This window comes from Patiria miniata, unplaced genomic scaffold (assembly GCF_015706575.1).
Source record: "Patiria miniata isolate m_02_andy unplaced genomic scaffold, ASM1570657v1 HiC_scaffold_6, whole genome shotgun sequence".
NCBI lineage: Eukaryota > Metazoa > Echinodermata > Asteroidea > Valvatida > Asterinidae > Patiria > Patiria miniata.
The window spans coordinates 21,183,486-21,254,109 of NW_024037073.1; the positions used below are offsets into that span (position 1 = coordinate 21,183,486).

General features: G+C 40.5%; 5 protein-coding genes across 9 annotated transcripts in view; 3 read left to right on the forward strand and 2 right to left on the reverse strand.

Annotated features, from left to right (window-relative positions):
* Window positions 1–11,633: 11,633 nt before the first annotated feature.
* On the reverse strand, window positions 11,634–28,192 carry LOC119742696 (protein moonraker-like). Of its 3 annotated transcripts, none has more exons than XM_038218861.1 (16): window positions 28,074–28,192; window positions 26,523–26,860; window positions 25,588–25,715; window positions 24,308–24,370; window positions 23,394–23,618; window positions 22,468–22,657; window positions 21,839–22,003; window positions 20,373–20,584; window positions 19,456–19,714; window positions 18,837–19,000; window positions 17,986–18,105; window positions 16,829–16,912; window positions 15,419–15,589; window positions 14,553–14,689; window positions 13,422–13,958; window positions 11,634–12,748 (listed from the first exon to the last, which is right to left on the reverse strand). In XM_038218861.1, exons 2-16 carry the CDS (start codon window positions 26,812–26,814, stop codon window positions 12,637–12,639), a joined length of 2,859 nt encoding a protein of 952 aa, XP_038074789.1. In that variant the 5' UTR covers window positions 26,815–26,860; window positions 28,074–28,192; the 3' UTR covers window positions 11,634–12,636. The 3 variants fall into 3 exon arrangements, with proteins under 3 accessions (XP_038074789.1, XP_038074786.1, XP_038074788.1); XM_038218858.1 differs by having other exon boundaries at window positions 26,160–26,860; window positions 28,074–28,191; XM_038218860.1 differs by having other exon boundaries at window positions 26,160–26,860; window positions 27,930–28,117.
* A 42-nt stretch (window positions 28,193–28,234) lies between these two features.
* LOC119742698 (AH receptor-interacting protein-like) lies at window positions 28,235–35,626 on the forward strand. The gene is made up of 4 exons (XM_038218864.1): window positions 28,235–28,436; window positions 30,291–30,470; window positions 31,742–32,246; window positions 34,336–35,626. Exons 1-4 carry the CDS (start codon window positions 28,338–28,340, stop codon window positions 34,548–34,550), a joined length of 999 nt encoding a protein of 332 aa, XP_038074792.1. The 5' UTR covers window positions 28,235–28,337; the 3' UTR covers window positions 34,551–35,626.
* A 4,106-nt stretch (window positions 35,627–39,732) lies between these two features.
* On the forward strand, window positions 39,733–48,489 carry LOC119742697 (nucleolin-like). 3 transcript variants are annotated; one of them, XR_005272895.1, is made up of 8 exons: window positions 39,733–40,470; window positions 41,300–41,388; window positions 42,621–42,710; window positions 43,121–43,514; window positions 44,727–44,882; window positions 46,783–46,917; window positions 47,179–47,772; window positions 47,834–48,489. XR_005272895.1 is itself a non-coding variant. In XM_038218862.1 (7 exons), exons 1-7 carry the CDS (start codon window positions 40,224–40,226, stop codon window positions 47,244–47,246), a joined length of 1,179 nt encoding a protein of 392 aa, XP_038074790.1. In that variant the 5' UTR covers window positions 39,733–40,223; the 3' UTR covers window positions 47,247–48,489. The 3 variants fall into 3 exon arrangements, 2 of the variants coding, with proteins under 2 accessions (XP_038074790.1, XP_038074791.1); XM_038218862.1 differs by having other exon boundaries at window positions 47,179–48,489; XM_038218863.1 differs by having other exon boundaries at window positions 39,759–40,470; window positions 44,727–44,873; window positions 47,179–48,489.
* On the reverse strand, window positions 48,131–50,575 carry LOC119743332 (probable peptide chain release factor C12orf65 homolog, mitochondrial; the record flags this gene model as incomplete). The annotated part of the gene is given in 3 exon segments (XM_038219734.1): window positions 48,131–49,299; window positions 50,017–50,493; window positions 50,495–50,575. Coding segments are annotated over 3 exon segments (771 nt in total), but the record flags the coding sequence as incomplete, so codon positions are not given.
* A 1,325-nt stretch (window positions 50,576–51,900) lies between these two features.
* LOC119742699 (myosin-9-like) overlaps window positions 51,901–70,624 on the forward strand; it is a 20,900-nt gene continuing 2,176 nt past the window's right edge. Inside the window, exons 1-15 of the mRNA XM_038218865.1 lie at window positions 51,901–51,983; window positions 55,234–56,624; window positions 57,617–57,794; window positions 58,583–58,716; window positions 59,397–59,590; window positions 61,351–61,557; window positions 61,743–61,791; window positions 63,289–63,441; window positions 63,915–63,968; window positions 64,235–64,347; window positions 64,751–64,837; window positions 65,508–65,783; window positions 66,430–67,124; window positions 67,389–67,501; window positions 67,953–68,039. Of these exons, the coding sequence (XP_038074793.1) occupies window positions 55,260–56,624; window positions 57,617–57,794; window positions 58,583–58,716; window positions 59,397–59,590; window positions 61,351–61,557; window positions 61,743–61,791; window positions 63,289–63,441; window positions 63,915–63,968; window positions 64,235–64,347; window positions 64,751–64,837; window positions 65,508–65,783; window positions 66,430–67,124; window positions 67,389–67,501; window positions 67,953–68,039 (3,705 nt within the window). The 5' untranslated portion in view covers window positions 51,901–51,983; window positions 55,234–55,259. The remainder of the gene's footprint in view (window positions 51,984–55,233; window positions 56,625–57,616; window positions 57,795–58,582; window positions 58,717–59,396; window positions 59,591–61,350; window positions 61,558–61,742; window positions 61,792–63,288; window positions 63,442–63,914; window positions 63,969–64,234; window positions 64,348–64,750; window positions 64,838–65,507; window positions 65,784–66,429; window positions 67,125–67,388; window positions 67,502–67,952; window positions 68,040–70,624) is intronic.

Here is a 70,624-nt window from a genome sequence, read left to right on the forward strand (position 1 = left end):
CTGCTGACTCTAAATCTGGAGGTTGCGGGTTCAGATCCAGGGTGGGAATTTTTAATTTTAAAATTTTATTTCTTTTGGGGTAAATTGAAACTTTATAGTTAATTTCGTAACCACTAAAATGTGTGAAATTATGCTTAGTCCAATGGTACAGACTGCTGACTCTAAATCTGAAGGTTGTGGGTTCAAATCCAGATTGGGAATTGAACATTTTAAAAATATTATTTCCTTTTGGGTAAATTGAAACTTTATAGTCAATTTCGTAACCACTAAAAAGTGTGAAATTATGCTTAGTCCAATGGTACGGACTACCGGACTGCTGACTCTCAATCTGAAGGTTGTGTGTTCAAATCCAGTGTGGGAATTTTACATTTTAACATTTTATTTCTTTTTGGGTAAATTAAAATTTTATAGTTAATTTTGTAACCACTAAAAAGTGTGAAATTATGCTTAGTCCAATAGTACGGACTGCCTCTAAATCTGGAGGTTGCGTTTTCAAATCCAGGGTGGGAATTTTACATTTTAAAATTTTGTTTCTTTTGGGGTAAATTGAAACTTGAAACTAAATTGAGTTTTGTTTTATAGTTCGAATCCATATTGAACTGTGAAATCGCTTCGTCCTTCGGATGCGGATGGGACGTGAAGCCGTAGGTCCCGTGTGTTATGTAATGCACGTTAAAGAACCCAGTAACACTTAGCGCTAAGAGAAGTTTGCCCCGGTGTTTCTGGCAGTGGCTGCTTAATGCGCCGCAGCACCTTGTAAACTATTATAAAGGTGCTACATAATGGTTCTCATACTTCCCATGTACTTCATTTACCTGTCTCTAGTAATAGACATAATTTCCAGCACCTTGAGTACCTAATTGTTGGTAGATACGTGCGCTATATATAAGACTTCGGTATTAAATCGTTCGTAGTCAAGTCGTTTGCGTTTCTGAATCTGAAGGTTGCAAGTTCAAGTGTGACAGTGGAAGTTTTACATTGTCAAATTTTATTGTTGATCGGGTCAATAAAAACTTCATAGTTCAAAACAGTACCAAAGTGGGAAATTGTTCGGCGAAGTGGTACGTACTGTTGGTTCAGAATCTGAATTTTCATCTCCCACAGTGGGATGTTTTAGTTCGTCCAACTTATTTATAACAAAATGTGAGTACGATGACATCAGTAAACTCGTTTTGGCTCGGTTTTCCTCTGTCATGTGAAATTTTCGGTGTAAGATGATAACATTGATCTCTTAGAAATTGCTTTTAACGTCTTTTGTTGATTGGTGGCGTTGTCATCAGGTCCAACACTGTTCACAAGTCCATCACACAAATCCAGTCACAAGTAACAGAGGATTATGCTTTGGCACAGTCAAACACGTATATTTTGGAAATAACAAGGATGACTGTTAATAGACTTGTAATCAAAATGTGAGCAAAATTTGTATTTGCATCCAACATGTTACAGGTACAAAGGAACAGCCGAGGGTACTCAGCCATAGCTTGAGACCGCGTCATGCTGATGTCGCCTCTTGAAGGTACCACACCCTGGGTGGAGCACGCCGTCCCATGGCACAGATCACCTCAAACCACACTCCATGCACCTGTCGTCTGTACAGTACTACTCTGTGGATCACGGTAATTTGATACATTTTTTCATTAATGTAAACGACTAAACACTTCTAAGTTGCTCTGGTGGCTTATTTCTGGACCATTGACAATGGGCACGCACAGGCTTTTAGTTGCCATTTAGTTATTGGGCTCTTCCTTATTTTTCCCTTGGATTATGGATATCATCAGCTTTTGTTTTGTCTGCCAAAATAGTTCATTGCCCCCTCCCCCAAATTTGGAGAGTCTGGCGCCTGCCACTGCTGGCACATTATGGTGTCTTACCAAGTTGTGCTAAAGATTATGTCAAAAGTCTCAGGGTATACCTATTGGAAAGCAACCATGTTCTTGTTGCCATCTCATGACACCATACTTTGTGTAGCTAACCCAGTAAAACTCAGTTGACCGAGGTTACGTCCACGTTTGCTCAAATAGGGTTTTTTATAACGCCTCACCCACAGATTCTGTATCTTGATTGGCGGAGAGCTGTAGTCACATGGCATTTAATATTTTTGATATCTTGCTCTGTATGTACAAAAGCACTATGGACGTCAAGTGGACATCTGCTTTTCTACTGTCAAAATAGTGAAAAAGCAGATTGAACATTTTTGTAAAATGTGCGTTTCTACTTTTCTACTTTCTGCTACCAGAAAAACAGATTGAACGTTTTGTCAAAATGTGTTTTTCTACTTTTCCGCTAGGAGAAAAGCAGATTGAACGTTTTGGGCATGTTAACACATTAAGTCTGCCACCCAAGAAAACAGATCAAACGTTTTTGTCTCGTATTAACAGTCATAAGTACATAATTTGCCAAAAAATTAGTTGCAGATAAAAATAATAATCATATTATTGAATTTTTGTGGCCTTTTTTTTTCTTCAATCGTTTATCCCGTGTTAAGATTTGAAAATTTTGAAGTACATGGAAAACTTGTTTTGGGGGCAACAAGTTTAGTGTATTAGATTGAAATGTCAAATGCCGTGGAGATCTATATATAACCGCATCAAACTTTGTCCGTTAACGCGTACGAGTTGACTGGTATGCAAGGGCGCAATATGTGTTTTGCTGTATGATGTTGATTTACATGCTTCAATCCGATCAGCAAATAGTTGTTTTTTTTGCAAAGGTGTTCAGGTTGCATCTCATGACACCATACTACAAAAGAGTTTGTGGATAATAGCTAACTCAGTAAAACTTGGTCGACCGAGGTTACGATCCAAGTTTGCTTGAATAGGATCAAAATTATGCTGATCAATAGGTTGACTTCCAGTTTAAACGAGAGGTCAAACACGTCTTTCGAACACCTCCGCCCCCACGATGAAATAAAACACGCACAGTTTCTTTGATTTAAAAGCATATAGAATCATTTTCCCCATTTTAAATTTTTTTTGTCATGCTATAAAGAAATAGACCCAACATACACACGGAAATTGGAAAATACTCTGATTGGGACTAGTATGTAAAATTCTACCTATTTTCCTGTTATGTTCAGTATCATGTATACAAATCCAATCTAATTCTTTAACCGTACTAAATGAACTTCAAAACAATTAGGAACGAGTACAACTGTTTTACAAAGGTTTACATGCCAAAATGCTAAGATCGATATCGATCTTTCGGCCAACTCTCAGAATGTAAGTTGTAATATTCTGTTTTAATCATAATAATATTGTCTCAGTTGCTTCTGAATACCAGGGGTAGGAGTTTAGATTTGTGGTGTTGATGACAACTCCCTGACAAAAATCCTAAGATGAATATGTATACAAAGTCATAGGACGTCTACATCAAATGCATGATCTCACTCCGACTCTGTGTATCTTAATTTGCACGTTATTTAAACTAACATATATTTACATTTTTTCGGCAAGAGTCATTACATGTACCATCAGGGCTAGCTGTGTGTAGCCAGGGGCCTGGCACTTTCGTTTTGCATAAAAGACCTGTTGCACACGGAACGAATGAGACTGATTTGTTCAAAACCCTGCACCTCATGTAGCTTAGGGCATAATTGGACAAAACAGTTATTGTACCATGTTTTATCTAGGGTAAAAAAAATATCGTGTTTCCTCTTTACAGTTACCATAACTATCAACTACATCACCTCGCTCACAGAGATTCTGTATCTTGATTGGCCGAGAGCGAGTCACATGGTATTCGCTATTGTTGTTATGTTGCTGTGTGTGCACGGCCAAAAAGACTCATACACATAGCAACCAAAAGACTATACGCATAGCAACCATAGGCATAGCAACCGGTATTGTTTGCCAACATTTCGTGAAGGGGTGGTTTGGAAAAGTTCAAGTAAAGTTTCAAACTAATTCGTATTGAAATAGAAATACATTTTACTTTGTATTAGATAAAATTAATCAGTTATCTCTTGAAATCATGCAGAATCTGTGGGTGAGGTGCTACAAACAAATGCTCCAACTCGTGGTATAGTACAACTATAGCCTCCCTTGGGCATCCTTGAAGAATCCCCATGGATCACCTCGGGAGGCTAATTTTACCCTACCACTCGAACTTCTCGATGCAGTCCATATATACACTTAGCCTAATTAACACACCTTTACAATACAATGTGTAAAACACTGAAATTAACAAATATATGGAATGAAGTTTAAGATCTTACAAAATACACCATTTAAAACCTTATAGTAAGTATGTACACATCAGGAGAACCATTTTAGAGTAATAAGTGAATCTAATTGTCTCAACATTTTCATTGCAGCTTAGCAAGATTCTAAGTAATTTAAGGTCATTATTTACAAATTCATGTTTTTTTTCTCCCTTCAATCAATACACACCAATGGATCAATTCGCTATAATTAGCAATATGTAAACAGAGCAATATCTAAAAGAAAAACATGTTTATGTTAATGTTACCAAATTAAAAGTTTTTAGATAACAAAAATAACAATCAAGAAACAACCATGACAAAATTTAAAAACAACAATAAAACACCGCTCATTTTTCCCAAATTTAATGTACGATTGTTGAAGTAGGGGACCTCGAAGAACCATGTCACTTAATTCATGGCGATCTTTTTTGGTAAAACTACTGAAAGTCAACCTAAGGGATCTCACTTATTTAAATCTGAATTATATTTAACGTTGAAATATTTGTTTTGAGGCATCATGTGCCTGTCCCACTTCACTGTAGTGCCTTAGAAAAATATGGAAAAGAATATTTTTCAAAATATCTCGCCCATTGCATCCTCTCAATATAATCTCCTTACACTAGTTAGGCATTTTCAAGAAGCTGACATACATGGTTAGTTCCTCCTTTGGTTTACGCAACTTACCAGATGTGTTTGGTTCTTTATCAATACGTTACCGGTACAAAGGTTTACATGCCAAAATGCTAAGATCGATATCGATCTTTCGGCCGACTCTCAGAATGTAAGTTGTAATATTCTGTTTTAATCATAATATTGTTGTCTCGGTTGCTTCTGAATACCAGGGGTAGGAGTTTAGGTTTGTGGTTTTGATGACAACTCCCTGACAAAAATCCTAAGATGAATATGTATACAACGTCATAGGACGTCTACATCAAATGCATGATCTCACTTCGACTCTGTGTATCTTAATTTGCACGTTATTTAAACTAACATATATTTACATTTTTTCGGCAAGAGTCATTACATGTACCATCAGGGCTAGCTGTGTGTAGCCAGGGGCCTGGCACTTTCGTTTTGCATAAAAGACCTGTTGCACACGGAACGAATGAGACTGATTTGTACAAAACCCTGCACCTCATGTAGCTTAGGGCATAATTGGACAAAACAGTTATTGTACCATGTTTTATCTAGGGTAAAAAAAATGTCGTGTTTCCTCTTTACAGTTACCATAACTATCAACTACATCACCTCGCCCACAGAGATTCTGTATCTTGATTGGCCGAGAGCGAGTCACATGGTATTTGCTATTGTTGCTATGTTGCTGTGTGTGCACAGCCAAAAAGACTCATACACATAGCAACCAAAAGACTATACGCATAGCAACCATACGCATAGCAACCGGTATTGTTTGCAAACATTTCGTGAAGGGGTGGTTTTGAAAAGTTCCAGTAAAGTTTCAACTAATTCGTATTGAATTAGAAATACATTTAACTTTGTATTGGATAAAATTAATCAGTTATCTCTTGAAATCATGCAGAATGTGTGGGTGAGGTGCTACAAACAAATGCTCCAACTTGTGGTATAGTACAACTATAGCCTCCCTTGGGCATCCTTGAAGAATCCCCATGGATCACCTCGGGAGGCTAATTTTACCCTACCACTCAAAATTCATGATGCAGTCCATATATACACTTAGCCTAATTAACACACCTTTACAATACAATGTTTAAAACACTGAAATTAACAAATATATAGAATGAAGTTTAAGATCTTACAAAATACACCATTTAAAACCTTATAGTAAGTATGTACACATCAGGAGAAACATTTTAGAGTAATAAGTGAATATAATTGTCTCAACATTTTTTCATTGCAGCTTAGCAGGATTCTAAGTAATTTAAGGTCATTATTTACAAATTCATGTTTTTTTTTTCTCACTTCAATCAATACACACCAATAGATCCATTCGCTATAATTAGCAATATGTAAACAGAGCAATATCTAAAAAAATAAAAAAAATTATGTTAATGTTACCAAATGAAAAGTTTTTAGATAACAAAAATAATAATCAAGAAACAACCATGACAAAATTTAAAAACAACAATAAAACACCACTCATTTTCCCCAATTTTAATGTAGGATTGTTGAAGAAGGGGGCCTCGAAGAACCATGTCACTTAATTCATGGCGATCTTTTTTGATAACACGTACTGAATGTCAACCTAAGGGATCTTACTTATTTAAATCTATATTATATTTAACGTTGAAACATTTGTTTTGAGGCATCATGTGCCTGTCCCACTTCACTGTAGTGCCTTAGAAAAATATGGAAAAGAATATTTTTCAAAATATCTCGCCCATTGAATCTTCTCAATATAATCTCCTCACACTAGTTAGGCATCTTCACGAAGCTGACATACATGGTCAGTTCCTCCTTCGGTTTACGCAACTTACAAGATGTGTTTGGTTCTTAATCAAGCTCAGCATACGTTACTGGTATGTCATGTTCCTTGGAAGCAGGGTTCTCATACGGGTCTTGAGGATTTGCTGCAGATGTCTGGTGATGATCGACTTTCTGGATGTTCACCTGTTGTTCATCCCGGGAATGCTGGGCGAGCTGGTAGTGCTGGTGTGGAGGCTGCATGGGGTACTCATCTTCCCTTAGCTTGAGATGGAGGCTGCTGATAAGGTGACGGGTCAGTTGATGATGCAGGCAATGGAGATGGTTGCGATGATATGGCGGTGGAGGAGGTGCCTTTAGGTCCGAGAGCCTTTGGCGTTAAAGAGTAGCAGTAGGAGTATAGTTGTGTTTTTCAGATTAGTTGTCATTGTTTCTGTTTCAGTGCTCCAAGTTGTTTGATTGAGTAGTTTATTGTGGCGTACTTGATGTTGTCATAGATATCAGGATAACCGAATGTATTAAAATTTATTTGTGTCGAGCAGGCATTAATATTTTGTGATTAGCGTTGGATCTCTCAGCCGGACCCTTACAGTCACACTCGTATCTTTTATCCGAAAGCTTAAGGTACTGTCCAACTTTTCTGTAAAGTATTCCGTGGGCTTACACCATCCCAAGTATGAACAGCGTATTTTAAGTAAGCTGCAGTATTTACAGTTTGCTTTTTTTATTTACAGACGTTGAAACTTATTCTTCAAAAACACCACAGAAACGAACACTTGCTAAAGTGCATACATTCTCTTTTAGTATTACACTGACTCTCACCACTTCAACAGCTCTGACTAGTAGATTTACACTTTCGGCTGCTCGTATTCGTGGTCCGATGCAATTTCCTGGCAGTACGTGTGCTGTATTTGAGATGTCCCTTGTCCTTGAGGTACGATGCATTCTCTGTTCTGCTCCGCTTTTGGTTGGAGCTCCGTGTAATTAGGATCTGCTGTTGTTGCACTGACGTTCCTCTCAATGAGATTCTGGCTATGGCGATGGCGACCTCTCACGATGAAGAAGATGTTGATGATTACAGCGATAACGAAGAGGACGAAGATTCCGGTGGTGGCAGCAATCCAAGGAATATGAGATGCTTGAGGGTTGATTGGATTTGACTGATGTTGTTCTGTCACAGCTACCTCTTTATCAGGAGTTGGACGTAGGCGAGCTTTGGTCGTCGATTTAGGAAGAATTGTTGTCGCTGACATTGTGGACATCGGCTGCCCTGACATTGGCTGCCCTACAGTTACTGGTTGTGTAGTTTGCTTTAGCGTAGGCCTACTTGGTGTTGATGTCATAATAGATCTTAGTGTAATTGGTCCGATGAAACATGACTTTTGCACGCCACTGAATGATGATGAGGTAATCTCACATTCAAAGCTTTGTCCACTATTATCCATGCCTACTTGAAGCTCGAATGATGCAGTTGTTTCACCATTCAAAGTTGAAGTTGTCCAAGAAGATACAGTAGACCTACCCGATGTTATGATCTCAACTCGCGCAGGTGGGTGACCTTCCTCGGTGATACAAGTCATGTTTATCGTCGTTCCTTCTTGTGCAGTGAATGGTCCATTCGGGGAACAAATTGGGTAGATGGCAGAGGGAAAGTACAAAACAGAGAAATAGTAACTAATTTCCCCTCGAATTGCGGCATTGTCATCTGCTGATTCTTTCAAATGGCAGAAGTAGGTACCGGTATCGTATTTACTCACATCATGAATATTCAAAAGTGTATCACTTTGAAGATAAGACTGATCAAGTAGAGAAACTGAGTATTTGGACGAGTTGACGCTCATTGTACCCCTCGCTATCTGGACTTGGTCATTCATAACAAGTTTCGACCACTCAATTACATTTCCCGACTGTAGTCCATAAGCATAACACTTCAGTTGCATCAAATGTTGACCCGCTGTAGGATGACCGTATGAATATCTACTTAACCGCATTATAGGACTTTGTCCGTTAACACGCACGAGTGGACTGGTATCGAGAGAGCACCCGACACACAACAGGAGCAGATACAGCAAGCAAGATCCTCGATCCATTGTCAAAGAAGAATTTTTCGACAAATTGAAGAACAGTTGTTAATTCAGAGCTCCTCTATCATAAATTGCAGACAGAGGCAGAGCATAACGTGTGTGGTTTGAAATGCACGGGCGAAATGTGTGTAGCAGCCGTATGTTGAGCTAGCCTACATACTTCAATGCGATCAGCAAATACTTGCTTATAGTAACCGTTCAGTTCAGGTTGCCATCTCATGCAACCATACTTCAAAAGAGTTTGTGTAGCTAACCCAGTAAAACTCAGTCGACTGAGGTTACGTCCAAGTTTGCTTGAATAGGGTTATTTATAGCAACTCACCCACAGATTCACAGGTAAAAACCCTTTGCAAACCCGATTGCTTTGCATTACGGTCTGATTGAATTAGGATCAAAAGTATGCTCAATGCGTTGACTTCCAGTTTAAATGAGAGGTCGTGCACGGCTTTTGAACACCACAAACCTCCGTCCCCACATTGAAATAACAAAACATTGATTTCAAAGCTAGCTTGTATTTTGTCATTTTGTAAAGAAAAATACCCAATATACACACGGAAATAAGAACATACTCTCGACATGGTCGGGTATGTACAATTCCATTCCACCTGTTTTCCTGTTCAACATCTATGACTCAGTAGGCCTATCTTGTATAAACAAATCCAATCTAATTTAATTGAATTGAAATGGTTTAATGCATACAAATTATCATCGCGGCAATATGCCTAATTAAGACAAATTCACAATAAAAAAATTTTCATCCTAAAACCACTTATTAAAATACCTTACTAATTAATTAAAAGACTACTATTAGTAGTACGAAATTATGGAACTTGAAAACAATTAGAAACAAAGTTACACCTCTTTTACAAAAGTTTACATGCTGAAATGCTTAGATATTGATCTTTCCGCTAACTCTAAAAATGTAAGTTGTACTATTCTGTTTTTTCCTTTATCCAATTTGGCCCCATTTTTGGAACTATGTGCCCACCAAAAGATCTCTCTGTGATTTACATATTTATTGCAGACACGTGTTATAACAACAGGTCTAAAAAAAAAAAAAAGGATTTCTAAAGACAATAAAAGAATAAAATGAGAACCTCATGTAACCGAGCTGGAAAGGTTACGCAGAAAATTTGAAAGTGACACTGGGTATATATTCCACTATAAATTGATCAAAATTGTATTACTACAAAAAACGACAGTCATTCTTCAGCAGTCTGTAATAACAGAAAACAGAAGAATAGAAATTAATTTATTTACAATATACAATGACTATGAATTCAATATTCAATTATTTGAAATAACCATCTCTCCTTATCCTTGGTTATCTCTTGTCAAGAGAAATTGCATTACTGGTTCTATAAACCTCAATTTCCATTGATTTGTTCCATAGAAATGTTTTTGCTGCGAATTTACAAGTACATTTCTTACGAGAGGCATAAAAATATTAAAGGCATAAAAATTTAATCAAGGAGAAATATTTTCCATGCTTACTTGCTATGCAATAATTTTACAACACATTAATCTCAAATCTCAAAATTTCTAAATCTCCAATTTCTTAGGCACCTTTCAAGCAATAATGTTCCATACACGTACCCAAATATTATGGATACTGGATAAGGGATACACTGGTCTACTCGAGAAGGCTTCTCTATTTGTGACCATCAGAAACCACAGAACCACAAGCAGTAGCTGTAATAAGAGATGTTTGTCTGACTTCTTTCGAAGCGATGCCAAGATTTAGACCGAATTATGGCGAACTTGTGTATCAATGCGCTTTCTTTACGTTAACATAGTTAAATAATAGAGAGCCTACTGCGAAATATATCCCCTTGAAACTGAATTACTTGGATTTTCTCAACTGCTGCACATTATAGAATCATTACAAAATCAATTATTACAGAAGATCTTGTGGGTATTTTAAAAACAGGGGAGGTCTACTTTCCAAAGGCGCACGGACACTTTTGGTTAGGCAGTGCAGAGAACTTTGCAGCGGCAACACGATTAACTGCACCATCGCATTTAAAGGGGCAACCAGTCTTCACTATCAAATTCCCACAGAAATAAACGTACACCAATCAGAATTCAGTCAAACATTTGCTTTACAACAAGACCCCGAGAAGAAACAACACGCTCACTTTCTCAACTCCATTGTAATCAAATTGAATTCACATTGTTTTTTTTTTATCCTTTAGTATCAGTAAGGCATTTCTTTTGATAACATTTTTGTTTCTTCACTCACAAGTTTTTTTCCAGCTTTTCTTGGGACCCCCCCCAAGGTCCATACGTAATACACATATATAATGACAAAATAAATGAAACAGTAATTTCATATCAATGCATTCATCAATTGATTTATTTGACTTTTTTACAGGTTGCGTGCCCATGGCATCGAAAAGTATGACATGGTTCAAAACTTACAAACATTAACTAAAATTTGCAAGTCTGATCCAAAAATGTGTAGTTCCTACATAAAATCATTGAAAATCAAATTTGATAACAGTACTGTTTAAAGAATGCATGTAAAGGATAAAGATTTTTATTTATTTCCTCACTTGGTTTACAATCTTGACTTACATTTTTTTTTTACAAATTGGAAATATCAACTGAAGGCTGCAAATGGAAGTTGCTAAAAAATGTCCCTTTGGCCCTACCCCCCCCCCCCCCACCTATCAAACCCCAACGGCATGTTTTGTTGGAATCTGTCAGGATGGGTACAGTACCCCTAAACTGACAGTCTTTTACATTGGGTTGGCACACCTCCAGAATCAAAGTCAGAAATTCATCAGTCAGAAATATGTGTGTGCAGTTTCCCATACGGTGTTGAAGTTTGCCAGAATGGGTTTGGTTCCTAGTAAATTATGCTAGGGAGTTAAGGTTAGTCACTGTACCGCCCGAAACCGCCCGAAACCACCCTGCCTATTACTCACTGTAGCACACGAAACCGCTCGAGCACTCTATGGTTTTATTGATTCTTCATTGAGTAATCACAATGTAATACAATGTAGTACAGGTGCTAATGGGCTAAAGAAAAACTCCACTGACACACTATGCCAATTAATTGCAACGAAGACATTGTTTTGTTATTGTTCATCCGCTGTTACTTGTAAACTGGCTTTGTGAATTAACCTGTGATGTAAATGTGATCAATCACAATTTAGTACCTTTGCTACAATGCTTCCTAAGTTATGGTTGGCAATGTCGACAAATGTTCCTCGGAACTGCTAGGATTTATCTCCTGGTGAAATCATTAATTAACCCAAACTTATCCTCTTTGGATAAGTGGAGGAATTCGAAGGATTCAGGCTGTATGGCAAAAACGTGTGGTTTGATTTTGGAAGAGATGCATTGTGGCAAGGTCACAGGCTGTACCTTGTGCAGTTTTTGCCCACACCATTATTAAGCTATGCTCAGATTATACTTGAAATCATCCACACTGCTTCTGGATATCATCGGCGCTGCCACAATGTATTGATAGTGATTGTTGGAGGATGTTCCAGGATTGAAGCAGTGGCTACCCCTCCCATGAATAAATTCAAAAAAATTGTGGAGGATTGAGGCTGCAATTTTTACATGGAGGCAGTTGGAAGATTTTGCAGGATTGAGGATGCATCCCAGCTGAAAGGCCTAGGGAGTTGAATTTTAAAGTTGCTATTTTCAAGTTTCATCTCCAAAAATAGATTTCCTTTTCTAAATTGCTATTCTTCTAGCACTACAAAAGTTATTCACTTTTGAATGAGACAATAACCAAAAACTAAAATTATCAGCCTACGTTTAGTTATCAGATTACTTACTACTATTCAAATTACTGGCAGTCCAACAATAATTCTGATAGGCTGGTTCTCGCCCCACACTAATGTACTGACCAGGAGCCAGTCTGCTCGCAAGCCGAATCTGTTTGTCACCAAAATAAAATCCTTTTTCAGATGAAAATCATGGTCAGATGAAAGGTCACGTCATGTCAAACTCAGCTTTGTAGAGGTCGTCCACACAGTGGCCCATGATGTCACCGACCTCGCTTGAAACATCCTTGATAATCTCGGACACTATTTCATCAGAGACTCTGTCGAAAAATAAAGATACCCAATGACAATTTAAACGTTTGTCTGTGTGTTGGCCATTTGTGTTCTACAAAAAAGTGATCATTTTTTGAGACAACATTGAAGTGGAACACAAAATGTAGTGCCTTCGGCCTCATGGCATGTGGGACACAGATGCACTACATTGCTCTGTGTTCCACTCGCACTCGTGGAATAAATAATGTCAACGCTTTTAAACCATTCCTATTTGAAAAGATATGCAAGCAGTGCATTTGAGAACAGTTTTTGGGGGAAGTTGCCATCACGTGACCACAATGTCCAACTTTGTAAACAAATGCCACATGGTCTATAACACTTATACTTCATGCAGTAGTAGATTGTAGTCATTGAACAGGATGTTTTTTTTTCACAACAGTTGGGTTTTTTTTGTGGGCAATTTTATAGTATAAAAATGCTTAAGACATTTAGTAACTAGAGGTAATTTGAATAGCCTGGCGCGTTTATTAGGCTGGACTGGGTTTTTTTCGGGGGGGGGGGGGGTGGTGTTGCAGGGATTGTGCATTAAACCCCTTAGACATTTAACTTTTGCTCGGTCAATGAAGCACTTGTGATAACCTTACAGCCATTTGTTAAGTATTTCTGTGTCACAATTTACATATTTTTGTCTTTCTTTTCCATTTAAAGATTATAACTTACTCTTCAACGAGCCTCCACGGATCAAACGTCCCATACGCCCAATGCGACGTCCTCTTCAGGTGATGCTGAAAGCGTACTCTGTGGTCCCTGATGCGACTCATTGTGTCAAGCGGTATGAAGAGTGGAAACCTGGGCCTGTTCAGCACGGGTCTGGTTCCTGACTCCTTACTGCCCAACACAGTGCCAGGTCTTACAGCAGCAGCTACGTTGCTTTTGTTGTCGAGTAGAGTGTGCAGGATATTCATGTGGTGAGTCTGGTCGACGGTTGTTCCCGGTGTATCACCGATAGGTTCTGTAGCATTTTCTCGAGAATCCATCTCAATGATCTGGACATCGTTTCCAGCCGGAGGTCTGACGCCGTTGTCGCCATCATCTCCACCAAGTGTTGGATGGATTGACGCATTTGTTCGTGCTGGGATGTTCATGTCATACAAGGGTCTGGCAGTTGATACACTAGGGTGAGATCTATTGGTGTCTCGGGGACGTGACTTTGTGAATTGCATTGAAGTGTGAGAAGTTGGTATATCCCCAGGGAAACTGAAAAAGATACAAATAAAATGGGTGAAAAATTTCTTGTTAATTCCATTCATACTAGTTTGTCCTTGGTTCTTGCCTTTGGAAAAAGTGTGGACTATCGTGACTAAATTAAGCTTGTTATTGAAGGGTTCCATAAGTTACAAGTACATGTTGTTTCCTCAGATCTGCTTTTAAATTAACATTATCTGATCACTGCTTGCTAGCCTCGTACGTAGAAATTTCTTAATGACGGTATCTAGCCACAGTTCCTTGATAGTAAAATACACTTAATGGTTGATGCAGAATTCTTTGTTGAGCTGCCTTTGTATATCGGCGTTTTGGTTTCATTCTGTGTACCCATGTGTACCCATTGGCCTATTCCGAACTGGTCAGAACTGCTAAATGAAAGCAAAGTAGACTAAAAATGCTCACGTGAAAAGGTGGCTTTATAGTTGGCAAAGATTTTTTGCCAAAAGTAACAATAGTCATCAGAGCTATGAAATTAAGCTTTAATCTGCCGTGCCTGCACAGGGGGCTGGTAACACAAACTGACAAATGCAACTTTGTACTCGACATAACTTCCTTCTTGCCATCAACTGTATAAGACTTGTGTACCTTTCAAGGAATTCTCCATCAAGTGGTGTGCCCATCATCCACTTGGCCTCCCTGTGCGGTATGGATTTTCCACCAAGCTCCTCCTGTTCAATGTACTCTACCCGCTTCCATCGCCTCCTTATTTCATCTTCCATGAGCTGCAAGAAAAAAATTAATAATTAGCAACAAAAAGTCATACAAACAACTGGTCACTTCTCGTGAAAAATCATGCATCTTTAAAATTCTCAAAACGATAAATAAATAGGGGGTAAATCAAGGAGTACTTTCTAGCTGTTTGAAGTTTAAAGGTAGAGTACATCATTTGTCATTTGTGCATTTTTTTCATTTGAAGCAACAAAAGTGCTCAAAATCTAAAGAAGGATGCTGAACAACTAACCTGATGAAGTTTTAGCTCAGTGAATGCTGTATATTCCGAGAAAACAATATTTTAGGATCTCGATTTCAATTCAAAAGTTACCAAGTCATGTCTTGAATTGCCCCTGAAATCAGCGTACAGGACACGTTCTCATTCAGCCGATTGTAGCTACGCGACGTCAAGCTTTGAATTGACGAATAATAGCAACCGCGCGCATGTGTGTGTTGTGTCAACGAATTGAAAACAAACTACTAACGGAAATTTCCAAAAATGCATTTTTAGAAGCATCGTTGGAAAGGCCTTCTTTCATTGTTTTCTTCAAAATGACAGCATGCCAGAAAGAATAATTTCACAGGGAGTTTAGTGCCATTACTATCTTTAAACCAAGTATCCTTTTCAACAATAATTTCGTCAGTTGCTTTTTGGATAGCTGCAAACGATGTACTCTACCATTAAAGAGAGACAAATGTAGAAGAAAAAAATGCCCATAGGTCATGTAGGTATTTCCTACCTCCATCTTTTCCAGTGATTGCAGCATCCCTTCCACTGTGGGGGCCTCAACAAGCTGCCTGGCCTGCTGGTCTAGTTGCTCATCTCTCTCAATGCGATGGAACTCCAAGGCCGTGTCCGCCAGGATGTCATCCAGGAGAAGATCACTCAGAAGCTCTGCATTGTTGCTGGTCTGAAAAACCAATCAAAGGTGATTCCTCAAGTTGAGTTCAGCACATAGAGTTGCACTTCAAGGTACAGTCCATCATTTGTAACCAATTATAGCAACCGCGCGCGTGTGTGCCTCGTGTCAACGCGTCTTTAGACGCATCGTAGGAAATGCCTTCTTTCGTTTATTTCTTCAAAATGACAGTATGCCATAAAGAATAATTTCACAGGGAGTTTAGTTCTCTTACTATCTTTAAACCAAGTATGTTTTTCAACAATAATTACGTCAGTTACGTTTTGGATGGCTGTAAATGATGGACTGTAGCTTTAATAGCTTAATAAAACAAACATTAATGTATTTTGCATTAACCCTAACTCCCTGGTGTATTTCACTGGACCAAGTCTGCCAAAATCCATCACTGACCCTGCTTCACATAATGCTTTAGGACCAAATCTGCTGAATCCACCACAAGACCACCACTACAATAGGTGGATTTTGGTGGATTTTGATGGACTTGGTACTCGTGGCTTTGCTATCAACATCCCCGAAATGGGGGGATGTGATGTAGTTGGGAAGATTAGGGTTAATGGTTTTGTTTTGGAGACTGGCAAGCAGACCGGTCCGTACATTATCAATACTGATTGTGGGACAGGAACCAGCCTATCCCGCAAGAACGGAATTATTGTCTGGCAGCAAATAATTCGAAATTGTGAACTAATAATTCAATAACTTAACATGGGCATATTTATTTCGGTCAATGTCTAATTCAAAGTGAAGAATTTTGTATTGATAGAAAAACAAGCAGTTTTCTGATACACATGTAGTTAATACAACTTTTTAGCTAACTGTTAAGCAGCGCCATGGAATAAGCCATTTGCGAGTTAAATTTGAAAACAATCTGAAACGCTGACTTAATCCAATACTTGGCACGTTTTAACTTTGCATTCTCCCGACCAAAGAGACTGTTACTATATCACGTGATTTGGGGCAAGTCTTTATGCTAGCAACCCCCAGCTCCGGAATGGTCTGGTGTCTTTGTGCCATTCTCACCCATTGTGAACAATGTATTGGTGCTGAGCGTCTCTTACGTAACTATGCAAAAGCTTGCCCCGAATCATGTGATTGGCCACAGGGAAAATTCAAAGTTAAAACGTGCCAAGCATTCTGAGCAAGTCAGTGTACAAGATGTTTTTCAAATTTAAATCCCAAAGGGTAAAGGTTAATTGCAAATGGCTGATTGGGCCCTGGCCTGCACATACTTACAGCTTGTGCTGCTCTCTGTGATAGCTGGTGATGCAGAGACTGCGTAGTTGAGTTCTGAATGCGCTCCTGTTCTTTTGCTGTAGCCTGAAAAGAAAAATAAAGTTAAGAACTATAGATTACATTCAAATCAGAACTACGCACTGCCAATAACACACTAGTTCAAAAATACGCTGAATCTATGGAGTTATAAACTTGGTTGCCACTGTATAATTTTGGAGCCGGATTGGGAATTTCCCCATGTTGGTTTACCCCAAAAGGGTTATTTTGGCGAGGTTTTCCCCCCATCCTGTGATCAGTACTTCGTGCTTTATAGTTGAATGTTTCAAACTGATTATGTGTTGTGTATATAGCGAGTATTTCTGTGTATTTCTGTATTGACACGTGTAATTTCAAGCTCTAGCCAAGTAATTTCGGATGCGGCCTCGGTTAGTCAGTCAGGTCCACAGAAGACTACAGACTAGCCCTTCTTTCAAACCACCAAAAGTAAAAACAAGGTCGAGGGGAAGTCCCGAGTATTTAAGTTGGCATTGAAGACTGTTTTTACAAAGTGAATTTAAATTTGAAGCATGAAACGAGACTAGCAGATGTCCATCTTCGTGAAAAGATGGACCATTAATTAGTTGTCTTGGGGGGGGGGGGGGTGGGAAGGAATAATAATGATAATAATGTGGTGCTAATATAGCGCTTTGTACCAAAGGTCTCAAAGTGCTTCACAATTATTACACTTGAGACCAGCTTTTGTAGCAGCTCGAGATCAGCGATATTTGGTCTCTATCTGGGTGGAGAGGGACAGTTGTAGTAAAGTGTCTTGCCCAAGAACACATGCACCATGTTCCCGTCGGGGCTCGAACCCACATACCACAGCACGTGAGTCGAGTACAGTAACCATTGGATTAGAAATAGAGGAATTTGAATGGCAATAGAGACTTATTTAACATCTTTTCTTAGACCTTTTCTGGCATCTGTTTAAACAGACTTAACCTCTGTACCACTAATGTGTTGGGTTGGTTATTTCATGGCCCAGTCTTTTTTTCTTCTTTATACTTTTTGGACTTGCGTGTTGTAAATATTTCATGTGATGGGACACTGAAAGTTTTGGACTTATTTAGGAAATAGTCTTGGATGAGTTTTGTGGGAACAAGGGAACAAATGCTCACCTCAGCTTTATCGATGAGTGGTCGTAGACGGTCAGTGAGAGCTTGCTCAACCTCCTCCAGCCAATGAGGAGGAACAGGTGGGTGACCGTCTGCCTCGACTCCACGGTCCAGATGCTTCAACTACGGAAAGAATGGAGAAAACGTCTCAAGATGGTACACATTTTGGAGCAATTTTAGAAAGTGCACATCAGAATGACAACGTTTAAGGGCCAGTTCATTGTTGGCGCCGATGCAAATGCGCATGCTTATTGATGACAATTATTTAACAAGTTGAGCACATTTCAACTCTGGTAAATTTGTGCCACAACTGTTCTATGTCATCCAATTGTTTCTCATTCAATACATATTAATTTGAAGAAACAGATTTAAATCCCTTTGCAGTTTCTACCCTTTTGGATCCATCCCAAGCCAACACTGTGCAGTAACTCAAAGGCAATTAGTGGAGTGCGTTTACGGATAGTACGGGACTGGGTACCCTATTGAAGTAAAACACAGATATCCAGGGAGCCGTATAAGAAACCCAATCCAACATTCAAATCCTGGAAGATATCTGAAGAGCTTTATAGCTTTACAGTGTAAACTTCAACTTTTGCGAGTGTCATCTGTCACATATTAAAATGCACATAAATGTGAAATCTGTTTTGGTTTTCTGTGTAGCCTAGTTTTCAATTTGAAAATTTTCCTAAAAATGACATTCAAAACCTTTCTCTTTCGTTGTCTGAAAAGTTACTAAGTAATATGTAAAGTTGGTTATGGGTACCCGATCCCATAATCTGGAACTGGATCCTGACATCAGCGGTCGGGTACTCGGGTACCCGTTCAGTTGCATATCCCTAAGGCAATTTACTGACCTGTTTTACAGCCTCTCTGTCCAGCCACGCCTGTCTTGCAATCTCCCTCTCCATCAAGTCTGGGTCCAGTCTCCTCTCACCCTCTCTCCTTGGATCCTTCTTGTCTTGACTCTCCTCCTCAAGGTTAAAGTTGACCTTTCTCCTTCTTGGTGAATGCTCCCAGTCTGTGTAGTGGAACGGATAACAACCATTCGTGAAAGTGTAAGGCATTTGACAATTGTTGACTGCTGTGACATTGGATATAGTTTTCATCACTTGAGGGGCGCATAACACTCCAGGCGAAGCCGAGGGTGCTGTGCGCCTAGAGGGGAGCAAAACATGTGACATATCCCACATCAGAACAGTCAACAATCATTCATTTTGATATCTATTGTTGCCTAGTGGTTAGGGCTTGTGATCAGAGGGTCAGGGGTTCGAATCCAGCTGCTGGCCATCTGTTGTGTCCTTGGGCAAGCCACTTCACTCCCACTTGCCTCTCTCCACCCGATATAAGTGGGTACCGGCATTAGCTGGTGAGGTTTACCTGCAATGGACTGGCATCCCATCCAAGGGGAATAAAACGTATTCCCAGTTGTTTTATGCCAAGGAAACCGGAGATAAACACTGGCTAATTAATTACCTATCACTGATCCGTCCTCGTTCTCTGATGAAACCGAAACGCGCCTAGCCCGAGGTGAAACCTTATGGAAGCTTCTAGGGGACCCCGGAGGTGTCCAAGCAGGCTTGGCTGCCCCGTCGTCCTGGGGTCTAGCTGCTGGGTCTGCCGTACCGGTCTGCCCTGCCGGGTCTCTGTGCTTGAGTTTGGAGGCCAAGGTCTCCTGGATGAAGTGGGCGTCCCTGGGGATGGTCCGGGCTCGCTGCAGCCTCTCCCTGGCTGCCTGTTGGTCCATTGCAAATTTAATAAACATGGTGAGATTTTACAAATTTTGCTATTACCTCTGGTACAATTGTACAACCAGATTGTTTTTGTGGGGAGGGTATGGAGGGCAAAATGAGAACGCCAAAAGAGAGAAGGGGATTTATATATCCACAGCAATGATTACCATTTGTTTGCCAATGTCACAATTTCTTTTGTTCCATAGGATTCTGCACCAAAGCGTAAATGAAAGGCAAAACAGAATATTAAGATCGTCAAATTTTGATTATGCAATTGATTTTGAGGGATTCAGTGCCATTAAATACAAACTTGTGATTTAGCATCATAGAGAAGAATAAGTAGAAAACAACAATTTTGTATTTTCTTTTAATAAAATTCAAGTTTCAAGTTTGTTTTATTTCATGCTATAATGCCAGTACATAATGTAACAAAACGGAACTTCTAAGAGAGTGTAAAAGCACGGGGCGGGGTGGGGGAGGGGGGGGGGGGGGTGTCAAGCAATAAGCCGAAGTTGTACAGGACCTGCTCAGTACTTTATGGGGTTGTTTTCCTAAACAATTCAAACCAAGCAACAGTAACAACTGCAATCCAGCTGTGATTAACAAAAGGAAAGAGGAAGGACAGAAACAAACAAACAGACAAACAAACAGAAAACGAACCTTCAATTTGGCTGGCAGGATAAGACTCTTAGACGGTGCCTTGAACCCATTGACAGCTGGCTGCTTGCGTGCTCTGCCAGCTGGTTGTTGCTGCAGCATCTTGGTAGCTGGTTGAGTAGAGTGGGCTGGCCCTTGGGCATGCCCACCTGCCCTGAGTAGGGCCTCCAGGCCTGCCCGCAGTGCTGCATTTCTCTCGGGGCTACCCGGTGTCGCTACCAGGAGAAAAATCACCAATTTGAAAACAGGATGTGAAATCCATGTTTTTGTTTTCCCACAAGAACAAAAATAAAACAAGGTACTACAACTAAATTGTAATTATAAATAAACGTCTATTGGATTTTGTTTCGAAAATCTCATCTTTTTTTTCCCAGCTACCTCATGAAAATGATCCCTGCTTGATGATGCTGAAGGAACACTGATTTCATTTTAATGAATAACAGTATTATGAAATAGTAAATTTCAGGTGAAATTCAGGTCAGCCTACAGATATTTACCGTATCTGTCCATACCATCGTTGATTTTTTTCATCAATTTTTTTTCCCGAAAGTGCATTCTAAGATAAAGTGACACTCTATTCACGGTTCACTTGAAATAGGCAACACTGCGGGTATCACCATGTGGAATTAAATCTCTTCTTGGAAGAAGTGTGGTTCTGGAAAGAACCGGTTGGTTGAGTGTAGAACTCGATGTTTCGGACAGTTTGCTCTGTCCGTACGTCCGTTCTAGCCAGACGGACTTGTGGGGTGATAGCATTGTGTTCCCATTATCCCTTTTTCTAAACATTCTCTTCTGGGGTGATGTTTTTCTATTGTGAAAATAGTGGGGTGATGTGTCCTGAAAGGAACATCACCCCACAAGGGGGGTATGGTCAGAACTCAGGATGGTGAGGACGGACAGAGCACACTGTCCGAAACGTTGAGTGCTACACTGAACCAACCGATTCTACACTCAACCAGCAGGTTCTTTTCAGAACCATACTTCTTCCAAGAAGACATTTCTTTCCACATGGTGTTACCCGCAATTTTGTCTATTTGATTTCATCCGCCATGCAAAGCTTCAAGTCATATTCATGGCTCACTTGATAAATTTTGGGTCCACTTTTTTTCCTGTCCCTGTTACACCTGACATCTATGATTTTATAATTCTGATGCACTCCTTAATGCAGTTGTCTTCCAAGAGTGATTATGAATAGCATACTACCTACCCAACAAATAAAACATTGTTTGAAGTCATCCTCAATGATACTTCAATGGCATATCATCAATTTCAGATGTAACACAGACATGAAATATGTCACACTTTGAATCCCAAATTTACGGAATGACCCATGTGACAATTTTTAAATGTCTTGTGCAAGTCAGTTTTGCCTGAGCACTTTTGGGTCCAATGTCATCCTCCGAATCGGTTCTAAATCAATCAACAGAAAGTATATGACTATGAAGGCTACAAATGCAGGTGTGTCCTACCTTTATTGTTTACAACAGTTTGTCTCAACCTCTCTACTGTTGCAGGACCCGGTGTGGCGTGGGGTGTGGTGTGGGATGTGCCGCGGGTTGTGGCACGGGGTGGGTCCGTATCCCTCTCTGGTGTCTCTCTGACTCTGTAGTGGTGAGGGTTGAGGGCCATGGGACCTTTCAGAGTGATCAAGAAATAAAAATAAAAATGAATAACTGTCATAGGAACTGCCGGCAAGTTAACATCATAAAGCAGCAGAAGTAGTGTTTAAACAAATTTTCAAATAACCCACCAAGGGAAACTGACTAGGTGCATTATAATAATTTCAACATTTGAACCTGTGGTAGGATTTGAAGTGTTGTAGTGTTCCGGTGCACTACAAACTGAGCCCATAAACCTTTATATGTAGCCAGAGATCATGCCAAAAGTCGACATGCTAGCAATATTAGCAATGCTACAAAACTTGGAATTTGTTTAACATTTTGGAGTTTTTTTTAACCTTGTAGAGAAGGAAAAGTTCAAACCACAAACATCAAACACTGACTTTTCAGATGCAAAATGACATAATGGAGTTAAACAACTAAAAACACTTAACCTTTTCATTTACAGCTAGAAGGTTTAAAATCATGAATTGACATACTTGCATATCTCTGATCAACTCGCAGATTCTTTGACACTGTTGCCCTGGGTGCCGGTTTGCCATGTGGCACTCGGACGGTGTTGGTCTCAAAGGCTAGTCGTCGTCTTGGGCTGGCGTGAGGCTGGGGGACTGGATTAGCTTTGGGCCTTGGAGGGCTGGATATCTGCTGTGACAACGCATCTTGGAAATCCTACACAAACAAAGAAAGACAAGAAGGAAATTTTTCACGCAGAAGCTCATATGGGCTTTGTGCACAAGTACCCCCTCAACGGTAAGAAAGGGAGAGTTTGGCGAGACCTCTGGGAGACATTGGACCGCACCACTGACAACGCCTGATGCTCATGCGAAGAGGCAATAGCTTTGTGCACTTTCAGAAAAAATGAGTTGTGCGTACTTCACAGTATACGCGCGTGAACCAGTATGCGCCACGGTGATCAAAAAGCGCCCTCTCTTGTACACGCATGGAGCTCATTGTTACTTTCTCTCAAGGTTTTAGAACCAATAGTTTTATTATTAGGCTGCGTCCAGATAACTTGGCCACGGCGGGTCGTAACACTTTTCTACTGCAGGTCGTAACACTTTTCTACTAGAAATGGCTTCATCTATTTTCATGGGCACATATATTGCAAGCTGTAGGCATGCGGCTTAACAAGCTGTAGGCATGCTCCTTATGTTTTATGTTTTTCATATTCATTTCATAGCATTTCATTTTTGGTGTTTCAAAAGAAACATGCGAAGGACCATGTGATGGGCTTGTGACTGAAATTCTGATGGGCTTGTGAGAGGACTTGTGATTGGCTTGTGACTGAACCCATGACGGGCTTGTGACTGGATCTTGTGATGGGCTTTTGACTGGACTTGTGATGGGCTTGTGACTGGACTTGCGATGGGTTTGTGTGACTACAGAACTGAAATTCAGATGTTACCTTGGCCTGCTCCAGTATATTCAGCACTCCTTCCGGAATGCCTGACTCCTCCACGTCCAGCTGTGAGCAGCACAGGGACAGCTGTCGTATCAGGAGGGCCAGCTCTTGGTAATGGGGAGGCAGGCCGCTGCGGTGGTCAATCTCTGATGGGAGATGGTGTAGGAAGGACTGGAGGGCCCTGACGGCACCGCGATGGGCAGCGGCAAGACGATTAAGTGCTCGGCTCTGAGGTCAATCAAGAGAAGATAAAGAAAACGTATGATGGGAAGTTTCAAAGTAAAAAAAATTGGACCATACATGTATGCAAAGCTAAAGACATCATTATAATTGGAAATTTTAAAATCCAGTCATCCTAATTTCGGTTATCTGATTTCACCAGAAGTTCCCATGCAGCTCACAGTCACGCCGCCAAAAAGTGACGAGTGAGGTGCCGCATGCAATGCCCTCCCAATGACTGGGTATAGTTTGCAGGATTCAATGACCACTGGGCATTTACAAAAACACTCCAGAGCTGTAATGTTGAAACAAATGGATGGGAACTCTCTGATAAGTCCAATGGGCAGGCTATACATATACCAAGACGACCACTAGCAAGTGAATGCAGTTGCAATCAGAGACCATGGAGCAAATTGGGGAATGTTCTAGTTGTTTTCTTTAGCCTGTGTCACAATGGCAGGCTTACATTTCTTTTAAGGGTGGTTTCGATCATGCGGTAGCCAAAATCGAAACCGAAATTACCGAATAGTAGAATGCAAACCAAATTTTTAAAAATCCGGATTAAATCCCACCACTATTATAAAAACAAACTGAATTTCATGTTTGCTCTTCAAACTAAACAGTTACCATTTCTTTTATTATCATCGCATCAATATTGAATGTGTGAAGAGTTAAATGTACAACAGACCACAATGTACCTTTTTAGTATGTCTGACTTTTCCTGGTCCCAGCTTATCCAGCTCCTCTTGAATCTCTCGCACCTTCACAAAACCAATGGAAACAACTCAAGAGTTTTAGAAATTTTGCTAAGCGATGGAAATATCCGCCAAAAATTTAAAACTCAAAACTGTTGCTAAAGAGTTGTTATCACTTGCAATCTCTAAAATCCAGCTTAAAGGTATAGTCCATCATTTGTAATTTTTGCATTTTGTTCGTTTGAAGCAACACACCTACTCAAAATCTGAAGAAGGATGCTGAACAACTAACCTTATGAACTTTCAGCTCAGCTTCAGCTGTATATTTCGAGAAAAACAGCATTCTAGGATCTCGATTTCAAATCAAATGCTGCTGAATCATGTTTTGAATTGGGCCTGAATTCAGCGTCCGAGACACGTTCTTACTGAGCCGAATGCAGCTACGCGATGTCGTGCACTGATCCGACGAATTATAGATGGCGCGTGTGGGTGTGCGTCGTGTCAACGCTTGCGCGCGCTTAATAAAAAAAACGAACTACTAACGGAAATTTCCAACGGTGCGTCTTAAGAAGCACCGTTGGAAAGGCCTTCTTTCGTTGATTTCTTCAAAATGACAGCATGCCAGAAAGAATAATTTCACAGGGAGTTTAGTCCCCTTACTATCTATCAGCTAAGTATGTTTTTCAACAATAATTTCGTCAGTCACTTTTTGGATAGCTGCAAATGATGGACTACAGCTTTAAAGGTAATGTACAACACTGCAAACATCAAACAACAAAATACCTTACTTGACTGTAAATGAATAAAATTCTCAAGCATCCTGTGAAACCATGTGCTGCCATTTTCGAGAAAAGTTGAATTATTGTATTGCAATCCAATTATTGCAATCTTTTACACATCCGTGCAAGCCATCTAGTCTGGTTCCCCGACCTGACAATTCCCTGACGTCTATAAATTACTCATTTCGTCTGAAATAGGGTCTGGGAACATGACTACAAGAACAGCATTTCTTTTCTCGGTTTTTCATGCATCTTGTTAGCACAAATTTTTAAACAGGTCAGTGAAACAATAATTTGCTATAAAGCAAATGCTGTATGTTTCCTTTCAGTATGAAGCAATTTTTTTTTCAATGTTTATGTCGTTTAAACATTGACAATTTACAATTGTACATGTCAAAGTTAATTTGAATAGCTCCAACTTGTCTTGGGACTGGATGACTTGTTTTGGGCTTGAACACTACAGCCTTACTTTATAAAAGCAAGCATTATAAATGAAAGTCTGACCTGTTGTTGAAGGGAGTAGAGTAGCCTAGCTGAGCGGCTAGCATGCTCAGCAGCCCGGGCTGCTCTCCTTGGATCCTCCTCGGCATCCTCCCAATCCTTCTTGGCTGCCTCCTGTCTCTGCTGAGATGCTGCAAGAAAATCAATTTGGGCTGTGATAACAGAGGGGTTTATAATGTGTTGAAGCAGTTGTACGCCACGTGTGTTGTTTGCATGGGACAAAAGAGCCATTCACCAAATCTACGTTTTGTTTTTTTAAGGCGTACTTGCTTCAGATTTTGAAAAAAAACACCAATATGCAAATAGCGTGCATTAGCTTGTATAAAGCGCATATGAGGTATGCACAGAATTTTCTGGGTAGCGCTGCCAAAGTTCCCAAGACTATATCTGATTCATCTTGTTGATAGCAAATTCAAACATTGTAGACAGCTATACCGTGCCTGTCAGGGGTCTGCTGTATTACTATTAGGGAATATTCAGTCTTGGGCTAAGGCTACATTTCATGTCGAAGCAACTAATGCTTAGTTGTGTTGTGTAGAACATTAGTTTAAGCGACTGGATGCCTGAATACGTACCTTTGATAGACAGTTCCTCCACTTTCTTCATGTACGTCTTTAGCTCAGAACGGAGTCGTCTGATCTCCTGGGCCTGTCGGCTGTTGGGGCTCAACGCAAGCTCCCTCGAGGGTGGGGACACCCCTCCTCTGTTACCGGCATCCCCTTGCTGATGCTGTTGTGCATTCAACACAAGTCCGTACGAATTGACAGGCCACAAGACAATGGTGTCCTTAGTCCTCTTTTTAGACTTGCGGGTCTGAGTTTCTACAGATCGTTGGCTTTCATTCGGGTCCGTAAATCGTTCACTGAACCTGACATTAGTGTTGTGCAGCCGTTGGTGATTTTTTCCCGAAGGACTCTGTTTGGGTTTGGACTTTTTACCAGCTCTAGGCTCTTGCCGAGACAATTTGTTGATGTCAGGCGTTTGGCTCTTGGAAGCGATGTTCTTCAGGTCAAGCCTGGCAAGCCGGACAGCCGTCGACAGCCGATCCTCTGAGATGGTGGTGAATTTGACGGGCGGATCCTTGGGTTTTTCAGGTGCGGACTCCGCATTGGTGGTGCCTCCACCGAGCTTCTCGATCACAAGAGGTCCTGGATGGCGGTAGCGGGCCGCCAAATTGCCAGGCAGGCTGGGCACATCCAGGTTGAACTGCAACTGGTTTTGGTGAAACATGGCCGACTTTGGGATGTTGAGGCCACGATCTCTTCACCTCATTATGCTAGATCAAGGAGAAAGAAGAGGAGCAAAATTAGTCTGAAAATTTGGGATTCTCAATACTCTGTATGAGAGTCCCAAACCTTAAGGTATTGAAAACCTGCATTACAAGAAAAATCACCTCTGCAAAAAGAAAATAGAAATAAATTTTGAATACTGAATTACAAAAATCAAAAAATGCTTGGAGAGTATTTGCAAAATTACAGGGTATATAATAAGCACTATTCATAAATACCTAAGACAGTTTACCCATTCCTATTGGTCGAGAGCCGGCCACGTGGCTGGTTTTAAATGGTTGTCTTAAACACTTTTCAAGTGTCACATGAAATTTGGACTCCTATTAAATCCGGTGCTTTTTACCGTTTCATTGGTTGATTGTCTATAATCCTCACGTAGCCAGCGCACCACTGGTAGAATGCAGCTGTGCCGGTGCATTGTGAATTTAGGACTATGAAATACTGACTCACTGTACCAGTGAGTCTCATAGTCCTAAATTCACAATGCTCCGGCACAGCTGCATTCTGCGCCACGTTGTACTGCGTGACGGGCATGCCAATCTCCATATAATAAGGAGTTGTTTATGACTACTTGTGAGCGGGGCATTTAGCTAGAGGGGTGTTCAGAAAAACACGAAGTAGGCCTAAACGTGATGAACAAAATCATTGGAAATTTAAAATTGTGGACTTGTTTGACTTTTGGACCGAAACGTTTCGATTGTTCAAATTTTTTGACCGAAAAGGTATTTATGAATGGTAATAAATATGCTTAGCCGGTATTAAACACTGTCTTTTTAAGACAGTTTTTGGAGTCTAGTGCTGATTATTGCCCCCACCTTGCTCACCTTCGACTCGGGTAATTATCAGCATCCAGACTCAAACTGATCTTAAACAAAGGTTTAAAACCGGCCAAGCACACATTTATTGAAGTAGGCCTAGATTTAATTTAAAATCAGGTTTCAAGAGCTAAAGATCCTGACGTTGAATATTGTCAAGTCAGGGAACTAGCCACACTTCCAAGTCAACTGTGTAATCTCGGCAGTTGTTGTACAATGGCACTGGCAGTTAAATCTTTACCCCACTCAAATTTGTCTAACGTCGTCTTGATGATTCAAGGCGAAACAAATTCATCTGGCTCTTTTTCATACAAACAATTAAATGTAACAATCATGACATTAGGCCCTGACGTTAGACTACGGAAAGTACGAGCGCGTTACATACACGAGAAACACTTTCGTTTCAAAAACGCCGCCATTTTGTTGTTAAGTGTTGGCGCGATCGGCGGATATGCGCGATCTGAAGATCATGCGCGCTATTCCACGCGCGATTGGTCGATGGCGCCGAGTACTAATGGAGATCAATGCCGAGTACATTGTGCGCAAACGGGAGATCATGTATTAGCGCAGCGCGATCTCTTGAATGCGCACGTGTTGATCGCGCCTATTGTCTGTAGAATATTTCGGTGATTTTCACTTAAAAATCATCATGGAAAGGGGGCTGGGAGTGGGTCTTGGACCAGATATAAACAAGCAGCTTATTCACCCGGGAAAAGGAGATTTATCAGAGTACAGAGATGGAACTAAGGTAGTGTTATTTGTTCAATTTCTTAATCAAAATCAAAACTGATTTTAATAAACTCCCTTATGGCCGGCTGCATGCTTATCATTGTATGTCGGAAATAGGCGCCTAACGCCGCCTACCGTTATGTTAATCCATCGCATTGACATTCGCATTGCAATATGTCACTGCAATCTGCATGCACAAACCTATGGACTTTATTATTTTTTTGTTCATTATTGCGATATTATTGTTTCCTGAATTTTTTATCCAGATTGAAAATCATCATAACTTCAAATTGATACTAGGCCTAGACAATTAACAGATATCTCCTCGTACAACTACAATCATAACAAAATTAAATAGGGCCTAGCCCTAGTCATGCTAGTTTCTCGTCCAGGGAGGGGTTTTGGAAAAAGAATAAAGCCCAGGGTGAGGCCCGGTCCCCCCTTTTTTCCCCCAAGATGGAGCCGTCACCCTTTCTACATAGCCTCAATTTTGTTGAAAACAAATAATTAGACAATATGCCTAGGCCTATATAATATTAATAATAATAGGCCGAGCCCTAGCCCGACTGCGTCTGGCTGTACAGTACTATCGCAAGCTCTGTAGTACGGCCAGACGCTGAATGCTTCCAAAAAGACTGAATTTTTTTGGCCGCTAATAATGTAGCGATTTTGCTACATCTTTTGATCGAGATTATCTTTTCATCCAGGACAAAAATTTCCACAGTTAAGGTTGTTAGTCGTAGAGCAACTCATACCTTTTCGAAAAAACGTTCTTTGGTCTCAATATTTTCATCCATCTGGCCAAAATTATGTACGTGCATGCACACCGCCGCGCGGACGTATGTGTGCATGCACGTACTGGGCTGTTGTCTACAAGTAATGTACATGTACGTACATGTACGTACGGCGCCGCCGCACGCACGTCCAAAAACACGAGGTCATACGTCACAGACTGTTTATGCATATTCATGAGTTACAGCGCGGCCGCCATTTTGAAATCGCATGGGGGAGCATTTTCGGGACGATATTCGTGGAAGATGATGACTGAAAGTCGTCTTTTGGCCAGATGGATGAAAATATTGAGACCAAAGAACGTTTTTTCGAAAAGGTATGAGTTGCTCTACGACTAAGAACCTTAACTGTGGAAATTTTTGTCCTGGATGAAAAGATAACCTCGATCAAAAGATGTAGCAAAATCGCTACATCAGCGGCCCAAAAAATTCAGTCTTTTTGGAAGCATTCAGCGTCTGGCCGTACTACAGAGCTTGCGATAGTACTGTACGGCCAGACGCAGTCGGGCTAGCCGAGCCCTATTTACAAACATGACAAAATTTGCAAAATGTATTGCAAATGTATTATTTTGTATAGGTTCTACTATGAATTAAAATTAAATACAATTAACTGATTAAAGAGAGGCGGGTGGGAAAAATGGAAGTGGGCGGGAAAAAGGAAGCGGACGGGGTTGAAAAACTTGTTCATTTATAAATCATCATTCATAAACATGTTTTTTCGTAACAATGTACGCAAATTGGTAGGTCAGTAGGTGGGCTGTGTGTGTGTGTGTGTGGGGGGGGGGGGGGGGGGGAGTGTTCCGTACCCTTCTGAAGTGAAATGACCAACTAATGTGAAATTTAGTATACTATAATATAAATATGCTTAGTAGCCCTGGCGACAGAGAGAAGACAAAAGACAAGAGAGCCAATTACAGCCCTGTTTGTAGGGCTAACCTTGTACAGATGGGGTTTATAATAGTGCAATTGGTCAAAGCTTTTTGTAATTTTGATCATTATTATTACTCCACACATCACCAAATGAATGCAAATGACTTGTTTTACTATTTGAAAAAGATTCCTGTCATTTTCTTTCGGATTAGGTATATTTCTACTACAAGGTGACAAAGTGCAATGATGAGGGGACGGTGTTGGACGACAGCCGACTTCAGAAGAAACCGTTTGAGCTGATCACCGGCAAGCAGTTCAAGCTGGATGTGTGGGAGAAGTGCCTGAAGACCATGAGGGAGGGCGAGGTGGCAGAGTTTACCGTGGCTCCTTCAGTAAGTACACGAGAAGCCTTGGTACAAGACTGGATTTGAATTGGGTTCCCCTGATGCAGCCAATCCCAACCTAGTCCGAAAACTAGGGACTCTCAATACTGTGTATTCATAAGAGTCCAAAAACGTAAGGCAGTGAAAACGTGCAACATAAGAAAATAGACTGGAACATGAAACAACCAGTCAAACACCCATTTAATAGTACTGCATCAATCAACTGTATCAGAAGAAACATCTGGTACCTATTTTCTATTTCTACAAATTCTCTATTTCTATACATAGTCGTGCCACCAGACTACTGAAGGGTAAATCTTTTGGACAGTTGGCAAGATTACCATATGCGAAGTTCACTAATTTTCCTCTGTATTGACTAACAAGCCCTCAGATAGCAATTTCATGTCATCAAAGTCAAATTGAGCAGTGAGAAAATACAAGCATTTTCTTGGAAAACACGTAGAATTTTTCAGTCCACTCTCATAGGGTTTGTACACAGAGTGTTGAGTGAACTTCGTATATGGGAATCTTTCCGGACAGTTTAAAGCTTGTGACTTGGCTGAGAATGGATGACTTGTGATGGAACTGTGATGACTTGTGACTGGCTTGTCTAAGTTTTGTTAAGTAGTGGCTGACTTGTTTGACTTGTGACTAACTTGTGTTGGCTTGTGACTGACTTGTGACTAACTTGTGTTGGTTTGTGACTGACTTGTGTTGACTTGTGTGACTTGTGTTGAATTGTGACTGAATTGTGTGACTTTTCACTGACTTGTGTGACTTGTGATTGACTTGTGATGGCTTGTGACTGACTTGTGTTGACTTATGTGACTTGTGACTGACTTGTGTTGAGTTACACCTGACTGGTGACTTGTGACTGACTTGTGTTGAATTGTAACTGACTTTAGTTGCTTTTGACTGACTTGTGTTGTGTGACTTGTGATTGACTTGCGATGGCTTGTGTCTGTGTGTGTTGACTTGTGACTGACTTGAGTTGAATTGCACATGACTGACTTGTGTTGACTTGGGACTGACTTATGTTGACTTGGGACTGATTTGTGTTGAACTGACATGTGTGGACTTGTGATGACTTGTGAATGTGATGACTTGTGGTGACTTGTGACTGACTTGTGGTGAATTATGACTCACTCAGTCAGAACTCTTTGGTAATAAACATGTTGCATCCTGTCACTATCTGCGCAAGTGTTTTTATTATGTTTTGTCATACAGCTATGAAGTATTCATTTGAAGCTACATTTATTAATAATGTATGTCCTATGCAGCAACTCACAACCTTTGCTCCAGTGATGAAAAAGCTCCGAGACATAGCCAAGGGCACCGTCGACAACCCAGAAGGGGGCCACTGCTGTGGCATGGCACAGATGAACCAAGTCGGCCTGGGCTATCCGGACCTAGACGAGTACCTCAAGAACCCCGAACCCCTCCGCCTGACCTTCGAAGTCGTCCAGATCGAGGAAGAGGGGAAATACAAGAAGGAGTCATGGGCTATGAACGATGCTGAAAAGAAAGCGGCCTTGCCTCACCTGCGCGAGGAAGGCAATAGACTGTACAATGACAAGCAGTACGCCGCTGCGGCGGAGAAGTACGCGGAGGCCCTGGGATGCTTGGAGAACCTTCTGCTGCACGAGCAGCCCAACAGCGAGGATTGGCTGTCCACTGACACCATGCGCATCCCGTTCCTGTTGAACTTTGCCCAGTGCAAGCTGATGCTGCAGGATTACTACCAGGTGATTGAGCACACGACCACTGTGTTGGCGAAAGACGAGAGTGAGTATCCATGGGAATATAAAGTTTACAGGGGTGACGTTTGTCAGGATTTTTCCTGATTTAAGAGTATTTGTTCATTTCTTTTCCTGATTTTAGGATATTTTTTTTAAAGGTTTATTTCCCGGATTTCATTTTAAAGAATCCTTTTCAAAATCTCGAATTCCTGAGGTTTTGCAATAAAGGTGTTTTTTACCTACATTTATGAAGGTTTAAGTAGAATAATCTCTAGAAGTATCTTGATGAAGTTAGTAGTCCAGGTCAGAGGTCATTCAGGATAAAATCCTCTGACGCGATATTACTCAATGTTACAAGATGTTATACGATGTTAATAAACGCACGTGCATTGTGTGACCATCTTGCGTGTTCATGCACCTTCGATGAGCGCTCAACTATCCCGAATGGCCTGTGACCCGTATCATTTTGGGCGTGCACAGTTTAAATACCGAACCAGCTTATTATAAGGATTGCCTTACAAACATTATACCATAAACCCTACGTTGCTATGGGGCTATTTGCCCGATCTCACCACTGAGTTTAGATTGTCTTTGATCATAGTAGTCTAGCCTCTGTGAACTTTCTTGTCTGACATTATTATACAAATATTGAATGCTTCGAGTGGTGTAGTAAAACTAGCCTCCCGAGGTGATCCATGGACATTCTTTTTTCCCGAGGCGAAGCCGAGGGAAAATAGAATGCTCCATGGATCACCGAGGGAGGTTAGTTTTACTTCACCATGAGATAAAGCATTCAATATTTGTTTTATAACACTTTACCCACAGATTCTGCTTGGTTTCAATATTTTAAGTTATTTAAATCTGAACACAGTTAAAATATACTTCAATTTCAATACAAAATTGGTGGAAAATGTAATTCTCTCCTCGAAACCACCCCTTCATGAAACGTTTGAATCCAACTCTGTGGCGCGCCGACTTGGGAACAATACGCGCTACGCGCAACGCTCAACGCGCACACCAGCATGCATTTGCACACAAATGCCGTGCCATGGGTATAAGTACTTTGGTTGCTAATGGTATAGTACTTTGGTTGCTACGGGTATAGTACTTTTGGCCGTGCACAGAAATATAGCAAAAATTGAAAGTACCATGTGACTCGCTCTCGGCCAATCAAGACACAGAATCTGTGGGTGAGGTGTTATAATACTCACTGTAGACTTCATAAATCATCGACAATCTCACAAGTATTTTCATTCAGGGTGGAGGACATTTAAAATGGTGGTTTACGGCTGAATTTGTACTCATAATGTGACCAGATGCAGGACATTTTTGCACTTAGTAGTTTATTCATATCCAGTCAAAAAGCATATATTCTGAACTTCATCTTGATGCACCTCTCAGTTTGAAATCTTAATAAATACAAGTGTTATTGTGGTGAAAATGTTTACTGTTTCCACATATTTCTATTGTGCAAAATGGTAAAAAGGTCTCTTCTTTAAAAGTACATGCATGTATGTACATGTAGCTAGGGTGACTTGGTTCTGTTGGGGTGGGTCACAAATATAGGCACACCTAACATAAAGGTCATGGATACTTTTTGCATTTGTCGTAATTTCATGAAATGGACCAATTTAAGGGCTATTAATTTATAGCAGACACCGTTCCACTGAGCTGTTCAATGTTTGTGTCCATTGGTGCTAAAAAAACCACGAAAAAAACGCTGTTCATTTTCAACAGTCAAAGTGCACCTCATGGAATATGTCGTGCATAGAACCCATAGGTCACAGGGAGTGCCAGAATGCCGGCTCTGTCGTGGGAAAGTAACATACACACGTATACCTAGCGTACCCTTGCATACGCATGAAGTCAACAGCTAGCTGGTGGCCATTTAACGGATGTTGTTCTTGAGAAAACTGTTCGTTCACAGCAATGATTAGGTCCTAACCATCATTAGTACTGATACGAACATTCCTCTTTCTTTGAGAATGACAGCATACCAGGCTCAACGATTTCACAGGATGTTTCGTACTATTATTTAGTTGCAATCAAGTGGGCTGTTTCATAATATTTTGACAGTTTCATTTTTGAGTGTTTGCAAGAGATCCCATTAATTGTCTACTTGTCTTGATCAACAGCCAGTGTCAAGGCCCTGTACCGGAGAGCCAAGGCCTACGCAGCCTGCTGGGACTTCACCAAATCCCGCAAGGATTTCAAGATGGCGCTGGAGCTCGACCCCTCCCTGGGAACCGCCGTCCGGAAGGAGCTGCGGCTTCTGGACGAGGCGGAGAAGAAGAAGGACGAGGAGGATAAAGCCAAGATGAAGGTGGTCTTTGAGAGATACAGCGAATGAAGAATTTGGAAGACCTGCATTGTATTCGGCTGACTCAGTGTCGTTGTGAGGCTAGTCCTCCGTAACAAACGTTACAACCCAACTTCTTGTTGGAGAGACACACTGCGTGCATGTATTGATACAAACGACTAACCCTCCAATTGTTTAATCAGTCACAGTCTAAAATTTCATTCACTTCCCCTGCCATGAATACTCTATACAGAATAGTAAAAAAAAACAGTCAGATCACATTCGTGTATACACTGTGACCAGTCAAATCCCGTCAACAGACAAAAGAGGTAACTGGTAGGTACAGCTGGCATATCAATCATCTCCAGTCAAAGCATGGCTGTATCAAATTAACAAGGGAATCCTTATACTGTTTAAAATCAGTCACTTGATTGATTTTGATTGCTGTGATGGCAAAGGTGAACACATCAGCCAGTGAGGGAGTCTTAATATGCTCAAAACCTATGGCTTCGTGTGAGATTTAGGCGTCATTGGCAATGCGTTCCAGTGTCACTCCCAGTGGTCTCCCCCAACTCTCCCTTTGTAACTGTTGAGAAGGTACTTGTCCATAGAGTCCAAATTTGGCAACTGACATTTCATTTCTGTTGCTTGCCCATGAAATTGTAAGTGTTTCCTCTCTGTAGGACTTATGCTTCTATTTAGACACCATATTGTACCACAGAGCATGATCTAGGAATTAGACATTTTCCAGAATCTTTGGACTACCCTCCCCCCCCCCAACACTGTATGCGCTTTGTGCTGTGTGCTCGCCTGCTACAACTCGGACCACAGAGGAAGTGCTACATGTTCTGCATCAGCCTATCCATGTGCAAGTTTTCCTCCGAGTGGAAAATTATGAAATTGTTGTAAATGTACAATTGCCTGCTAGACTGCAGCAGATCTTAACTTCTGATAACAGAACATGTGAACAGGCGAGGAAAAGAACTCTCACAAATGGGCCTGCTCCATGCTTTTGGATTGTGCGTGTAGAATATTATTGAGAAACCAGGAATCAGTATACTTGTTAAGCAAAACTTGTGACAACACTTATAATAAACAGATTCGGCTAGCACATTAAAGGCAGAGTCGACCATTTGTAATTTGTGCATTTTTGTTTTCATTTGAAGCAACAAAAATGCTCACAATATTTATAAGAATGGTGCTTAACAACAAACCTGATGAACTTTTAGCCGTGTGAATGCTGCAAATTCCGGGAAAAAAAAAAAAATCTAGGATCTCAGTGTCATTTCGAAAGTTGCCAAGTCGTATTTTGAATTTCATCCGAAATCAGCTTCTGGGACATGTTCTCATTCAGCCGATTGTAGAGCTACGTGATGTCACACACTGAACCGACGAATAAAAGCAACCGCGCGCGCATGTGCATCATGTCAATGCTTGCACCCATTCAAGGATTCACCCAATTACACAAACCAACTACAAACAGAAATTTCCAAAAATGGGTCATTTGACTCATCTTTGGAAATGACCTTTTATTGTTTTCTCCAAAATGATAGCATGCCAGAAGAAATAATTTCACAGGGAGTTTAGTGCCATGACCAATCTTTAAACCAAGTAAGCTTTTTCGTAGGTTTCTTTTTGGATAGCTGCAAATTGTCCACTCTAGATGTACATGTACCTTTAAGTATAAAGCGAGTACATTTTTTCTCAGACATGCTCCAAGCAATTAGTGTTAACAACATTAATGATGGTTAATAGCAACACCAATTAAAAACTAAATTCTTGTATTAAAATAAACAGTGTTTGTCAACTTCTAAAATAAAAATAATATCTATTTCTCTAACTTTTTAATAATCTCTGAAATATTTTACTGATACTTGATATGAAAACATGGACTGATTGTCTTTATCAATGATTTGTCTGAAAATAATTATTTGAAACCAGATAAGAATGCAACTACCAGAAGATAGCTGACGGCAGAGAAAATATACACTTGGATTGTTCATGACAAATCTTTTTTTGGACAGAATTCTGATATTTGTATTCACTGAGTATGATCCTTGTAGTTTTGCCTGCGTTAAGCATAATTATGCAATTGTTTCATCACCTGTTTTTATCAATGGAAGTATTGTACCAAAAATGAAGTTGAATTGTCCTTTATCGTCTAGGAATAGTGGGTATCTTTTGATTCCCACAAAATCATTTGCTATTTGTCAGTTTTGGCAGTTAGTGAGTTATTTGTCAGTTTTGAACCGAGCAGACTTCATGTGGAATGAACTTTCTCCCCAAACAACTCATATATTCAAGAAACTCCAGTGTCATCTAAATGGCCCATGCAATGTAATTTTCTTTTAATGCAGTCCTTGAAAAATGCACCTCGTTTTGTCATTTTCAAGGGTGTTTTGGTGCCTTTTGGGGTTTTATGTTAATGCAAATTTCCATATTCATGAGCAAAAGTGTAATGTCATTTCAGGCAGAAACCTCAATGTGTCAACTACTTCTGGACCAAAAGTTGCCAGAATTTTGGATATTTTGCTGTTGTAAATGTTCTGTTCTTTGGTGATTCGTTGTTGTGTTAGTACTTGGCAGTATTAAAGCCAATGATCAAACCTTTCTCACAGATGTTTTCAATGAACAACTTGTTGGGTTCACAATTTGAACAGAAAACCCCTGAACGGAACAGTAGCTTCCTGAAATGGCATCTCAACAACAGTGCCCTCAGTTGTACGGAAAAGCATGGACAATTTTAAATGTGTAACCCTAACTCCCTAGACCTTTTTGCTAAGATGTAGCCTCAATCCTGCAAATTCCTCCATTACTTGTTGAATATGGTCCGTGGAGGGGTGCCCATTGCCTGCATCCTGCAAAATCCTGCAGCAGTGACTGTCAATATGTTGAGGCTTGGCCAGTGACATTCTGGAGCAATAGAGGATTTCAAGCATAATCCAGGCCTATATTTATGCATGGCTGAGCAAAAACAACACAAGGTCTGACCCAAGACCTTGACAAAGTGCATCCTACGAAATCAGTAACGCACATCTGCCATGTAACCTCAAACCTCCAAATTCCTCCACTTTGGCAAAGAGGATTTTGAAGGATTCAGGGCTGTTAGGGTAAAAAAAAGGTGCACTTTTCAATGAAATGAACACAAAAAAAGAGAGAATGTCAAATAGTTTTCATAAGTTTAAGAGTAGACAGTTGCACAAAATGTGTTCCTAGGAAAAATTCCTCTCGGAGACCCTTTCACCAGATTTTGTCAGAAAGTAGTTGTTTTATTTGTAAATTATACAATTTGTTCTTGTCAAACATCGGTATTAAAAACTCATCACATAGATGATTACTTATTTTGTGCAACATTATTTTCGTGTGTGTAAATGAAAAGATAACAATCTAAAAGATGTACGTATAGTGTGGTCAGATGTTTCTGATGACACACACAGTTGTTCATTGTGTTTTAAATTGTCTCTAAATATTAAATTGGTTGCCTAAATTTGGATGAGAAGTTAAAAGAATTTTGCAATTTGATTTGTATTTCATTTTCAACATTTAAGATAAGGCTATTTACAATGATGCTGTGTTGCTCTTATTTTGCATTCATCCTTCATAATATTTCACACTCCAATTTATGCCATGCCTCTCATGTTCTCTGTCCACCCCACCCAATTTCTTACCCATTACCATGAAAAATCAAATCATTATTTATAAATTATATTTTATGGTATTCTATTCACAGTGACACGTATACATTACATTATCAATAATAATTTGAAGCCTAGCACATTTGCCAGTCCATGCAAATTTACAAAACTTGTCAAACGTACAGAACTTTGGCATTCTGAACACTGCATTTGCCCTCCAAAATAATTCCTTTCAATTGTTCAATTTTAGAAAGTTTATTAACACTGCTGAATTTAATAAATGTAACATTTGCTTTGCAATATTTTAAGTTCAGTATGCACCCCAATTCTTATTAATGGTACATTGTATTGTGAAAATCTGACTTTTAAAAGTCAGTCAATTTAATGTCAACCTCCACAACAAATTTTAAAATTAATGTGGCCTGACGTTGCGAACTTAGCAAGTTCTTCTTCAGAGGCTAAAACAGAAAACAAATTCTTACATTTGAGAATAGGCGTGTATTATTTAAATCACATTGATCACATGATATTTGCTCCGGTATAAATTATCTATGAGCTGATCGTCATATAGTCCTGGAAACGTCTGAGTGAGTTTTTCTAACTGCTTTAATTGATGTACAACACAACTCCATTGAGCTTGGGTTCTAGAGGTGCACTGTCTCATCTATGTCATGTATTACCAAATATATTCAACCAAATCTAGGCAAATAACGAGTAATTCACTTTTCCTCATATGTGGGCCTAGAGAATTTTAAAACCTGTGAATGTTTGTAAATAAATTTGCATGATGCATTAAAATTGTGAGCAACAAAAATTGAAAGTTTGTCTTGTGTATTTGTTTGGAATGTTTGTGTTTCATTAATTTATTTCAAAGTTGGTCTACGGCGCCCAATTTGCTTGCATCTACTGAAGGAGCAAAATAATAATGGTTGATTTTTTAGAAAACATTTTGTGTGGGGATTTTCTTGTCATGAACTTTATAAATAAGCTACATCTAGTTGATAATGTATAAATTCGATTCTATGAAATGGGTAAGGGAATTTTTTTATTGACCATATGTTTTTGCTTTGACCATAAGTTTTCGCAGATACAGGTGAGCTGAATTGATTGACATAAAATTAATATAATTGCGCATTTCATAATTCAATGATATGAGGGCGACTTTGCATGGTTTTGGATAAAATTGTGTTTTCTTTGCCAGTCTTCTCAACTTAAAGTTACCGATGCACTGCTAAATTTAGTAACAATGTATTGTAACAACTTTCACGATAGCCAAAATAATAAACAACTTCCCAAAAATTAGATCAAAAGTTTCACTGGTATCTTGACAATGCACACGAGCGGAAGTTTAATGTTATTATGATAATTTTGTACAGTGCTGTGACGTCACGTATGTAGGAACCAGTGAAAGGCTGCTCGACTCGCAAGCGGAACCTAGAGATCCGAGCCAGAAAATCACCCATTTTAGGCACTCATTGGTTGGGATTTGGCTCCGAAAATGGACAGCTCTGGTGTGAAGTTCGTACCTAAGGGTAAGAGTGGAGTGTTTTCAATGGAGTTTGTTTCGTTGTAGTTTTATTTCTGTTGTTTGTGATGTGTGTGTGGCTTGCCCTCGTAAGTTTCGTGCGTGCATGCCAGATGTAATTAATTTGTCAAGTACAAATTCCAACCTAGCCTGCACACATTTTATATTATGAATAATAATTCCCATGATTCATTGCCGTCCTATTGCAAAGGTCGAAGGTCGTGGGTACGTTGAGACATGGCTAGTTCTTTGTCATCATTGTGTCGGCCGTTTCAGTCATTGTGCCCGCCCTACTGAGTCCGGACATTCGCCGAAAATTTGCTGCCATTTTGTTGCAGAAAAACCTCCCCGTGTGATTTCGCGAGTGGTGTGAAGTGATTGGAGACAATTTGACCCCGTCATTGTTCCCCCGTGGTCAGTCAAGTCGGCCTTTTTCTGGCCACATATCAGTGTCAAATTTGATCAGGGTAAAATTTGCTGGGCTGGGCATTCCAGCACAGGATCTTAGAAGTAGATCTTGCAGTTTTAATTGGTGGCCATTTTGCAAACCACTGAAGCTGAACAATGGGCCTGAGCTGCTGTGTTCCTGGATGCAACCACAAAAATGGCAGAGAGCTCTGCAGTCTGTACAACTTCCCGAATGAGAACGATGGCCCAGATTGGAAGCAGTGGTATAATATGTGGTGCGAGCGCATCGGCAAATCACACAGGGATGGAAGCGGACATGGCTGGATGCCTACAACTTGGAGTCGAGTCTGTAGTTGCCACTTTAAGGAAGAGGAACGCTGGAAACCACGAACTCGTCAGCCAGGTATATCCTTTCAAATGGCATTTACACCCCAAATTCATCCAGTTTTTGTAATTTGAACCAATTAACGGGAAAAAGATTGCAACCTGACGCCGCTTTTATTCTTCATATATCGTCACATTAAAGGTCATTCATTGCAAAAATGATGATCAAAAGACAATTTTGTTAATAAATTTTCTTGACTCTCCATAGACGTTGTACACAATCGCGGAAGTGGTGTCACGTTGCAACATTTTTTCCCAAGTATTAACCATCAACCTATATTAAGACACAAATCTGAAATATTTTTTTTCTTTTTCATTTTACTGTCGGCCCATACATGTACATGTTTTTTGTTTCCTTTTGAAAAATAAACCAATTGAATGATTCAAGATGTAAATCTTCAAAATTTCATTTTCCATGATATCAGATAGTCTTTTCTGAAACATATAGGCAGTGTACTAATTATATTGATCATTAGGTATAAAAACTGTTTATGTTTACCATGTTTACTAAATAATCTACCGGAGGTCGCAGGTTCAAACCATGCTCCAATCAGTTTCTTTCTTTGTTCAATTTTTAAAAAACCACGTAATTATAATGCACTTAGTCAGTTTCCCTTTGTGGTTTATTTGAAAAAAAATCTACCATGTCTTCTGACTTAGATTTCTTTGTGTTAATTATTCTCATTGTATTTTAAGTTGAACATCATAGAAAAGAAATGGTAGATTTTAAAAAGTTGTTTAATGTTGCGGACTTGCGGTGCACATCTGTGATCTTAGGTTTGAAATGAATTTGAAGGATTTGTAACATTTGTGTATTTGAAACACTGCTGGATGCCTTTCTTTGACAGGATTGAAATTCCGCGCTCCTGTGTACTTCCCATTCATGAGTGGTGCTTCCGGCAGTCTCACAAAATCTGAACCGATGAATAAAACCCCGGTATGTTACTTCAACACTGAGTTTTCTAGAAGTTTAAAAGATTGCCTTTTGTTAATTAAAATACATAGTTTGCAAAGATACAGATGTACATTTATATGCATGGGATTTGCTACCAAAAATGAGACAGTTCTTAAGCTTGCAATGTCTGTAATGTTGGAAATATCATTTGAACTGCACACAAATTTAGATTTTAAAAAGTCTTTACATTTCAATAATATTTGAAGTTGTTAACTCGGGTACATGTATCTCCATACTTCTTTTGGTAAAAATAAAACTTGTGATTCCTGACACTGTCATTTTCAAAAAGCTTTATCAATTTCCAAAATACAGTGTAGTCCTTTTTGGGGATTGTGTTGCACAATATAAACCTAGCTGACCATAACCTAGCTGACCATAAGTTGTCAAAATATACATGTATGCTTTAACCCTTACTCTCTGAGGGTAGTTTACTGCATGTCAGTTGGTTATGCCAATGCCCTCCAGCTGCAGTTATTTGGCAGATAACAAGTCTTAGCAGTGAAGGCTCCAATTGGCAGGAGTTGGAGGCCCTGGAGGGTGCCTGATACTGACCAGCTGGGGGCACTCACTTTGTTATCAGAGGACTCTCATTGTTCTCTGTGGCATGTATTGGAGTGCCTGTCCAGTTACCCTTGAAATGACATGGCAGATATTGGAGGGCCATGCAAAAAACATAGGAGATTTTCTTGAGGCACACATTGGCATGCGTTGGAGGGTCTAGTAGGGTAAGGGTTAATACTAGTCTAGAAATGATACATTTTGTGAAGAAATGTGTTGGTTGCTTTAAAAATGGTCCTTTTAGAAACAATATTTTTTTGTCAAGAGTAGCCAAAACAATATTTTTTATAAAATACTTAAGGACAAAACAAAAAGAAACCCTAATAAAACTTGACATGATGTACGCTACAAGTCACTAAAAAAGAAGCATCAATACTGACAAACTGAAGTCTCTTTTTTAAAATTATTACGCTCTCAGTGGTTATGTATGTCTAAAGTGGGGCTCTAAACTCATTGGCACCAAAAGTACATCACAGTAGTGCCTAGCATCTAACGATCTGATTCTACAACAGAGTTTTGACTCTGTACATTATCATGACTATATGTCGTGTTTGATGAGCCACAATAAATGTGTACAACAAGGTATGGTTTGGAGAATCTTGCATTCTACTTTTTTTCTGTACCCTTTTTAAATTGTTATTTTTTTTGGACTACAGCTTCTGGCAGGTTTGAGGGTTGATACAGGAATGAAGAGCAGTCTGCTGGCTGGACTTAATGTGAAAATAGTTCCTGCTGATAATGATAAGGTCAGTCAAATACTTGCACATTCCAAACCTATCCTGGTTCTCATGCTGCAGCAGCTGGGCAAATCCAGCGTTATGTAATGTCCGTGACAGAGCTTTTAAGAGCTCAGTGAATAAACTTGACAATGTATTTTCAAATCGTTATACACCATCATCTGTAATGGTCAAGGAGATAACAGAGTAGGAGTTTTGGATTATTTCTCTGAATCGTCAATTTATCTGTCATGCATATTGCACCACCGTTCATAATGCTGGAATTGCCCACCTACATGTATCAGTATGAACGTGTCGTACAAAATAACCTCCATTTCATATTTTTTGATAGATGAACATTGTTTATTTGTATTATTGTATATCTTAAAACTGCTGAACCAATGCTTACTAATGTATTCTTTATTTTTGTTGATTCCCAGGCATCTGATACAGAAACTACTCAAGATTCCAAACCGGGTAGCCCATCAGAAAATGATGTTCAAATGAAAGAGGAGACGAGAAAGGATGGTGTCAAACGGGAGAGTCTCGACTCTGGAGAAACAAGCGCAAAAAAGAGTAAACTCGAAGATGATGATGATGATGATGACGATGTTGAGATGATAGAAGATGACGAGGAAGAGAACCTCAAAGACAAGCGAGATGTTGCCGCAACGAGCAAGGCCAAGAACATGACCAAGACCAAAACCGAGGATGATGATGTCCAGATGATTGAGGAGGACGGAGATCCGGCGAAAGCAGTGCAAGAGAAGACAGCTCCCAAGGAGAAAGGGAGTAAGACGTCCAGTGAGCGCCTGCTGAAAGCCTTGACACAACGTCAGTAGCTCTGTAGTGGAGATAGCTGTGGATGATAGTCTTGTTTCCCCCCCCCCCCCCCTCCATCATTGGCCAAATGTTGTGTTTTGTTCACCAAACCGTAACCTTTGATAACCAATTGTCTTTTGAGATTTCAAAGGCCACCTATATAAACGTTTTATATTCTTAAATATGTGAATTTTTCATTAACCCTAACCTTCCCAAATCCTCCCAAATCCTTTTTTGCAAAATGGAGAATTTTGCAGGATTGATGCTATATGGCAAAAATGTGTTGCTGATTTTGGAGGATGCACTGTGTCAAGGTCTTATGCCAGACCTTGTGTTGTTTGTGCTCAGCCATGCATAAAGTTTAGCCTACATGTAGATTATACTTGAAATGCTCCGCACTGCTCCAGGATGTCACTGGCTCTGCCTTAACTTTATATTGACGGTGATTGCTGGAGGATTTTGCAGGATTGAGGCAGTGGCCACCCCTCCAAGGACAACATTCAAGAAATAACGGAGGATTTTGCAGGATTGAGGCTGTACGCAATTTTTACTTGGAGGCAGTTGGAGGATTTTGCAGGATTAAGGTTGCATCCTAGCAAAAATGCCCAGGGGGTTAAGGATGGAATATCTAGTCATGCGGAGAAGAACCTGGGACTGATTGGGGCGGCGTTCACCTCTCTCCTTCATTCTCTCCCTCTGAAACCATTCCTTGAATAAGAGCGATTCTGAAATGAGTCATGGAATGTTTTTTCATGTGCTTCTGTGAAGCCTTCAACTTCTTCAGAAAAGCTCAGCTGACGTGCAGTTGTTGTTGGTAGTTGTTGTTGATCAGGCTTTGTCTGCTGAGGGGATACGCTGATTTTGTGAAATGTGAAACATGCTGACTGGCTTTTTTTATAAGTGGTCCAACATTGTTTAAGTTGGTTGGAATTTGTACTTGCTCTTTTCATAATTTGTATACGTGTCTGTATGTATCTGTGTTTGTTTTGATCCTTTGATCTGTAGTCATTTCCATTGTAGTCCAAATCCTTTGATTTGTAGTCATTTCTAGCATCTTGTGATACACCAATTTTGTTTCAATCTACTATAGCACCTCCTTTGAAATGTGTTAATCCAGAAGAAACTGTGGTTTCAAATGCTGAAAGTTCACCCTGTTGTCAGTTCGGACTTAGTGAATTGTTGTTTTCTGTCTGTTTACCAGCTCCTTTCCGTTTCATATTTCAGCCAACTCCCCAGCCCTGCAGATCATCCACTCATCCTCTGCCAGCAACAGTCCAGTCCCCATGAACATGAGCAGTGGCCAGTCCTCAGGCAGCAGTGCCAGCGCCTACAGCTCCCTCGTCCAGATGAACGCCAAGTCACAGATACCAGGTAACACGGGTAATGGCTCATTACTTTCTTTCCTTTCAATACTTCTATTCATAAACACCTTAAAGTTGGTTCATAATTCATGCAAATTTAGAACAAAACCTGTTCATTAGGGTAATAGTGAATACAAATAATAGTAAAAATGCATATTTGTAAAGTGCAATAAGCCATTTGCTAGTTAAATTTGAATAAAATCTGGAATGCTGACTTAATCCAATGCTTTGCACGTTTTTAACTTTGCATTCTCCCGACCAAAGAGACTGTTACTATATCACGTGATTTGGGGCAAGCCTTATGCTAGCAAGCTCCGGCATGGTCTGGGGTCTTTGTGCCATTCTCACCCATTGTGAACAATGTGTTGATGCTGAGCATCTCTTACGTAACTATGCAAGAGCTTGCCCCGATTCTTGAGATTAGCCACAGTGTCTTTGGTCTGGAGAATTTGAAGTTAAAATGTGCCAAGCATTCTGAGCAAGTCAGTGTACCAGATGTTTTTCAAATTTAAATCCCAAAGGGCATAGGTCACTCGCAAATGGCTTATTATCCACTTGTATTGGTGCTCAAAGCGCTACATCATTATTACCGTTGCGAATTGGGCCACAAAATATTCCTGTGGGAGTATGCATGCACACATACATCTTGATGATGCCAATTTCGTAGCAAACCATCAAACGTAACGTGTAATGTAAAAGTTACAGAGCTTGAAGTGTTTGATGTCAGCAGAATCTTTCTCAGAGGCATAATTAAACTTGACTACAGTTGCCACATCAAGTTTATTACAGAATTAATATCGACATTAGATTTGCTCTGCTTTGCATTTGCATGAAGTATGAACTTTAACCCTAACTCCCTAGCGTCTTTTACTAGGAACTGGACCAAGTCCATCAAAATCCATCAATCACTGTGTCCAATACAAAACTGTACATGACATTATGGAATCCACCACTGACGCACTGGTTGACATTCATGGACTTGCTACACATGGCTTTTATCACAATAGCAGTACAGGAAGCTAGGCAAAATCAATCTGATAACCCTAGCAACGCTTCAGGCCGTTAGGCCCAAGTCCATCATACTCCATCAATATTTAGTCACACAAGGCCTTCTGGACCAAGTCCCCCAAAATCCACCAAAATGGGGGGATGGATTTTGATGGAGTTGGGGTGGTTAGGGTTAATATACTGCAGTGATTCACTGATTTAGATTCAATAAACTGCAGTTTTGTTATATTTTCTCGGGAAACCAAGTCTCGTACATGTATTAATTTGTGAGGTCCATCATTATTTTGAGTGTCTTTGCACCTTCAATATTGCTGTTGATCCCAACTCCTTCCTGCCAATATCCAATACTGCAATTATGAGTGCAATAACTTGAATTTTTCTGTTCTTGGAATATCAAGTCCCATGTATCTGAAAGAGGCATGGTTCCTGTGTAATGAATTATCCCCACATACAGCAAAATCTTAGGCTGGCCTCAGGTTGACGTGCGATTTGCTTACGCTGCGACTGAGCTAGCCTTGGCCAAGGCATTCGTGGATGGTGTCCGCGATGGTATCTGGCGGCTAAAAACAAAAACACAAGCTGTGCATTATGCACAGCACGAAGCACGTTCGACGAACGCCTTGACCAAGTTCCGTGAAGCTAGCTCTGTTGCAGCGCCCAAAAAAAAAAAAAGATTGGCCCGAGGCCGGCCTTAGAGAGAATTTTAATGGCTTTAGTTTAGGTATTTAGGAAAGATGTTTTACGGCACCATAATAAATTCAATAATGATAAAATATATCATTTTCCACACTTTTTAACTAATTTTGTGCTTTTGTATACAGCTACTTATCATTAGAATGTCTTCCCTTGCCAGAATGAGGATTAAAACCCTGTATGTGTGTTTTTTCCTTTCTTCTCTTTAATTTCTCCAGTACTGTCATTATCCAACCGTACTGTAGCGCCCCAGAGCAAGTATGCTGAACTCCTAGCAGTCATTGAAGACATGGGCAGAGACATCAGGCCTACCTACTCCGGTAGCAGAACAGCTACTGAGAGACTCAAAAGGGGTAAGAGACATCAAGTAGCAATATTGTTAATAGTTAGAGAGGTTGTTAATTGCTGAAGGATATTTTTATGGAACATTACTTTGTAGAAAAGACAGATAGTGGGACGGACGAACCATGTGCACATACTGGTTCGCGAGCATGTGGCGCAAAGTATGTACGCACAACTAATATATGCCAGTCCATACCGGTGATAAACCTTTTTTTCACAATCTTTAAGCGAAAACGGTTTTCTAAACTTGTTCACTTCTGATTCTTTTGCAGGTATCGTTCACGCCAGGGCCTTGGTGAGGGAGTGCTTAGCAGAGACAGAGCGCAGCGCCCGGTCATGATAGCAGCCCGTGTCGTCTCCTTATGATAAACTGTAATATATATGCTTTCCCACACAATTTTTTTAAAAAGCCAAATTGTCCCTGATCAGCCAACTCTGGATTCGCCAAGTAATGTTACTTCGTTGTCAGTTTCTGTAATAGAAAACACCGACTTGGCTCTTTCCTACTGTTAAGCATAAAACTTTTGCTAAGCACAAAAAATATCTGCTAAGCAAAACTGGGTTACCAGCCAAAATGACATGCAGTGCACACTGCTTGTTACTGGTTTCCAGCTTATATTTGTTCAGCACATAAAATTTGCTAAGCAGCTCCATGAAATTGGACACTGGATTTTAAAGTTTTTTTCCACCTGCTAACAACCAATTATTTACTTGAGATGTATTCCGTGACCCTGGAGAGCTTGCGATATATTTACTTGCTGAACATTTTGTCTTTGATGAAAGTGTTACATCAGTGTACAATTCAGAGCATCTCACAAGATGCTGAAAATACTCCACTATTAACAGGGAAAGCCCTGGAACACTAGGTTTCCAGAAGTGGTTACACTTCCTCTGTGTCCTTATGGGAAACGCGCCATATGAAAAGAGGTTTCCAGAAGTAATGGGAACATTCTGAGTATGAAATGCTCCTTTATTAAAAAGCACAGTTGTACCCATACAATTGTGTAGGTCATACATATTTTCAAAGAATGGTGAAAACGTGTGACATTGTCATCAAGACGTCATCAAAATGCAATGTCAGATTTTAAAAAAATTGAAAAGTTGAACAAAGAAATTGACTGGAGCGGAGTTTGAACCTGCGACCTCTCTCAGCCGTTACAGTTCACCTAGTCAGTTTCCCTTTGTGGTTCAGTTGAAGATTTAAAAAAATGAAAGGTTTTTTTTAAACTTCTCAAAAATGGTTAAAGCCAGATTAATTCTTTTGGTAATATAAATGTGCAAACTACAAAACACTCAAAACAGCTCCGTGTTTTGTCTACAATGAAATTGTTAGAGCTAACCCCTCTCAATTAGAAATGAATTACCCATAATATATCTAGAATCCTGTTGGATCATGTCTTTAACCACCTTGGTTGGGTTCCCTTTAAATATAGACCAAGATACTTTTTTTGCTAGGATGGGAATAAACTGTGAATTTGCATCCATCAAGTGCAAAATTTTGTAATCTCATGTGTAAAAATAATGTCATATTTGTAGCTTTCACTGTACAATAGCTCCTATTTGTCAACTGTTTGTAAAAAAAACGAAGAAAAAAAACCTGTGATGTCTCCCATTAAAGTGGTTATCTTCAAAGTCTTGCTACATCTGTGTACATGTCCACAGTATTAAGTTATTTCTGGTGTAATGATGTGATAGCTAATAAAAGTTTTTTGTAAAATGCCGAGATGTGTGTTATGTTGGACATTTATTGAAAATTAAACACCGACAATGTTGTTAAATTGGCAAATACAAGCTTAAGAATTTCAGAGATATCCAGTAGTTATTTGAAGAAAAAGCTGATTTGTGTTTTATCTATGAAACCAGCTCAAATAGGAATTTGGATGAGTATCTACTTTTTGATGCCAAAACTTATTTACTGTACCCATGATGAAATGATCAATTGCTGTTATTAATAAAATATTTTTTTAACTATAAAGGGGCTGCATTCCTCATTTAACCTGGAGCCAAAAATGCCTTCGTGCACGATACAGTAAGAAGCAAGCATTGGTCAATTGTCAAAATCTGTATGCATCAAACAAAACCCCATGAGAAACAAAACCCTGGAAACAAAATACAAAAATACTAGCTGAATTTGAATTTTGACATAAATCTTTCAATCCACACGGAAGCATTTCCTTGATTTACATCTCGTCCTCATTCAACTTCTCCTTCATCCTCTTGAGTTTCTCCAGCTTCACTTTAGTCCGGCGTGTCTTCTCGTCGACCTTTTTCTGATGGGCCTTCTTCTGTTGGAGAACAACGCTCTCCTCGCCGTGATAGAGCACGTCCAGTCTTTCCCTGAGCAGCTCCCTGGCTATCTTTTGGTTCTCAGTCTGTGAACGTGTTTGGTGACACTAAAGAAAAGAAAGGTTTCAGCAACGGAATTAAAGTTCCCAAATCCGAAACATAGATTCTACTAACAAATTGTTAATTTGTAGGTTTTTTATCCTTGTTCAGATTTTGAGTGTCTGCAATCCTCTGAAAAGGGGCTTTCCTTTTGCGCACAAATGAACCCGCCCTGTGATAGCCGAATTATTGTGGCCGCAAATAGTTCAAATTTTGTAAAGAAGTAGTTCAATAACCACACATCGGTGGACGTTTTCGTTCCATGTCTCGTTCTAAAGCTCCAAATAGCACGGGAATGCATCTTTGAAACAATATTTGTAATTTCATCATATCAAGAGCAACAAAATCATTGAGGTCAACGTTTTGTTTCTCATGTTCTACTTTTCAACCGTTTCTATGTATTGCCCTCTTAAACAACAAATGAGTTCGTCCTTTCGTATATCGGACAAATTTTTTTTGCCCGCTGTCTAATGTTTACACTCATATTCCTTAAAATAGGCTAAAAGTGTCGAAAATTTTTAGGCACATCTAATGAAGAAAAACTTAATTGCAACACGACAATATTTAAAGGTAGATCCAATTATATTGCCAAATCATGCGGAAAGTTTTCATATCAATTGTTAAATTTATTATAAAAAGTGGTGGACAAATTAATTTAACATGCAAACACAACAGTTCAAAACAGGTACCGTAATTATTCATTACGGAAGTTTATTGGAATGTACCTTGATGGTTATACCAGTCGGAATGTGTTTAAGAACCACACAGTTGCTAGTCTTGTTCGTAGACTGTCCCCCAGGCCCGGAACCTCGGACAAACGTCTCTTCCAAATCCGTTTCGTTTAGTTCGGGAAGTTTCTTCCTGATTTTATTCCTCGTCCTGTCTCTCGTCGTAGTTGTAGAGGCCGCGACGCAATTCATCAAGTTTGGCCACTGAGCGTGCAATAAATGTCTACTAGAGTTTCCAGTTTGTTGGATAGCAAGTCTGCATCGCGGAAGTGGCCCAAGGCAGTTTGTTATCCAAGTTGAATGAAACTTTGCAAATTTTCCTGCACTTGTACTTGTTGAAAAACATCTACATTGGTTAGCCTCCCTAACTGTTGTGCCAAGATAGTTGTTTGAAGAAAATACCAGCACTTTTAATCCATCTGATGGAGTTTGAGCAAAACTTCGGCTCATTTTCAATAAAAACCTTGACTGACAGACGGGCAAGTGAAACAAGCTTCTGGGCCATGTCGACATGATCGCAGAAATAATAGATTGAACCCAAAGTCTGCAGAGCAAGACGTCAATGCACATCAGTAATGGTAAGTTGAGAAGCTCAAGCGACATAAACTTTTGCAGTCATCCATAGGCTGACACAAACCTGAAAAAATACACCAAAAAATTGTTGGGGTTTACACAGTCAAACCATGGTCAAAGCGGTTACACCTCTATGTTCCGACACCCCTATGTTCCGACTGCACATATTCCTATTCCTAACCCTAACCGTAACCCTAACCGGGAGTAACACAATCTAGGTTGTCGGAACATAGGGGTGTCGGAACCTAGAGCAGTCACCGTCAAAGCTACATATACACAAAAACATGGAAAATGGAAATAAACTTCCCTATTTAGAATAAGTAGACATAGTCACACTTTTTATCACTGAAGGCGGTGTGCAGTGTATATATTAATGTCAGGAAATCCTGATTTCGATAGACACAGATATTTAGTGTCAATTTTTTTCTCCGGAAATTACATGGAAACTGTAGACATCTACAATGTAGGTATGCCCTACTTCAAGGAATGCATCATTCTAAAATGCATTTTTCTCACAAAATATTATTGAAAAAACATTAAAAGGTAGAATATAAATATCTACCCACAAATAGCCTACACATAGGAATATTTCCTTTTTTGTGTGTAATTTTGGGGTACCCAAAACAAATTTGGTCCTTAAAAACCAAGCCGTTTGATTGCTACTGCTGATCTTGACTGGATCACTTCACAAATGTTGTTTTTCCCCTTGGGTTTTTTTTCTTTCTTTTTTCTTGTATGTTAATTTTTTTCATTGAGATTTTTCCTTCCCAACACTCATTCTCTAAGTGCACCTATTCGTCACTTGTCACTTGAAATTGTACAGGAGAGCCCTTAACTGTGTGGGCAGGGTTCGTAATTCCTTCCTCCATGGTTATTTCAATAACAAAAACCCCTCCACGTAGTGAGGGCGCTCTGCCACGTCTAGGAAGCGGTGTTTGCGTTGGGCTTAGGCCCCATACCCCAATAATTTAATAGCATAGGCACTCAGCAAAATAGAATAAATCACATTCTATAAAATCGGCTACAAGTAGGCTAAAAACAGGGGGAACTACTGAAATAACTGTTTATCGAGTTCATTTATGGCTTGAAAATCGAAAATATTTCACTCACAACTGCCCAACTCCATTCGTCAACTGGGCGCTGACATCTTGGATTTCTTTGTTTGTGTTTCCCTCCTCCTGTGTATGGTCTAATGAGACATCTTACGCGCTCGCCAATTGGTTCTTCATCCACGATGTGATACATTTTGTCCAATGATAAAAGACCTAGCATCGGCACACACGTCGACAACATTCTTCCCGTACAATGCCGTACGCGCGTGCCGTAGCGATAGCACTGCAGAGAGCTCGTAAACGTGCTCCAGCTTCATCGACAAAATCTATCAAATAAAGGTACTTTTTGTTACAGAAAAGGCCCTTAAAATGAACAAATAAATTCGTTCATCTTTATGAATTAATATTATAAAATGTACTGTAAGACTGTTGCTAATTTACTTACTTGCACGAAATATTTATCCTCGGGCCTCGTAATGCCTGCATCGGCTACTCCTAGAACTAGTATGAGGGCCGTGTCCGAAACGGGCTTCCAGAGCTACGGCTACGTCTATTGTCAGCGCGTCCCCGCGTATTTTCTATGGGCGCAGACCTAGACCTAGCTCTAGACAACTGATTCGGATGCAGCCTGAGGCTCCACGTAGCTCTGTTGTGCCCATTCTTGAAAGTCACGCATTCTCGAGAATGGCATGCACATTCTTGAGAATGTGCAACTGGATCCTTGCTCAATCTTGGCAAAAAATAACTCTTCCAGATTGAGCGCACATTCTTGAGAATGCGCGACAAGATAACGGTCTTGTCGATGCCGAGCACCGGCTGCGCTTGGCAAGTCTAGCTGCATCCTCGTTCACTGATTCTCAATAATTATACTGTTGCAACGCAAGGCGCTGAAAAGTAGAGTGGATATGATAAGTAAAGGCGTATTGATATGGGGTGGGGGGGGGGGGGACCGGGAAAATATAATATAATATAAAATAATAATACTAGTGCAAAGAATTCTGATTTTTGGAATAATAAAAGCGGGGGGGGGGGGGGGGGTAAGAATGAAGAATGTGAAGAATGAGAATGAATACTGCGACATCCCATAGTGCTAATGCTATTTCCCATTTAAATTGCCACCAATTTATTGTTCACATCCCACCATAACGTCGCAGAGCTGGATTCTATCTAGTCCCTGCATGCGGTCATACTAAACAGCGTCAACACAGCGTCAACACACTCCAAAGCGTCAACACAGCGTCAACACAGCGTCAACACATCCAAAATGCATTAAAATTGACAAAAGCAGTATGTAACCCATACAGTATGGACAGAAACAAGATTTGTGCTTAAAATCAATAGGTTAAACGTCTGAAAATTGCGATTTTTAGTTCAAGAAAATTGGCTCTCCGTGCCGCTCCGAAATCGGCTGCCGAACACCCGCCATGTTGCCTCAGTGGCAGCGCGGACCATACCATTGTTCTAAAGGGTGATAGCGTTGTACAATAAACCAACAGAGAGGGACGCGGCCGGGGTCGCCAGTGTTAAAAATATCTGCAAAGACCAAAACATAAACACAATAATGATCTACCACTCCTCCGATCCTTAGTCCTCACACAGATCTGGTATCCCTCTGTCTAGTCTGCAGCAAGGCGCCCTCTGTTGTTTATGACAAGATAATGTCATTACCTACACACCCCTACTTGAAATGGTGTAGTCCAAGCTTTGTGCGAAGTCAAGATGGCGGACAACGGCCGTGCAAGTTAAGGTCATTTTTTTCGCGTGAAAATACGATATTTTTCACAACGAAATGGAAACTCAATCCAATGGAAATTCTCTTTTATTGTATGTTTCATAATTATATGCCCTTTTTGTCAATTCAGAATGTGTTTTGGATGTGTTGACGGTGTGTTGACGCTTCTGTCATGTGTTGACGCTGTGTTGACGCTGTTTAGTGCGACCCCCTGCATGATACATGCAGGGACTTGTAACTTGTCTAGCCTAAACAAAGCACTTCCCAGACTAGTTCCCAGTCCTCCGTTATTACAAAACTTCCCATAGTGGGCAGAAAAAAGCAATAATAACAGGTTTAATTTGATTCAAATTATCGTAGTTATACGAGTACAGAAGCATAGCACATTTTCTTTCCTCTTTATATGAATTGTTTCCCTTTTAACCGCTATACAATTCATTTAACATAATTATGTCGTGCAATGTTTGTTAAGATTGGGCAAAATTCATAAATTGTGCACGTGATATTCCCACCCAATCTTAAGAATGAGCGCCCATTCTTAAGAACGCGTGCTCGTTCTTAAGAATGGGCGCTCATTCTTAAGAATGCGCGCCCATTCTCGAGAATGTGCATGCCCATTCTCGAGAATGCGTGATTTTCAAGAATGGGCACAACAGCTCCACTACGTGGAGCCTTAGCTGGAGTTACCCAGCCCTGAGTTTTATCATTGGGTTGTCTATAGACAACCCAATGATAAAACTCAGGGCTGGGTAACTCCAGCTAGTGGAGCCTCATAGCTCTAGGAGTATGCATCGGCTGCAGTGCTGCTAGGAGTGCAGACAGTGGTTGTCCGCAGATTTAATATTTTTTTTGGGGGGGGGGGGAGGCACCCTGATGGGGGGGGGGGGGGGGCTTGCCCGGCTGAGGGAATCAGGTTGGGATAATGGGCAAACACTAATAATATACCAATTGGTTAAATGAATAACACTCATTGTCTGAGTAGGCCACCTACTCACGATAGCTCACGATTTATCTTGGGAAAACCTAGCTGGAGTTACCCAGCCCTGAGTTTTATCATTGGGTTGTCATGTAGGGCTGGAGCTAGTTTTTCTCGTAACCGAGCAGGTTACCGAGCGTAGTCTGGTAGTCAGGTCCCCAACAATTTTTTTGGAAAATGTTCAATTTTGTCCCCGTTACACACTAATTGCAACTGCAACTCACCCCAAACTTGCCTGGAATAACCATTACACAGGTCCTTGAAGTAAAAAAAGGATCCACGATGAAGATTCAGCCTACAATTGCAGTGAAAACAGGAGGAATAACCGCTAACCTGACAACCTTGCAGGCATGGCCAGGACCGCAATTGGTTTGTGCACAAAAAAAAATTGTGTACAATGAATGGCGGTCGGTTACCAGGCTGTCAACTTGTCGTTTTTGCCGGCTGCGCTGGCTGTTGGCGCATGACGTCACGCGGAAGCGTAACACCCGATGACTGTTTCATGCACTATCGGTTGCGGTTCCAGTACCGCAGCTGTGATGCGAGTGGTAAACCTCATATTAGTGCATGAAACAGTCATGCACTAACTCAGGGCTGGGTAACTCAGGGCTGGGTAACTCCAGCTAGGGAAAACCCAGTTCTAGTTTCAATTTTTTTCATGACATGGGAAATTCGCCAATAGGCATTAGAAATTTCCCGTATGTCATGAGACTAGAACTTGGTTTTCCAAGCTAGCACGATTAGGCTAAGTCGTCATCACTGTTGTTAAAATTAAGATAAAGTTTTTAAAAAATAATAAATAAATAAATCATGTCAACATTAGGACAAATAAAAATGGTATAAAACTGGTTCATGGTATTTTTTTGTACTTGATGTTGTAGGTACATACACTGAATATAGACCAAAGATGTCTTCAGTAACAGCACAGACTCAAGCACAACAAGCAGGGAATTCCAAGGAACAGGAAGAAATGGATGAGGATGAAATGGGTACAACAGATGCCGACACCAGCTCGTGGGAGAGCGAACCGCATACTGCCAGAAGCTCTAGGAAATACCACCCTGTCAAAGGAGAACACACTGCAGTGGTCTCTGAGGATGAGGATGACGATCAGGAACCCTTAACAAATGGAGGCATCCCTGAAAATCATGCCTTTGGCGATCAAGAGTTGCTCTCATCTCAGTACTTGAGGAAGACCTTTGGGCTTGAGCGATCAGGGAAGCAGGATGGTCAGCAGGGTAAAAAGGAAGGTGAAAAATCAGGACAGACTCAAGAGAAACCAAAAGACACTGGAGTCCGAAATGGATTTCAAAGGGACGGACAGACTTCTGATGATGCTGGTCAAGACAGAAGTGAGAGCGAGAATGATGACTCACTGGATCAACATCAGCAGGACACAGAAGACATCATTGAAGAGATTGATCTCACTAAAGAGCCGAAACCTTCAATGTTTGGGAGAGGAGCACCGGGGATGGCACAGGCTAAGTTTGTATTCATGCCATCTCTCGGGCCATTCGGCTCAAGCCCCTTCGGCTCTCTGATGACAGGTCTGCTGTCGAGTGATGGAGACGGATTTGAGAACGATGCTGACGTGTCCAGCCAGTCCGAGGCAGAGGAGGCAAGGCTGCCAAGAGCGAAGCCCCAGATCTCTCCGGGTCTGGACAGGAGGGGCCAGCAAGAGAGGTGGGAGCATCTCTTTGGGATGCTGGAGCAGCAGCACAGGCAGCAGGTGATCTTGCAGAGGGAGCACCACGAGCGACAGGTCCAGCTACTCCAGGCGCAACTTGCTAGTCTCACCCAAGAGCAGGAGGACCTCATCACCAAGCAACACCAGGAACCTCTGGGATATGGTACCAAGTCAGCCCCAGATGAAGCCTCATCAGAACAAGGAAAACATCCAGAGGAAGCCAGGAAGCAGGCAAGAAGAAGCCCAAATGGGAAAGACAAGAATGCCTTGTCGCCAAGTTTAACCCCTTCAGAAAGCAGCCAGCAAGACACGTACTCTTCTTCAGGGGACAGCGAAGTGACATTAGAAGGCTCCCTGGCAGACGCCAGTGAGACACTGATGACAACTTGGTCCGATGTCGTGGAACAGAAACAAGCTGAAAAGGAGATAACTGGTCAAGAGGAACAGTCAAGAGTTGAGATGCCAGAAAGAAATCTCCAAGAACCACAAATGCTGAAGAGCAGGGGAGAAGATGATCGTTTCCTCATTTTGCAGACACACTTTGCCCAACAGCAGCGGCAGTTGCAAGAGCAGTATGCTTTACAGGTAAAATACCCATTGCTGTAACTGGTAGTTATGAAATGTACCACGATCCAAAGCATCAACTTTTGAATTGTTAACCCTAACCCAGATCCTACAAAATCCCACTGGTGGTTTTGCATCAGTGAGGAGGGAAGAGCCCAGCCACAATTTAATACACGTGTACTGTACTTTACACACAGTGCTTGATTGATGCCACTGGTGACAATGCTGGTGGATTTTGATAGATTCAGTACTAATGGCTTAAAACTTAAATTAATGGAAACTACATGTTACATGTGTGGCTTTTATGATACTGTACCATATCAACCAAAATCCACCAAAACCAGTGTGTAAAAGTTTGGTGAATTTGGTACGGTTAGGATTAAGGAAGGATCTTATAAAAGGCTACTGTAGTTAGAGTTAGCTCATAGTAACAACATGCAACTCTTATCAAGGTGAGAAACCTACCCAATGGGGCTTATTCACGAGTCGGCCATATTGGATTGAGAGTGAGGTAAAATCTTTATTTTTGGAACTTGTGTAGAGAAACAAAAGCAATGACGTAACAAATTAATACCAGTCTGCTCTGATGAATAATTTAAAATTTGTGATTAAACATACTTTAATGTTTTAAGCCACATTTAAAAAAAGAATGAAAGTGAGGATGTACATGTAGTGAATGAATAGTCTGGTACCATCCCATTCAACAGTTCACAATTTATGAAATAGATTCAGGGAACACGACAAAAATGGCCAACTTGTGCATGAGGCCCATGTGACAAGATTCTACAGGTCAAAATTCCCAAAGCCAATCTGCCTCAGAGTCTGCAGTTGCAAACTGCAACAAGATACAACAATGAAATTGTTTTAATGTGAAGAGCGCTAAAGAACTTGAAGTTAAGGCACTTGCGTTGATGGCCCAATGCATCAAGGTCTTACAGACGTTTACACATGTTGCACTGTCTAGCATCTAGAAGGGTAAGGGTCAGTGTAGTTTTACAATATTTTGTTTTTAGGTGAAACACATGCAACGGCAGTGGGCGGAGCTTCAGACCCAACAGGGACAGCAGCAAGAGGTCCTCCGCCACCTCCTGTCCAGACAACAGGAGAGAATCACCCAGACGCACAGGGACATACAAGGGGTGACGCAAGGCAATGAAGGACAAGAGCCTGGCGAGGAAGCTGATTCGATGGGTGAGTAAGGCCTTTTTAAAGGTCCTTTGCTTGATGTATACAATAGAGTCTGTCCCAGGCCACTGTGGCTCCTCAGACCAGCGTTTATTTCTGGTTTGCTTTGCATGGAAAGACTGAGAACATTTCCCCTGGATAGGATGCAAGTCCATCGCAGGTTACTCCCCAACTAATGCTGGTGCTCATTTGTATGTTCCTTGATAAAGAGAGGCATGTTGGGGTGAAGTGGCTTGCCCAAGGACAAAACATACTTGACATATGGCCAGCAGCAGGATTTGAACCCCTGACCCCTCTGATCATGAGTCACAAACCCTAACCACTAGGCCAGCCCCACCTTGATTGCTGTGTCTACTACATCTGCACCTTGACCCTAACTAGCTTAACTAACATCGTAACTAGCATAACTAGCATCATAACTAGCACAACCAACATCATTACTAGCATGGTACGTCAATCAATTGAAGTCTGTGACCTCTTGACTTCAGTCAAACTTGAACATTGATTGGTCAGCCCCAGGTATAAGATTGTCATAAGTTCAGTGATCGCTTTCTCTAACCTCACTTTTCTTCACTACTGAACTTACTCAAAAGCATGTGCCACACATCCAGTGACGATTACCATAACCTTTCATGACGTTTGCTTTGTTACAAGTTTAGTAAATCACAAAAAAAATGTAGTGCCAGCCAGTATAATTCCACAATTTTATTTTTGCCTGTTTTACAATGCGCTTGTGGGCATGAGATAACTGATCTTTTGAATTACACATTTTCAAATGACTATCTCTACATCAGATGCAGAGAGAAGCACACCTACCTCAGACAATACCAGCACAACGTATTCCGACTTCACTTATTGGAAACAGGCCGAGGAAGACACATACAGAGCCTTGCCAGACGTTTCAATGGAAGACGCTGCAAGAGGACAGGTACCAGACTTGCCTTACATTTGATTCATGTGTGAGCTGTAGAGGGCGCTCTTAAAGGCACGTAGGAACATTTGAAATTACTGGAAGTGTACCTACTGATTTAACGAGCAAATCCTTGCTGAAAGTGAAGATAGGACTGGTACCAAATACCCTGTGGAATTATTCCACTTTGAAATGCTGTTAGTTAATAGAAGACAGCGATCGTTGAATGTGGTTTAAGAAAGTGCGTTAGCAACGGAATCGAAGTGCGAGACCCAAAGACATTATGCATACGTTTTTTCTGTTCTCTGAAAATGTATAGTATCCATTCAGTCGAAACTTCAACAAGTTCGTTGTTATGCATCCTTCTTAAGATTTTGAGGCGTTTGATACTTAAAACAAAACAAGGTGCACAAAATCAGGGTGCCCGCGGATGCATTTTTCGTTACGGAATCAAGTTACGCAACCCCAAAATTGTGCGTGCATTTTCTGTTTTCCCCCAAATGGAAAGTATCGACTAAGCTATAATTTCAACAAGTTAGTGCTTTTGCACCCAACTTAAGACTTTGAGAAAAAAAATGCACAAAAAAACCCCCAAATGACCTATGTATCTGTACCTTTAACTAAGTTTTATTTGGTGGGCAGCCAGCAAATTGTAAAAAGAAACATTTCGTCCTAACCATGTATTTTTTTTAATCCAGGAGGGGCACCAACCAGAAATGTCGGCTGCGGTTAGATCTCCAAACCCCAACGGCCAAGGATCACCTGATCTCGCTGTCCAATGGCCAGCCGCTGGCTCAGGGCAAAGGTCACCTCATGTGTCAGGTCAGAGTTCGTCTCCACGCCGATCTGGTGATGATGGCAACGCGGGAGAGGATGCACAACTTACATCAAGGTACATACGTGAATGTGCAGAGCACACAAATTCTGCTCATTAAAACAGTGTACATGCCAACATTTAACATTATTAATAATATTTGTGGCTGATTCTCATTTGGTTTTTGCTTCAGTATACAAATTTTCTAAGAAGTATGTTTGACTCAGTGGCAGTCAACAAACTGTTCCCAATTGTCGATGTCCGTGTTTTCAATTTATTTTTACAGATTTACTCTCAATGCTATTTTATCCCCCCCCCCCCCAAGGATTTTATATTAAATTGCTGGTTTTCTAGACTACAAAAGTTATTTACTGCACAACAACAGTCACTTAAACCAAATTTTTTAAATGGAATTTAGGCTCTTTAGAAAGGGATTGATATTGAATAAGTTTTCCAGTGATGTATAGAATATGGGAATCCTACAAAATCTGACGAAGTTCTAGATTTTTTTCATTTGCCAGTTTTCATCTATTTTTCTATATACTATGGGCTGTATTATCGACTGCATCTCAAAATACAGACGTGTGACTTTGGCCTGGTTTTGCTCCTGAGGGTCACATTATCTTTACCTCCTTTAGCTTGGTGAAAAACGTGAAAGATATAACTTACATGAAGAGATGCCGTGTATTTATAATAAGGGAATAAATGTGTGCTCCGGAGGTTTTTATCACTCTGTTTAATACCACTTAGAGTCTGGGTGCTGATAATTACCCGAGCCGGAGGCGAGGGTAATTATCAGCACCCAGACTCTAAGTGGTATTAAACAGAGTGATAAATACCGACGGAGTACATATTTATTCCCATTCATAAATACCTTTTCGGTAAAAAAAAATCATATAATTCGTTCAAAACATTCCGATTTTGTTCAACAAATTCACTTTATGCTTTTTGAAACATCCCTCCTGCAAAATAATGGAGTGTTCAGCTGGCGAGTAAGATGAAAACAACCCTTTTATGGAGATTGACGCGCGCGTATCATGTTCTACGCGATGTCGCGCAGAACGCACCTGGCGCGTTGCGTTTTGAATTAAGAACTATAAAATTCTAACTCCCTGGTAGTGTTGCGCATGCCTACGTGAGGATTGTGAACGTTCAACCAATGACACGATAAGAGGCACTGGATTTTTAGGAGTCCATATTTTATTGTGACACTGGAAAAGTGTTTAAGACCAGCTAGCCATGTCTTTATCATCCGTTTAATACCGGCCACGTGACGGGCTCTCGACCAATAGGAATGGCTAAACTGTCTGAGGTATTTATGAATGATTATTTATATCAGGCTTCCAGTGGCAAAACTAAATCAGCGTATTGTATGCTTCCGTAAGAAGTACCAGGATGAGTGCAATGTTATGTCAGTAAAAGTACCTGGATGAGGACAATATTATTTTTGATATTGTCCTCTTCTGGGCATTTTAACAAATTTTGCTGGTTCCCTGCACTGTTGTCAACAACCACAGTGGCAGCTTTGAGCGGCACAAAATTTTACTTTGATAAGCGAAAAGGTATTAATGAATGGGAATAAATATGTGTTTGGTCGTATTAAACACTCTGTTTAAGACCGGTTGCAGTCTGGATACTGATAATTACCCTCGCCTACGGTAATTATCAGCATCCAGACACCAACTGGTCTTAAACAGAGTGTTAAAAACCTCAAAGGCACTCATTTATTCCCTTATTAAAAGTTTTTAGAAGTAACTGCTTAGGTTAGCTAGACAATATTCGGTGGCTCTCCTATCTATTTTTTTCTCCCAAAATTATTTTTTACCCTTTCCTTTCAGTCTGAGACTGAATTTGCGTGAGAAACATGCCCGCCACATCGCTGACCTGAAGGCCTACTACGACAGCGAGATCCAGGAGCTGCAGAACAAGCTGACAGAAGCCGCCTCCCTCCGAGACCACTCCCCCGACAAGGTCACGAGACGAACCAATCAGAGGTTGCAGGACAACTGCGTCAGATTGGAGGCAGCCTTGAAATCGGCCAATAGGTGAGCGTGGTCTTGAGTTGATTGTGGGGTGCGTTGGATAATCCTCGCGTGTCCTTTGAAAAATACCCATTCCGTACCATTTTGTGGATGAAATTTTTGCAAGATCCTCAATCTTATCATATTTGTAAATTTATTTTTATACGTGATTGTACATAACTACTTGATTATTCTTTTCCCAATATCAGCCGGATTGAGGATCTGGAAAACACAGTAAAAGCTCTGGAATCTAGACTGGTAAGTTTATCATGTTTAAAAAAAAAATAATCAATGTTGGATTGGGAGCCATAAGCATTCAGTTTGAATGAGTTTAAATAATGATTTTGTACGTCAAATTTGTGTGCAAACCTTGGAAAATAGCAAATGGGGATCACTCAGAGAGGATACAGCTTTCAGGTAGAACGCCATGGTCCAGTGGTTACGGTGTTTGACTCATGTACGATGCAGAGATGAAACTTTTCCGATTTTAATCGGAAAACCAACTTTTTGAATTTTCCAACGAAATTTCCGATTTTTTTACAGTGTTTCCCACAAAATTTGATTTAGTAAGGATTTTTCTCACAAAATGTCATTTTATTTCAATCATAATTTCGAAGAAAAGTCGATGAAAAGTCGATGGAAATGGCACGTTAAAATCATCGCGAACGCAATTTTAATCTCTTTCACCAGTCGTTATTGGAGTGTTTCAACGGTAGAAACACAGGGCATAACACTGATTGGAGCCTTCTCCGGCTGGACAAAAGGTTAAACATTGACAGGCGACATGGAAAAATCACTGTGTCGCACGTGCGTGCATGTACTGCACGCAATGAGTACCAGCGTACGTACCGCACCGTACCGTCTGCTAGCACATGGCCGGTCGGGAACGGCCCCGAACGGGTAGCCTTGTGAACGATCCAGTGGATAAAATCATTATGTTGTGCGATTTTCGGAGGTTTCAAATTTAGTTATACAAAATACAATGCCTTAAAAATCATGATGATTATCTCGAGGATAGCGAAGAGAGCATTAGCGAAACATTTCATTGGCATTTGTTAGAAGAGAAAGACGATAATACCTGATTTTTCCCCACGTATGAATGCAAGTGGAGTAGTGGAGTTGTGTGGTTGAATGGACATGATTGATGCACCATGAACGGTGCCTTGTCTTTCGGACTTTTCCCTAGACTTTCTCAAGTAAGAAGTGAACTTCTTTATTGATGACTCCGTTACTCTAACCGTAATTCGGGCATTTTATGCAATGAAAACACTGACCAATTTTTTTCATCGTAAAATTTTGTTTGAATCGAAAATAAAGCAGGAGTAGGTGTCCGGAAATTGGGCATGTAGTGTATTGTACATGCATGTACATGTGTGTAATGCAGCGCGGCCCAGATTTCGGACACGTATTTTTCTTCGGCATATTTTCCGATTTTTTTGCCATATGCCAGTTTCATCTCTGACGATGGTGCGTGGGTTTGAATCATAACAGGAACATGGTGTTTATGCCCTTGGGCAAGACACTTAACTACAATTGCCTCTCTCCACCCAGGAGTATGAATGGGTACCTGTGAGGGTCGAGGACCGATTGAGCGCTGATATCGGCTGCCGCGTGGTCCCATAGCCTGATGAACAGGGGAATAAATGCAAAGCCCTTTGAGGTCATTGATACAATGGAAAGTACTATATAAGCACAATTATTATTATTATCATAATAAAACACAAATATTTCTATTCAAAATAAAATTTGAAACAGGGCGAAACCTACACCAGCACCGATTCCTCCGTGGCCAACCTTGAGCAGAAGGTCAACGACCTCAAGCAGCTGTGCCGACACAAGGAGCTGGATATGCAATCACTGGAGAAGAGAAACAGAGAACTGCAAGTCTCACTGGACCAGGCCTACCAGGTGAGGGCAGTAGACACTGCAGGTTTTTGCACCAACAAGCAGCAGACAATAGGGGCAAGTTCGAGCAAGGACCAGTGGTTAATTAGTGGTTGGTTTGTGACGTACCTAGCGCAGGTGCACTGAAGTTGAAGTGCGAACAACTCTAGTCGAACTATTGTCATGTCAACGACCGTCAGGAAATGGCACACAATTATTCAACTCTTGTTGTTTCTCTTTATGTACTTAATTATTGTGATTGTGTATAGTTTAGGACATATTATCGCCAATATTATTGTACAATGGTGACAAAAGTGACATAATCGAAACTAACATGGAAAAACTGTGCAATGAAAATGAAATTGTTATGACAAATCTATTGATTAAACTAGAATACTTTTGCATTCTTTGAATTCCAAACCTACACATTTTTGATGATTTGGTTGTGCAGATTTTAATAATGCTAAAAATAATAATTTTTAATTTCATATCAACAGCTTCAAGATGTTCAAGCAATGGATGAACACCGCGACCAAAAAATTCTTAAAAAGGTGAGTGATAAATTCTACTTGCCCTACTCAGTCAATTATGATTTTCAAAAATTAAACATTTATTCCTTTCCAACCATAGTTTTGAAAGTTGTCTTGTCCTTCCTTGATTCAATAATTAAGGACACAAACAAATTTCGAAAGAACTTAAGAGGTCCGACAGTATTTACATCAACACCATGTGTTGGGAATGCGTTGAAAATATTTAATTCTTTCATTTTTTATGTATCCGTTGCTAATTCGGTATTTTCGTATTATTCCCCTAATAGGTCTTGAATGAATACAAAGCTTTGGCCGAGAAACATGAAGTCACCAAGGAATTGCTTCATGACATGGAGACACAGCTGTATGAATCCAAGGCAAAGATTGCAGACTTAAGCAGGTAGCAGTCTTTGAGCTATAATTGTCAAATAGTGGCCCTTAATGGTGATATACAACATTTACTTTTGTCATATCACGCTATTCGAAGATGTGATTGCTATTCCCTGTAATAGGATAACCGCTGAAAAGTTTGTGTGCAGCGAACGTGTTCCAACTTTGGACAGTGCGTCAAGTTTGCCTGAATATAATTTTGTTATCCCACTCGCACTCTTGGAACACGGAAAATGAAGTGCGTCTGTGTCCCATATTCCACTCGGCCTTCACCCTAGTTGTACATGGGACACAGACGCACTACATTATTCCATGTTCCACTCGTGCTAATTGGATAACTAATAGTGCAATTATGTAAATAACAACAATGGATACATTGTACTTGACGCAAATTTTGTGTCTTTGTTTTGAAGGACATTGTCACATCTGGAGTTTGAGGTGAAACGGATGGATTTGGAGAGTTCAGTAGTGAAGAGACAGAGTCTGCCCAAGTCACTCAGGTCAGTGTCAGTGAGATTTCTGTACTTAATTATCTTTCATTCTCAAGGCGTGGATCATCAGGAAGATGATTAATTTTGTTGGAAGACTATATATGTAACATTCGCCAAGAACTAGAGCTTTAAAGAAAAGCAATTAAAACCTCTCCAAAGGCGATATTCTTTAACCTGTTTTCTCTCTTAACAATTTGTCAAAGTATGTGCTCCGTGCACAAGTACCCCCTCAACGGTAAGAAAAAGAGAGTCGGGGGAGACCACTGGGAGAGACATTTGAACGCATTGCTGACAACGCCTGACGCTCACGTACATTCGTACTTTGCGCTATACACACGTGAACAAACAAACAGACAAACAAAATGCCGTATGCGCACGCTGTGTTTCTGTCCACAGGGCTCTCGAAAGTGGTTAAAAAGCACCCCCTCATGTTGGCGCACGGAGTCCATTTTGCAATAACCCTACCCCTCTCCCAAAAGTTGGTTACCACGTTCCCACAGAATACTGGTTGTTTTTTTAAAGTTTTGTTGAAGATTTTTTTTTGGGGGGGGGGGAATATGGAGAGTCTGCTGTATTCTTAGTGAATTCTAACCTGAACGATACAGAGCTAAAAAAAATATGGTTTGGTGGTTCATTTGCCTCATCTCTGGTAACCTACCTTTTCTTGAAATCCCAACAGTGGAACCAGTTTAAGATCCAGAACCAGCCCAAATACCACATCAGCCACCGTCCCTGCTGCCGTGACTTCACCAGACGACAGACGCTCACAGGACAAAAACCACACCTCAGGGATTGCGAAGGACACCAACAACCTCCCAGATACATCTGCCGCAAACCGCTCCGTGGAGGATCGGAAGTTCCTGAGGCCCAGCGCCGACTACAACATCCTGACGGGGGAGAAGCTGGTGTCGGAGAGTGGAAGCGAGAGTCTACAGTTTACGTCCGACACAGAAAGGTGTGTCGTTGTGACGATTCCTTCGTGGAAAAGCTTAACATCTGTGGGTCCTTGCATGAACTTAATAGATGTGTAGCCAAACATTTATGATAAGTGAAAGGTGCTGACAATTTGTTGATTTATGTGTACATACGAGGAAGGTTTGGGGCAAGTTTCAAGTGAAGATTATTTATTGAGAAGTGGTTGATTTGTTCTTATGTTGTACCTGCGAGCTAATATCTGAATATGAATATCATCAATCAAACAATGGTCATCTCTGCTGTTGCAGTCAGACATTAGAAATGAGTGATGGCACTAACCGTAGTAGGCTGTTTTACTTCTTTTAGTGGAGTAGTAAAACTAGCTTTCCGAGGTGATCTATGGAGTGGTCTGTTGGGAAATATGAGGGAAAACGCTCCATTGACCACCGAGGGAGGCTAGTTTTATGCTACCATCAGCAATTGATATTTGTTGATAATGCCTCACCCTCAGAATTTGCTAAATTTTTGTTATTATTATTTGAGATGTATGATTATTCAAACTTAAATCAAATACAAATTTACCTCTATTTCAATTTGAATTCTGTTGAAAATGAACTTTTCAAAATTACTCCGTACTGATATGTTGTTATGAAATGTCTTATCTTTCAATTGTCTTTCTTCAGCAGCCTAACGCAGTCTGAAGACAACAGAGCCAACTTGTCGGCCCCGGGTCGCCACAGCGACCTCGGAGTGCCCTTCGACACCGACATGGATGAGGAGCGCCCCCTATCTCCGATGATGAAAGCGGCACGCCAAATGGACATATGGAAAGCAGAGGAGAGCATGAACGCGGGAGACAATCAGGGACTTCTCCGGAATGGTCTCAATGGGATGCACGTGACCGAGAAACCGGACGACAGGGCGCATAGGTCAACTGAGCATCGCCATAATCAGAGTGCCAACAATTCTAGTCAGTCCTACCTCGTTGACACCCAATCCCCCAGAGGAAGACTGGACGGTGGACCCTTGAGCCAGGATTCAAGCATTCACATTTGGCCGGCTTCGGACAAGGGGACCCAGCGTTCCGCAGTACCGCCTGCCCCAGCGTCACAGCTCGGTGCGGCCCTGGCGCACAGCTCTCCCAAGCAACTGGCCCGGCAGAGCTTAGCCAAAGCCATCAAACCAAAAGACCACGATATTTTTCCGGTCAGAGGTGCAAAGGAAAGCCCGCCAGAAACCTCAAAGCGGGGCAGCCCGGCCGCGGCAAGGCAGTCGTTTGAGAAAGCGCCCTCTTCTGTCAGGCCGAGAAAATCGAAGGAGTCACCGAGGAGGCAGCTCTTTGGTGATGGTAAAAGGAGTGATAACAGAAGGCTAGTAAAAGGTAGGATTGCTTCACCAATGCATGCTAGGAAAAACATGCAGAGAGTAATGTTCTATGCAGCCCCGTGCAGTTCACATTCAAAAACACTTATTTAACCCATTAACAACTGTACTACATTGTATGACACTGTGCTTATTCACAGTTGAGTTCATATTACTGTAGACACTTTGAACAGTTTTGAATGCTACACGGAGTAATAGGCAGGCGGTTTCGGGCGCTACAGTGGCTTATCGGTTATATTATTTTATTTCTTTGAATTCAAAGGAGAAAACATTGCTGATTTTGTTCTTGCCAAAGTCCGAGCTGGTGACGTCCAGACCAGGGCAGATTGGGAGGGTCTAGGCTCATCAAGCAGTCAACGCAGTCAAACTCCCAAGGTAACACAAATATCATTTCAACCCAGAATCAGTGATTAACTTGAGTTGAGAGTTGCATTAAATTTTGAGTTGTTGGAGCATTTTGTTATGTCTCTCTCAAATGTTTTTTTTCTTGTATTTTTAGGTGTTTGTTTTTTGTACCTGAGCTGAGATTCTCTTCCTGGTTGGGAACATTCTTTTTCTTTCTTTTCTAATGTTTTGAAGGCTACAAAATGTTCAGAAACAAAATGGTCAGAAATTTAAGGAACAAAAAAGAAAATAGGTATTAATGGTAAACACACATCCAAAGAATGTGGATTGTAATTCGCATTATTTTTCTTCAATTCTCCACAGAGCAAGAATGCATGTAAGCAAAATAGGATTGGAAATGTAAAACTTTCGTTCTCTCAACTATTTCATTTGGATGCATTTTGGCATTTATTTTGGACTTTTCATTGCTTGTTCATCACAGAAACAGACAGAGACGAGTTTGGATATCGTCCAATGCCTCAATGATCATCAGAAGAAACTAGACCAGCTCATGATGGAGAAACGACAGGTACAAATATCACTCAATGTAGGCATGTCTCTTTGTTATAATGTAATGATTGTAATGATGTCACCTGTTTGAATAAAACCACTGCCCAACTTTCTGAGTCTTAAACGGAATATACAACATTTGCAAACATTAAAAAACAAAACTACCAAATTATTATGAAATACCTTACTGGACTGTTAGTGAATGACAGTCTAAAGCATTCTGCAAAATCATGGCACCTGGTGTGCTGTCATTTTCAAGAAAAGTGGTATTTTTGTATCAATTTCCAATTGGAAAAAAAAACTGGCTTTTTCAAATACTGCCCCCAATTTACTATATTTAGTTAGTCTGCATTTTATCTGCAATCGATAAAACACTTCTGAACGGGTACAATCCAGCTAGACTGATTCCCCGACCTTATAATTCCCCGACGTCTATAAATTGCTCTGTTTCATCTTCAGTAGAGGTCAGGGAATCAAACTATATGACAAGATTGTTTTTCTTGGTGTTTCCAACATCTACAAACACAAAACTTCAAACAAGTCAGTGTAACAATATTTGCTATAAAATACTAACCCCCCAAATCCATCCATTTCTGAAAATTACAGCAAAAGCAAATGTTGTATATTACCTTTAAAGGGTGCACAGAATAATATGTGCTTTCTCACAAAAACATCTTCGTCATTTTCATTGTTAGTCACCAAGGTGAGCCTTAAGCTGGTGATATGGTCTTGAGAACCACTGGGTATGCAATGCGCACAGGGGGAGGGGGTGTAAAAAGTCGGCGTTTCATGCGTATGTACTTTATGGACGGCCCAATACCGCCCGAGCAGTGTATGGTGTTCTGGATGCATCAAGGAGTATAAAATACAGTAAAGTAAAAAGTAATAGAAAAAAGAAATCAAAATTCAAACACTTTCGATCTTGGGCTGTGAGTAAGGATGATTAGCCCCCAAATTACCATTAAATACCCATCTTGTGTATGTGTGCAATGCGTATAGGGGGAGGGGGGTACCTATGTCCCATGCCGCCTGTTTGTGTCAAGAGGTTTTGTGTGTGGCCCTATAGTGCCTCTCTCGTTCTGAGTACTTTTTTTCTACCCACAACCGGTTAAGTAACAACTCGCATAGAAGATATTTTATAAATGTTTTTACTGCTTTCTTTATCCACTTTAACCCATAAGTCACTGTACCGTCCCAAACCACCCAGCCTGTATACCTTTATCATGCTGCCACCATTTTAGTCATGTTTCCTGTATCCAATAACAGTGCTGAATGATAATGTTTTTTGTGCAAAAAGGAACCTTACTATTTTCCCTTCCAGCCTTGCTTTGGTTACGTTGATTTGAATGGGAACAAATTCAAGATGGCCGCAACATGATAACGGTCTATTACTCCCTGTAGCACCCGAAAATGCCCAAGGACTCTATGGTTTTATGGATTTTTCTCTGAATAAACACAATGTAATACAATGTAGTACAGTTCCTGATGGGTCAAACACTTTTTAATTTTTTTTTGCCTTTTGGGCTAAGAAAGTTTGTCACAATGTAGGTCATTTTTTTAACCTGCAACAAAGGCGAGTGACTCCAACGGACTCTAAGCCTTGGGGGAAGCATGATTGAAGTGACCAGATAGAGATGGACACTAGGGTTGAAATAATTGAGCGTGGTCATTGGGCCAGATTGGATGAGTCAGACAGCGGTCAGCTCTTGACCAGGCCAGCCTAGCTTTCCTGATGAACCTATGTTGTTGTTGTTGATCTCGACCTTTCCGAGACTTTCCTCGGACCTCATATATTTTATCATCTGTCTAAATTTTAAAATATTTAAGTCAAGTAATTAGTTTTATTATTTGAAATGGAAAAAAAAAAAAACCTGATGTGCAGGTCTATTTTCAATGCGTTTTGCATTTTTCATGGTCAAAACCTCACCCAGACTGTTGCAGACTTTTTGGAAAATTATTGTCCCAATTAAATCTGTAAAGGTAATATACAACACTTGCAAAAATAAATATAAAGCTATCAAAATTATGAAATGCCTATACTTGACTGTAAGTAAACAATAGTCTTAAGCATCGTGTGAAATCGTTGCGCCTGGTATGCTGTCATTTTCTAGAAAAGTGGAATTTTGTATCATTCTCCAAAGATGGTTCGCCAACCATCTTTGGAAAAAAAATCCGGCTTTTTTTCAAATACTACCCCAATTAACCAAATTTAGGCAGTTCACATTTTGTTTGCAATCGGTAACATACCCGTGAAGGGGCATAAGCCAGCTAGTCTGGTTCCCTGACCTGACAATTCCCTGACGTCTATAAATTGCTCCGTTTAGTCTGAAGTAGGGTCAGGCCAGGAACCAGACTACAAGAAAAGCATTTTTTTCTCAGTTCCCCCCCCCCCCCCCCACCGATCTCTATATAAAGACTGGATAGCGGATATCCATACACCATTCCCAAAGTAGACTTTGCATATTGACCAATTCGCCCCCGGTCTCACGAAGGTAGCCGCGTATAATACGAACGTTCTACGCCTATATACAGCGCGCGTTGTATCAACAGTTGACGCGCATTTTGGTCACGTACACATAATGATGTTCTAAAAAGGACACATTT

What these genes read in the sequence shown, in the direction of transcription:
- LOC119742696 (XM_038218858.1), bottom strand. Translation starts at nt 26,814, where the DNA reads ATGTTTCACCAAAACCAGTTGCAGTTCAACCTGGATGTGCCCAGCCTG. An exon ending in TCCTGCCAGCCAAATTGAAG is followed by an intron (nt 19,715 to 20,372) that starts GTTCGTTTTCTG and finishes ATGGACCAACAG; the next exon opens with GCAGCCAGGGAGAGGCTGCA. An exon ending in CACTCATCGATAAAGCTGAG is followed by an intron (nt 16,913 to 17,985) that starts GTGAGCATTTGT and finishes TTTTCTTTTCAG; the next exon opens with GCTACAGCAAAAGAACAGGA.
- LOC119742697 (XM_038218862.1), top strand. Translation starts at nt 40,224, where the DNA reads ATGGGCCTGAGCTGCTGTGTTCCTGGATGCAACCACAAAAATGGCAGA. An exon ending in TTCCTGCTGATAATGATAAG is followed by an intron (nt 42,711 to 43,120) that starts GTCAGTCAAATA and finishes GTTGATTCCCAG; the next exon opens with GCATCTGATACAGAAACTAC. An exon ending in TACTGAGAGACTCAAAAGGG is followed by an intron (nt 46,918 to 47,178) that starts GTAAGAGACATC and finishes ATTCTTTTGCAG; the next exon opens with GTATCGTTCACGCCAGGGCC.
- LOC119742698 (XM_038218864.1), top strand. Translation starts at nt 28,338, where the DNA reads ATGGAAAGGGGGCTGGGAGTGGGTCTTGGACCAGATATAAACAAGCAG. An exon ending in AGTACAGAGATGGAACTAAG is followed by an intron (nt 28,437 to 30,290) that starts GTAGTGTTATTT and finishes CTTTCGGATTAG; the next exon opens with GTATATTTCTACTACAAGGT. An exon ending in AGTTTACCGTGGCTCCTTCA is followed by an intron (nt 30,471 to 31,741) that starts GTAAGTACACGA and finishes TGTCCTATGCAG; the next exon opens with CAACTCACAACCTTTGCTCC.